The following is a 72,089-nucleotide window of genomic DNA, read 5'->3' as shown; positions in this document are numbered from 1 at the left end:
TGGTCCCATAGATGGCTGTGGTTTCCCGCGACACCTATTTGCTTTTCTGGATGGGAGGGATCCGTGGTCGGATCAGGATGTCGCCGTCCCAGCCGGAGGTTGGGGACGACCATGGCCGTGGTGGCGGGGAAGGAGGTCGGCGGGCACGAGGCGACAGCGATGACCTGCATGGCGGTGATAGCGAGGTGAGGAGCCAGGAGAGAGAGAGAGATAGGGAGAAGGATAGAGAGAGTGGAGGGGACGGGGCCAGCCTAGAGGAGGGGTCGCTGACGGCGAGGTCGCAGTGGCACGGGGCAGTGACGCGGCTGTCTCCGGCAAGGTCCAGCTGATGCGAGCGGCATGAGGACGCGGGGCGGCGGGGACAGGCACAGGTGAAAGGATCAATAAGAGGTGTCTAGAGGGGGTGATTAGACCCTCAACAAGTAAACATAGCAGTTTTTAGGTGTTTCAAGCTGAGGTTGGAAATTAGCACAATTTCATGCAGACACAATACAATTCAAGCAAGCATGCAAAGAGTAAATGAGCAGCGGAAAGTAATGCATGCAACTTGCAAGAAAGTAAAGGGATGGGATTGGAATGTGCTAACGAAATTTGAGACACAGAGATTTTTGGCGTGGTTCCAATAGGAGGTTCTATCATACATCCACGTTAGTGGAGACTTCAACCCACGAAGGGTAACGGTTGCGCGAGTCCACGGAGGGCTCCACCCACGAAGGGTTCATGAAGAAGCAACCTTTTCTATCCCATCATGGCCATTGCCCATGAAGGACTTGCCTCACTAGGGTAGATCTTCACGAAGTAGGCGATCTCCTTGCCCTTACAAACTCCTTGGTTCAACTCCACAATCTTGACGGAGGCTCCCAAGTGACACCTTACCAATCTAGGAGACACCACAAGGTAATAGATGGTGTGTTGATGATCAACTCCTTGATCTTGTGCTTCAAATGATAGTCTCCCCAACACTCAACTCTCTCTCACAGATTTGGCTATGGTGGAAAGATGATTTGAGTGGAAAGCAACTTGGGGAAGGTTAGAGATCAAGATTCTTGTGGTTGGATTGGAATGTCTTGGTCTCAACCCATGAGTAGGTGGTTCTCTCTCAGAATATGAGTAGTGGAAGTGTAGGTACGTTCTGATGGCTGTCTCAAGAATGGAGAAGGGGGTGGAGGGGTATATATAGTCTCCACACAAATATAGCCATTACACACAATCTTCCAAACTCATTGGGACCGAATAGTGAAACTTGGTCAGACCGATATGGTTGAAAATATGAACTTTAGAGTTTTCGGTGCTAGGGTTAGGGCAAAACCTCATCTCGCTGAGACCAATTGTGTGAACTCGGTGAGACCGATTCAGCAATAAGCAAACAAAGACTTCGTTAAGCACACTCGGTGGGACCGACTACATATCTTGGTGAGACCGAAATAGCTGTAATAGGTAATAGAAAGTTTGCAAGTCCATCTTGGTGAGACCGAGATCCCATCGGTGAGATCGAACTGATTAGGATTTCTGGTAGTGGCTATGTCAAGTGAACTCGGTGGCGCCGGATGGATCAAATTGGCGAGGCCAAGTTTGACTTTAGGTGTTGGACATATATTGACAGAGGCAAAGGTGTCCCGTCTATTTATGAGATGATGGATATCGTTTTGGTGGAAGTCGACTTTGACGATCCGACTATGAACGTGCGAGGACGTCGTGCCTTAGCAATCGCTAAACCAACTCCGAGAGGTTATTGACCATGCCGAAGCACGATCAACCTAACCACGAGGGTCTATTTCCTGCGAGCAAATGAAGAACAAGAAAGAAACTGAGATTGCAATCTGGATATTGCGAATATAAGATGAAAGCTTTATTGATCAAGGTGGAGTTCTATGACGCCTTTGTCTGGTCGTTGAACACAAACGAAGTACGCGAAGTTGCAGCTATGGCAAACTTTTAATCTAAACAAAACCCAAAGTCTAAACGACGCCCTAAGGGCTGTATATATGGAGGAAGAGGGGGGGGGGGATTTTGTGGCCCTTGGGGAAGGGGTCTAAAACCAACCCTATCTCTCGTTTCCCCACACATACGGACTCTAAAACCATCCTATACTCAAGTATTTCGAAAATACATGGGCCTGGCCCAATAATAAGGTGACACAACACCTAGAATGGCCTCTGGACGAAAGCTAGGAAGTGGCATGTTGTATATTTCGTCCAAGGCTTCATGCACACATTATGGTCGCTTCAACATCCTGAAATCATCACTTGTAACCCCATTCTTGTTCCCCTTGCGCATGCCATCATCTCCATGCTTGTTCTTGCTCCAATGTTCATCCTTCTCCAAGCTAGGCCCTTCATTTGTAAGCAAAACAAATGTATCCAATTTAGGAAGCATCATATTCTCATGAACATTAGCATCATTACCAAGAAACTAAAGTACCTGGTAATTTAATTGGTGTGCGCGAGCTCTAGTAATTGGACCAGTATGTATAGCAGCAGGGGCTGTGGGTGTAACAATGGTATTGATGTCCTCATCATCCTCCCCTTCTTGAAATGAAGTCATCCTCGACGGAAGCTCATCTTCCTCTCCCAAATCAGGTGAGGGAGTCCTGGACTAGGGGTGTCCGGATAGCCGAACTATCATCATCGGCCGAACTCCAAGACTACGAAGATACAAGATTGAAGACTTCGTCCCGTGTCTGGATGGGACTTTCCTTGGCGTGGAAGGCAAGCTTGGCGATACGGATATGTAGATCTCCTACCATTGTAACCGACTCTGTGTAACCCTAGCCCTCTCTGGTGTCTATATAAACCGGATGGTTTTAGTCCGTAGGATGAACAACAATCATACCATAGGCTAGCTTCTAGGGTTTAGCCTCCTTGATCTCATGGTAGATCTAATCTTGTAACAGACATCATCAATATTAATCAAGCAGGATGTAGGGTTTTACCTCCATCAAGAGGGCCCGAACCTGGGTAAAACATCGTGTCCCTTGCCTCCTGTTACCATCCGCCTAGACGCACAGTTCGGGACCCCCTACCCGAGATCCGCTGGTTTTGACACCGACATTGGTGCTTTCATTGAGAGTTCCTCTGTGTCGTCACCGATAGGCTCGATGGTCTCTTTGATCATCAACAACGATGCAGTCCAGGGTGAGACCTTCCTCCCCAGACAGATCTTCGTATTCGGCGGCTTTGCACTGCGGGCCAATTCACTTGGCCATCTGGAGCAGATCGAAAGCTACGCCCCTGGCCGTCAGGTCAGATTTGGAAGTTTGAACTTCATGGCTGACATCCGCGGGGACTTGATCTTCGATGGGTTCGGGCCATAGCCAAGCGCGCCGCACTGTCACGATGGGCATGATTTAGCTCTGCAGCCGGACAGTACCCTGGAGGCCGCACTCGAGTCCGCTCCAATCTTCAATTCGGAGCCGGCTGCGCAGATCAAGGACGGATGGTTGGACACCGCCTCAGGAGCTGCAACCTCTACGGCGATAGAGCCGAACACTGACCTTGTCCCTCATGAAGCTCGTGACTCCGAGGTGCCGGACTCCTTGCCGGACTCCGAACCTCCCGCGCCCCCTCCAATTGAATCCGGTGGGGCGCCGGTCATGGATTTCACCGCTGCGGACATCTTCGAACACTCACCTTTCGGCGACATCTTGAGTTCGTTAAAGTGTCTCTCGTTATCAGGAGAGCCCTGGCCGGACTGCGGTCAGGACGGTTGGGATGCGGACGACGAAGAAATTCAACGCCCACCCACCACCCACTTAGTAGCCACTGTCGACGATCCAACCGACATGCTAGACTTTGACTCCGAAGACATCGACGGTATGGATGACGATGCCGGAGAGGACCAAGAACCAGCGCCTATCGGGCACTGGAAAGCCACCCCAACTCACGACGTATACATGGTGGATACACCAAAAGGAAGCGATAATGAGGAACAACGTTACAAGGCGAAGCGACAATTCTTTTGACACAATCTGATTTTCACTCTCATTTTTCTCCTGTTTTGCTTTATTAGCTCTATTAATATCATCTTTCAAAATGGAATCAGGAGTCATAGGAAGCAAAGTAATATTTTTATCCTTATGAAGAAGAGTATAATGATTGTTTCTACCATGGTGTACAGAATTTTTATCAAATTGCCATGGTCTACCAAGTAATAAGGAACATGCTTGCATAGGTACCACATCACAATCAACATAATCAGCATATGTAGAGATACTAAAATGCACACGAACAGTACGTGTTACCTTAACCTTGCCGCTGTTGTTGAACCATTGGGTGTAGTAAGGATGTGGATGTGGTCTTGTGGTGAGAGAAAGCTTCTCCACCATCTCCATGCTAGCCAAGTTGTTATAGCTCCCCCCGTCTATGATGACGCGCACAGAACGTTCCTTCACAACTCCCTTTGTATGGAACAAATTATGCCTCTGATTTTGCTCAGCTTGTGTGACCTACACACTCAAAACACATTGAGCAACTAAACATTCATACTTGTCAGCGTCTTCAGGAGCCATGTATTGCGTCTCATGATCAGAATCATATCCACCATGTTCTTCACGTGTAATAAGGGCCAAAGTCTCCTCATCATAGTCACTAGCGGACTCATACCCACCATCCTCAGTAGCAATCATCACACGCTGAGATTTGCATCCTCGTCCATAATTAACTCTTCCCTTATAACGACGACAAATAATATCACTTGTGTGCCCTGTTGATGCCATGGAAGAAGAAGAGCTCTGTGCAGGCCGGGCAGGTGCGCTCTTGGGAGATAATGGTGGTTGTGCCTGCTTTCTTGTATCATGGTTGGAGATGGCACCTGATGGAGTTGCTGGTGCAGTGGAAGTAGAAGATGCACGCGGTGTCCATGAGGAAGGTCGACCTGCATAAAAGTTAGTGCGCGCCCATGCTTGTTGATCCTGCACTTCACGTTCAGCTTTACAAGCAAGATGGAATAAACGAGTGATATTAGTATACTCCTTATACTCTAGAATGGTCTGAATCTCTCTATTTAATCCACCAATAAAACGTGCAAGCATAGCTTCATTCTCCTCAACAATACCACATCTAATCATGCCAGCTTGTAATTCCTGATAATATTCTTCTACAAATTTTTTCCTTGTCTTAAACGCTGCAATTTTTGAAGCAATTCACGTTGATAATATGGTGGAACCAAACGAGTACGTATAGCAGTTTTCAAAGCAGCCCAAGTAGCTGGAATAGGATATAATCTACAATGTTTAGACCACCATACACATGCAAAACTAGTGAAAGCACAAACAGCAGCAGCAACCCGTCTCTCCTCGGGATATTGCAAACATGTAAAACGTTGTTCAGTTTCTAACTCCCAAGTAAGATATATATCAGGAACATATCTACCCTCAAATGGTGGAATATTCAATTTTAGTTTAGGAACATGGTCATGATCTCGTACCTGAGGTGGTGGTGCAGGCCTACCATTGCGATTATATACCTGAGGTCGACCTGCTGGTGGTGGTGCTGGTGGCTGCACGTAGTTCTGATTTTGATCAACCTCATCCTCGTAATAGTCCTCCACCTTTGCAGTAACAGCAGTAGCTACAGAAGCACCAATAGCAGTAGCAGCGGGACCAGAATTTTGTCTTGGCTCAATAGGAACACGCTTTGCTCGCCCTACTGTATCGCGGCATAGAACTGGTTGTCGGAGACGTTTGAGTAATTCATCAAACTTGGCGTCCAACTTGGTGTCAATTGTCTTCTCAATGTCATCCATCCTCTCCAAGGCCTTTCCAAAACTGGCCATCACGTATTCCACCTGTTGACCCAACATTTGATGAAACTTATCATGAAGATCCTTGCTCGTCATGTTCTCCTAGTCAATCTCATCGGCTTGTGATCCTGGCATGGTTAGCAGCAATAGAAACACAAAATAATAGGATTCTACAGACTACTAGGAAGCGGTGGTGGTGGTGGTGTGTCACAAATCCTTCAAGCGAATCTCAAATTCTTACCAGTTCCTACCCAGCAGCACGTGGTGATCGGCAACCGTTGTAGTCAAAACTCTCAAAGCTTGGATAGAGCGATTACCAGGGAGAATCAAACGCACGACGTAGATGTATGTGGAGCTGGGAAGGCTTATAATAAGGTAGAAAAAAGGATCAACAATAATCAATTCAAAGATGCAAAGTTGAACAAATGCTCAACGGCGGTACTGTGCTGGTCCTAGGCTAGACTATGCTAGAGACGCGAGCCTAGAACACTAACAAAATCACGGCGCTGCACGTAAACAAGGGAGGAGCACACTCTGAATTTTTTCTCTTTTTTCACTTTTTTTTCACTTCTTTTTCCTTTTTTTTGCTTCGCAACAATTTTTTTTCGAAAAAGTCTACAAATGCGGGTAACACGAAAGTTTGGGAGTCCTTCTCTATCACGACTCGGAGTATGGCGTGATCTGGAAGTCAAAAACAAAGCAACAAATACTGGACTCAGACTATGACTGGTGGCGGAGATGAATCTGTTAGAACTCAAACTGGTGGCGGAGATGAATCTGGTGGAACTCGGACTGGTGGCGGATATATGTTGCAGGTGGACTCGTATTGGCGTGATGGAGGTGGATATGTGGTATATGGCTGCGGTGATGTCGATGGTGGTAGATGGCAGCGGCGATGACGATGGTGGTATATGGCAGCGGTGATGACGATGGTGGTATATGGCAGCGGTGATGATGATGATGCGGTAGCGGCGTGACAACTTGTGAACATAACTCGAAACTCTAAAGGACTGGACACTAAGACCAGCAACTAGACACGACGATGCAACCGCAAATTCAACAATGCACATACAGAAAAGATTATGCAATGGCTCAGACTAGTTCGGATATGATGAACTAACCCTAATTTTTTTGTGGATTTTTCGTGGACTATAGGTATGAAGAACAGACTCCATCTAAACTATGAAAAACTGTAAAATCTCACCGAGCAACCTGGAAATCTGATACCACTTGATAGAGGAAAAGGTGTCCTGTCTTTCGATGAGATGATGGATATCATTTTGGTGGAAGTCGACTTTGACGATCTGACTACGAACGTGCGAGGACGTCGCACCTTAGCAATCGCTAAACCAACTCCGAGAGGTTATTGACCACGCCGGAGCACGATCAACCTGACCACGAGGGTCTGTTTCCTGCGAGCAAACGAAGAACAAGCAAGAAACTGAGATTGCAATCTGGATATTGCGAATATAAGATGAAAGCTTTATTGATGAAGGTGGGGTTCTATAATGCCTTTGTCTGGTCGTTGAACAACAACGAAGTACGCGAAGTTGCAGCTATGGTGAACTTTTAATCTAAACAAAACCCAAAGTCTAAACGACGCCTTAAGGGTTGTATATATGGAGGAAGAGGGGGGGGGGATTTCGTGGCCCTTGGGGAACGGGTCCGAAACCAACCCTATCTCTTGTTTCCCCACACATATGGACTCTAAAACCAGCCTATACTCAAGCATTTCAAAAATACATGGGCCTGGCCCAATAATAAGGTGACGCAGCACCTAGAATAGCCTCTGGACGAAAGTTATGAAGTGGCATGTTGTATATTTCGTCCAAGGCTTCATGCACACATTATGGTGGCTTTAACGTCCTGAAATCATCACTTGTAACTCCGTTCTTGTTCCCCTTGCGCATGCCATCATCTCCATGCTTGTTCTTGCTCCAATGTTCATCCTTCTCCAAGCTAGGCCCTTCATTTGTAAGCAAAACAAATGTATCCAATTTAGGAATCTTCATATTCTCATGAACATTAGCATCATTACCAAGAAACGAAAGTACCTGGTAACATAATTGGCGTGCGCGAGCTCTAGTAATTGGTCCAGTATGTATAGCAGCAGGGGCTGTGGGTGTAACAATGGTATTGATGTCCTCATCATCCTCCCCTTCTTGTAATGAAGTCGTCCTCGACAGAAGCTCATCTTCCTCTCCCAAATAAGGCTTCAAATCTGCAATGTTAAAAGTGGGACTAACCCCAAAATCTGCAGGCAGCTCAAGTTTATATGCATTATCATTTATTTTCTCTAACACCTTAAAAGGTCCGTCAGCACGTGGCATTAGCTTTGATTTGCGCAAATCAGGAAATCTATCCTTACGCAAATGTAACCAGACAAGATCTCCAGGTGCAAACACAACATGTTTTCTACCCTTATCTCCAGCAAGTTTATATTTAGCATTCATACGCTCAATGTTTTCCTTAGTTAACTCATGCATTTTGTAAATCAATTCAGCATGTTCTTTAGCATCAAAATTAACTTTCTCCGAAGATGGAAGAGGCAACAAATCAATAGGTGCACGAGGTAGGAAACCATACACAACTTCAAAAGGGCACATCTTAGTAGTAGAATGCAATGAATGATTATAAGCAAATTCAATATGAGGCAAGCGTTCTTCCCATATTTTCGTATTATTCTTCAAAACAGCCCTAAGCATAGTACACAATGTTCTATTGACTACTTCAGTTTGTCCATCAGTTTGGGGGTGACAAGTAGTACTAAAAGGCAGTTTAGTCCCCAACTTAGCCCATAAACATCTCCAAAAGTGGCTAGAAAATTTAGTATCACGATATGAAACAATAGTATTTGGCACACGATGCAAGTGAATAATTTCACGAAAGAACAAATCAACAACATTAACAGCATCATCGCTTTTATGACATGGTATAAAGTGTGCCATTTTCGAGAATCTATCCACGACAACAAATATGCTATCCCTCCCCTTCTTTGTTCGAGGTAAACCTAAAACAAAGTCCATTGATATATCCTCCCAAGGAGCACTAGGTACAGGAAAAGGCGTATATAAACTATGAGGATTGAGTCATGATTAGATTTTTGACATGTAGTGCAGCGAGCAACAAAAGCGCTCAACATCCCGTCTCATCTTTGGCCAAAATAAATGTGTGGCAAGTACGTCCTCTGTCTTCTTCACGCCAAAGTGTCCCATTAATCCTCCTCCATGCGCCTCCTGCAACAACAAAAGACGAAGGGAGCTAGCTGGAACGCATAGCTTGTTAGCACGAAACACAAAGCCATCATTAACGACGAACTTGTTCCATGTTCTACCTTCATTACAATTCTGCAATACATCTTTAAAATCAGCATCATGCACATATTGATCTTTGATGGTCTCCAAACCAAATATTTTGAAGTCAAGTTGTGAAAGCATAGTATAGCGACGAGACAATGCATCAGCAATAACATTTTCTTTACCCTTCTTGTGTTTAATGACATAAGGGAAAGTCTCAATGAATTCGACCCATTTAGCATGTCTACGATTCAGTTTAGCTTGACTTTTAATATGTTTCAAAGATTCATGATCAGAGTGTATAACAAATTCTTTGGGCCATAAATAATGTTGCCATGTTTCTAAAGTCCGAACAAGAGCATATAATTCTTTATCATAAGTAGAATATTTCAGACTAGGCCCACTCAATTTTTCAGAAAAGTATGCAACAGGTTTGCCATCTTGTAATAACACACCTCCTAATCCAATTCCAGTAGCATCACATTCAAGCTCAAAAGTCTTATTAAAATCAGGAAGTTGGAGTAAAGGAGCATGTGTCAACTTATCTTTCAATACCGTGAAGGCTTCTTCCTGTGTGGTACCCCAAAGAAAAGGCACATCTTTCTTTGTAAGCTCATTGAGAGGTGCAGCAATGGTGCTGAAATCTCTCACAAAATGCCTATAGAATCTAGTGAGGACAAGAAAACTCCTCACTTGTGTGACCGTTTTGGGCTGCGGCCGACTCTCAATAGCTTCAATCTTGGCTTTATCGACTTCAATTCCCTGTTCAGTAACAACAAAGCCAAGAAAAGATACTCGATCGGTGCAAAAGGTGCACTTCCCAAGGTTACCAAACAAACGTGCATCACATAAAGCAATAACAACAACACATAAATGTTCCAAATGTTGCTCTAAAGATCTGCTGTAAATCAGTATATCATCAAAATAGACTACCACAAATCGTCCAATGAAAGCACGTAAAACTTCATTCATTAATCTCATGAAAGTACTAGGTGCATTAGTTAACCCAAAAGGCATGACTAACCACTCATATAATCCACACTTAGTTTTAAATGCCGTTTTCCATTCAACTCCCAATTTCATACGAATTTGATGGTATCCACTACACAAATCAACTTTGGAGAATATTGTAGAGCCACTCAATTCATCAAGCATATCATCTAGCCTAGGAATAGGATGACGATAACGAATAGTAATATTATTAATGCCTCTACAATCAACACACATACGTGATGTACCATCCTTTTTCGGCACTAGAATAATAGGAACAACACAAGGACTAAGGGATTCGCGTATATAACCTTTGTCGAGCAGCTCCTGTACTTGACGCATAATCTCCTTCGTCTCCTTTGGATTGGTACGGTATGGTGCACGGCTGGGTAATGATGCACCGGGAATTAAGTCAATCTGATGCTCAATCCCTTGAATGGGAGGTAATCTCGGTGGCACGTCTTGTGGAAAGATGTCAGCGAACTCCTGCAAAATGTTAGTGACAGCAGGAGGCAAAGAGGAAGGCACGTCCACACAAAAGCACAGCAAACAGATTTGCTGAAATCTAGTTCATCAATATCAGATTTAGTGGCAAGTAAAAACATGCACTTTTGAATTTAATTTCAGAAGCAACACTAGATGATTTACTATTAGGCTTCATTTGCTGCTCAAATTCTTTTGCCACAATCTGATTTTCACTCTCATTTTTCTCCTGTTTTGCTTTATTAGCTCTATTAATACCATCTTTCAAAATGGAATCAGGAGTCATAGGAAGCAAAGTAATATTTTTATCCTTATGAACAAGAGTATAATGATTGTTTCTACCATGGTGTACAATTTTTTTATCAAATTGCCATGGTCTACCAAGTAATAAGGAACATGCTTGCATAGGTACCACATCACAATCAACATAATCAACATATGTAGAGATACTAAAATGCAGATGAACAGTACGTGTTACCTTAACCTTGCCGCTGTTGTTGAACCATTGGATGTAGTAAGGATGTGGATGTGGTCTTGTGGTGAGAGAAAGCTTCTCCACCATCTCCATGCTAGCCAAGTTGTTGCAGCTCCCCCCTTCTATGATGACGCGCACAGAACGTTCCTTCACAACTCCCTTTGTATGGAACAAATTATGCCTCTGATTTTGCTCAGCTTGTGTGACTTGCACACTCAAAACACATTGAGAAACTAAACATTCATACTTGTCAGCGTCTTCAGGAGCCATGTATTGCGTCTCATGATCAGAATCATATCCACCATGTTCTTCACGTGTAATAAGGTCCAAAGTCTCCTCATCATAGTCACTAGCGGACTCATACCCACCATCCTCAGTAGCAATCATCACACGTTGAGATTTGCATTCTCGCTCATAATGACCTCTTCCCTTACAACGACGACAAATAATATCACTTGTGTGCCCTGTTGCTGCCATGGAAGAAGAAGAGCTTTGTGCAGGCCGGGCAGGTGCGCTCTTGGGAGATAATGGTGGTTGTGCCTGCTTTCTTGTATCACGGTTGGAGATGGCACCTGATGGAGTTGCTGGTGCAGTGGAAGTAGAAGATGCACACGGTGTCCAAGAGGAAGGTCGACCTACAAAAAAGTTAGTGCACGCCAATGCTTGTCGATCCTGCATTTCACGTTCAACTTTACAAGCAAGATGGAATAAACGAGTGATATTAGTATACTCCTTATACTCTAGAATGGTCTGAATCTCTCTATTTAATCCACCAATAAAACGTGCAAGCATAGCTTCATTCTCCTTAACAATACCACATCTAATCATGCCATTTTGTAATTCCTCATAATATTCTTCTATAGAATTTTTCCTTGTCTTAAACGCTGCAATTTTTGAAGCAATTCACGTTGATAATATGGTGGAACCCAACGAGTACGCATAGCAGTTTTCAAAGCAGCCCAAGTAGCTGGAATAGGATATAATATACAATGTTCAGACCACCATACACATGCAAAACTAGTGAAAGCACAAACAACAGCAGCAACTCGTCTCTCCTAGGGATATTGCAGTAAAATGTTGTTCAGTTTCTGACTCCCAAGTAAGATATATATCAGGAACATATCTACCCTCAAATGGTGGAATATTCAATTTCAGTTTAGGAACATGGTCATGATCTCGTACCTGAGGTGGTGGTGCAGGCCTACCATTGCGATTATATACCTGAGGTCGACCTGCTGGTGGTGGTGCTAGCGGCTGCACGTAGTTCTGATTTTGATCAACCTCATCCTCGTAATAGTCCGCCACCTCTGCAGTAATAGGAGGAGCTACAGAAGCACCAACAGCAGTAGGAGCGGCACCGGAATTTTGTCCTGGCTCAATAGGAACACGCTTTGCTCGCCCTACTATATCGCGGCGTAGAACTGGTTGTGGGAGATGTTTGAGTAATTCATCAAACTTGGCGTCCAACTTGGTGTCAATTGTCTTCTCAATGTCATCCATCCTCTCCAATGCCTTTCCAAAACTGGCCATCACGTCTTCCACTTGTTAACCCAACATTTGATGAAACTTATCATGAAGATCCTTGCTCGTCATGTTCTCCCAGTCAATATCATCGGCTTGTGATCCTCGCATGGTTAGCAGCAATAGAAACAAAAAATGATAGGATTCTACCGACTACTAGGAAGTGGTGGTGGTGGTGGTGTGTCACAAATCCTTCAAGCAAATCTCAAATTCTTACCAGTTCTTACCCAGCAGCAGGTGGTGATCGGCAACGGTTGTAGTCAAAACTCTCAAAGCTTGGATAGAGCGATTACCAGGGAGAATCAAACACACAACATAGATGTATGTGGAGTTGGGAAGGCTTATAATAAGGTAGCAGAAAGGGTTAGCAATAATCAATTCAGAGATGCAAAGTTGAATAAACGCTCAACAACGGTACTGTGCTGGTCCTAGGCTAGACTGTGCTAGAGACGCGAGCCTAGAACACTAACAAAATCACGGCGCTGCACGTAAACAAGGGAGGAGCACACTCTGATTTTTTTCTCTATTTTTTCACTTTTTTTGCACTTCTTTTTCCTTTTTTTTGCTCCGCAACAATTTTTTTCGAAAAAGTCCACAAATGGTCTAGAAACTGCCCAACCAGAATTTTCCAGACTTAGTTTGTTTTAAACTGGAGCTATTTTTCTACTGCGGGTAACACGAAAGTTTGGGAGTCCTTCTCTATCACGACTCGGAGTATGGCGTTATCTGGAAGTCGAAAACAAAGCAACAAATACTGGACTCGGACTAGGACTGGTGGCAGAGATGAATCTGGTGGAACTCAGACTGGTGGTGGAGATGAATCTGGTGGAACTCGGACTGGTGGCGGATATATGTTGCAGGTGGACTCGGATTGGCGTGATGGAGGTGGATATGTGGTATATGGCTGCGGTGATGTTGATGGTGGTAGATGGCAGCGGTGATGACGATGGTGGTATATGGCAGCGGTGATGACGATGGTGGTATATGGCAGCGGTGATGATGATGATGCGGCGGCGGCGTGACAACTCGTGAACAAAACTCAAAACTCTAAAGGACTAGACACTAAGACAAGCAACTAGACACGACGATGCAACCGCAAATTCAACAACACAAATAGAGAAAAGATTATGCAATGGCTCAGACTGGTTCGGATATGATGAACTAACCCTAATTTTTTTGTGGATTTTTCGTGGACTATAGGTATGAAGAACAGACTCGATCTAAACTATGAAAAACTATAAAATCTCACAGAACAACCTGGAAATCTGATACCACTTGATAGAGGCAAAGGTCTCCCGTCTTTCGATAAGATGATGGATATCGTTTTGGTGGAAGTCGACTTTGACGATCCGACTACGAACGTGCGAGGACGTCGCACCTTAGCAATCACTAAACCAACTCCAAGAGGTTATTGACCACGCCGGAGCACGATCAACCTGACCACGAGGGTCTATTTCCTGCGAGCAAACAAAGAACAAGCAAGAAACTGAGATTGCAATCTGGATATTGCGAATATAAGACGAAAGCTTTATTGATCAAGGTGGGGTTCTATGACGCCTTTGTCTGGTTGTTGAACACAAACGAAGTATGCGAAGTTGCATCTATGGCGAACTTTTAATCTAAACAAAACCCAAAGAATAAACGACACCCTAACGGTTGTATATATGGAGGAAGAGGGGGGAATTTCGTGGCCCTTGGGGAAGGGGTCCAAAACCAACCCTATCTCTTGTTCCCCACAATACGGCCTCTAAAAACAGCCTATACTCAAGTATTTTGAAAATACATGGGCCTGGCCCAATAATAAGGTGATGCAGCACCTAGAATAGCCTTTTGAAGAAAGTTATGAAGTGGCATCTTGTATATTTCGTCCAAGGCTTCATGCACACATTATGGTGGCTTCAACGTCCTGAAATCATCACTTGTAAGTCTGTTCTTGTTCCCCTTGCGCATGCCATCATCTCCAAGCTTGTTCTTGCTCCAATGTTCATCCTTCTCCAAGCTAGGCCCTTCATTTGTAAGCAAAACAAATGTATCCAATTTAGGCAACATCATATTCTCATGAACATTAGCATTATTACCAAGAAACGAAAGTACCTGGTAATTTAATTGGCGTGCGCGAGCTCTAGTAATTAGTCTAGTATGTACAGTAGCAGGGGCTGTGGGTGTAACAATGGTATTGATGTCCTCATCATATGTGGAAATGAGAAAGTGGTTGAGGGCTTTGGAGCATATCACTAAGCACTTTGAGCAAGCAAGCCATTAAGCAACACCTCATCCCCTTTTAATAGTATTGGCTTTCCTATGGACTCAATTTGATCTTGGATCACTAAAATGAAAATGTAGAGTCTTGAGCATTTGCCAATGTTTGTCCTTAGCATCTTGAAGGGGTTCCACATCCTCTTGTCCTGCCACTCCAGTGTTAAACTCATCTGAAATATACTAGGTAGAAGTATTAGTCCAACAAGAGATATGTTGACATTAATTACCAAAATCACCTAGGGAGCACTTGTGATTTCAATCTTCCCCCTTTTTGGTAGTTGATGACAACATACATCGAAGCTTTAGATAAAGATATGAAGTATAACAAGTAAAGCTTTGGAAGAACATGCAACATGCATCAGCTCCCCCTACATGTATGCAATCATGTGAGGATAGATCATAAGAGTATGTGAAGGCATAAACATGTCAGAGCAAGCAATGAGTTACATGTATCTTGGCTACATGCATCAGAGCAAATGATGTGAAATGCAGAGAATGTACCTACATGTTCATGAGTCCTTTTTGCAAACAATATATTCATCAGCAAGAGATCCTCATGCACATGAGTGCGATGCATATACTTACCTTGTGATCTTGAGCTAACTTTGGAAGAGATGAACCTGAGAAAACAGGGTTAGACAACACAGGAACATCTACTAGTTAGAGCAAGAACGAGACATCACAAGAGTACCAAGATTGGGATGACATGTAGAGAGTGAGTACTTAGTACTCTAGTTGGATATCAATATGTCCCCAAGAATAAAGATACGCAATGAATTCCAAAGATTTTCTTCCCTTAGATGTCTTTCTCCCCATGAATTTGACACTGGATAATGGGAGAAGATAGGGTAATAGAAAATCAGAGCAAATGAAGCAAATGAAAATTAGAGCAAAGAAATATCTTCAACTAACATGTCTTTCCCCTCTAAAAGACATGTGGCTTCTCTCCTCTTTGTTTACCAAGCATCTGGGAAGATTAATAAGTCTTTCTCTCCCATAGGGTCTCTTTGGCCCATAAGATAAGCTTTGATGCGATCTCTCTCTCCCCCTTTGACATCAATTTCCAAGAAGGGTTCTTCTGGAGTATGAGTCAAATGGTTTGGTCCTTGAGTCACAGTGCAAAGGTAGTATGTAAAATGTGATGCAGGTAGAGGAAAAGAATCATCGAGTGGAGCTGGATTGGAAAAGCAGGATGCAAATGGCAAAATGTTTCCATAGTGGTGAAATCGGTAACAACGAGCCCTTTTCATCGGTGACACCGAGTTGTTTCGGTCTGTCCGAAAAGAAAAGATCGGTGAGGCTGAGTTCATCACAGAGAAAGGATTTTGTCATCTAAACTCACTAGGAAATAGGTTCTCACAAAGATTTGCAGGGAATTAACAAAAGAATTTGCAATGAATTAAATGCAGGGAAATGCAGAAAATAGCAGATAAAATGAATAAATTTGAAATGAAGTTTTTTTGAAAGGGGAAACAAACACACAAGAGACAAATGCAAGAACACAGAGAAACACTAGAGAACTTCATCTAGAATTGATCGGCGACAAAGTCACCTATGTTAGAGCATATTGACTTAGGAGTCAAGTGAAGACACTTGATCATAGGTCATACTCATCGTTTAAGCTCAAAATGGGGTTGTATTTTTCATTTAAGATCCTAGATGCATTCACATCTTGTTGAGTTGCTTTGACCCATGTCTTGGGGTAAACCTTCTCTAAGATGGAATGACATACCTTGGTGGTGGTGATCTTGATAATGTAGTTGACCTTGTGTAGGGTTCTCAAAGTTGATGTAGTTCATCAAGAGTTGGGAGCACCGCTTGTAGTTGGAGTTCATCTTCCTACATGGGTTAGTTTTGCAAGGAAAAGCATTTGTGTGTCCAAAATGACAATCATGAAGTTTGATACCAAATGAAGTTTGATATATATAGAAATTGTCAAAGGATATATTGAAAGGATTCATGCTTCCTTGTCTTCAACCAAAATATTGTAGAGACATGGTGATGTAGAGATTGCTTAGAATGTGATTGAATTGGAATCTCATAGAGTGGAGCTTATCCAAGTACCTACAAGGGTTAGATAGCATGCAAGAGTACTAGTGTATCCAAGACTTATGATCATCATCATAAGAGAAACGTCAAGGATTTGTCATAGAAGGCTCGTTCCTTGCATGCATCCAAATGGAGTTTCTACTCCAAGTTTGAGGCATCAATGATGTTCAATTAACCTCTCAAACAGCAAAATACTTTCTCATCAAGCGGTTTGGTGAATATATCCGCAAATTCCTTATTGGTACAAACATGCTTAAGATTGATATCTCCCTTAGAAACGTGATCTCGAATGAAATGATGATGAACTTCAATATGCTTAGTTCGAGTATGTTGCACAGGATTATGAGCTATCTTAATAGCACTCTCATTGTCACAAAGCAATGGAACATGTTTCACATATATCCCATAATCTTTAAGAGTTTGGGTCATCCAAAGTAATTGAGCACAACATGAACCAGCGGCAATGTATTCCGCTTCGGCAGTGGATAAGGATACCGAGTTTAGTTTCTTGGAGGACCAAGATACAAGAGATTTACCAAGAAATTGACAAGTACCCTAAGTGGACTTTTTATCAGCCTTGTACTGGCATAGTCCGAATCGGATTATCTGACAAGATCAAAGAAGACCTCTTAGGATACCAAATGCCAAAGTTTGGTGTGTGAATTAAGTATCTCACTATCCTTTTCACAACCTTAAGATGACATTCTTTGGGGGCCGCTTGATATCATGCACGCATACACACACTTAGCATAATATCGGGACGAGAGGCACATAGATATAACAATGAACCTGTCGGTGTACTAGAGTAGGGGTACCCTAGTATCTCGAACTTGTGCACGGGCAGTTGCAGCACCCCGCGGCAAGGCTTGCCGGGTGACCACCAAGGTCCTCCGTGGTTCCTTTGGAGCCATTCAAAAACAAAATATTCAAGCCAAGGAGACAAGGCCCCGGCAAGAGGAGCTTGCCGGGAAGTCCAACCAAGGCATCTCAAGGATCTTGCCGCGACGCGCCACGCGTCCCGGCGAGGCCCGGTGAGCGACAAGCTTCCGGACGCGACAAGACAACGACCGCGGCAAGGCGCTTGCTGCGGCAAACTACTACTCTGTACCCGCGCTCCAGCACATCCACCAACGTGTCGCCCTGGGACCTTTCCAAGCATGCATGTCAAGAGGCTGTGCGGCCAGCGGTGCGCGGTGGCAAGCGACGCTGACAAGATTGCCATCGTGGCAAGCGGTGGCGTCCCTGACGGTCCCTTTTTGCACTATTTGGGCGACGTAGACGGGCATTTAATGCCTTTGTCCCCTGCCGTCAGGGTTAGGTATGATACACTGTACAGGTAGTTGTACCAACCGCAATTCCTTTTCCATTTTTACCCTTGTCTACGTTGCCACCTGTCGCAGACCCCTTTAGCATATAAAAGGAGGCCCATGCGCAACGTAGAGGGGGGTTCGAAGGCAGAAAAACACTCACGCTCGGTCTCGTTAGCAGCTAGTGTGTACTGTAGCACTCAGCGCTCCCGAGCAAGAACTCAATACACTCAGACATGCAGCAGTAGGAGTGTTATCTCTCCGGAGAGCTCCGAAGCTGGGTAAACTGCTCGTGTGCTTCGCCTCGATCCGCTCTTCGTGTGATCTCCGCCCCCCGCCGAACCGAAAGGGGCTCGGTCCGCCGGTCCCATAGGTGTTCGTGGATCAGTTTCCCCGACATCTTTGGCGCGCCAGGTAGGGGGCGTCGAGGTTGTGTGAACCTGATCCGGCGTTCACACGAGCTGGATCTTCATCTTCTTCATCGACATGCCACCGAAGAAGAAGGCTTCGGCGGCAGCTGTTCCGTCCACGTCGATCCCACCCCCACCAGAGCAAACGGGTGGTGGGGTAGACGCCGGCGGAAGAACGGACATCAACAAGGGAGCTCACGGTGCTGCCAGGTCCATGGACAAGGCCGCGCACACCTCGGCGTCCGTACATGCACCGCGCCCATCTCAGGAGGCGCAGGACCAACAGCGTCATGGTATTCGCAGTGCCATACATTTGTTGGACCAAGATCGAGCTGGTGGATCTCGGGATGCTCAAGACCAGCTTGCACGCCAACATGCTGGCGCGAGCGAGACACGGTCGCCTGGACGGGATACTGCTCCTTCTAACATAGTTAGAAGTCCGAGCATATCCCGCTCCTTGCACCGTTCGCCACTGCCGCCCACCACTCCAGCAGAAGCTTTCGCGCGAGCTCAACTGCTCCTGGATTACCCTCCAATGGTAGACAAGATCGATGAATGGAGGGCCACCATTCAGAGTCCCATCGGCTTCGCCAACGGCGACACTCCGCGGCAGCCGAGTACATCGCTGCCGCGGCAGGACCGCCAGGCACGAGCCGATGGCGAAGAAACCGGTGGGGGTGCAACCACCATGCACTCTCCAGCCCGAAGGCCAAGATCGCCGACTCGCCGGATCCACCTTGACAGCGACTCCACCGCATCATCAGATCCACGAGCTCGTCGCGATCAGCGCCAAGTTCTTCACGAACGACAGCAAGAAGACGCTCATACTCGCATCGAGCGCCGAAGAGAAGCGCGGCGTCAATTGGACCAGCGTGCTGGGCCCTCTGTCGACATGCATGCACCAGGGGAACCAGGCGACTTGCCGTACGCGGTAGGTTGCCCTGCATTCACTCGTGAGCTGCGGCAAGTCGAGTGGCCCAGCATGAAGAATTTCAAGCCAGACGTACCAGAGAAGTACGACCGCAAGTCGCATCCGTCGGAGTTCCTCAGCATCTACACCATTGTGGTGCAAGCTGCCGGGGGGCGGGACGACAAGATCCTGGCCAACTACCTCCCGCTGGTGCTCAAGCCCAATGTCAGATCCTGGCTCATGCACTTGCCGGACAACTCCGTATCCTCCTGGGCAGACCTATGCCATCAGTTTGTCGGCGCCTTTACAGGCGGCCACAAGCCTCATGGCCAAGAGAGCGACCTTCATCTGCTCGCCCAGAAGGAAGGAGAGCCCCTGCGCAAGTACATTCAGAGATTCAGCCGCGTACATCACAACATCCCAGATGTCCACCCTGCCACGGTAATCAGCGCATTCCATCAGAACGTGCAAAACCGCAGGATGCGGGAGGAGATGGCGATGTGCAAGATCAGAGACGTCAGTGAGCTATATGCCCTGGCCGACAAGTGTGCACGTGCTGAGGAAGGGAGGAAACTCCCCGGAGAGAATACAGAAGCAGGAGGATATGATAGTGAGGAGGCTGCCCCGGCAAAGAAAAACCGGCGGCGGAACAACAGGAAGAAGAAAGGCAAAAATGCGCTAGTCGTTGACCAGTCCGGCAACGGAGGTGGCGCCAAGAAAACCAAAGCTGGTAGCTCCGGCGAGGAGATTGCCGCAGGCACCAACTACCAGGCTGTGGCGGTCGCCGACAAGCAGGACGACACCAACAAGCAGTACTGCAAGATCCACCGCACCAAGGGCCATGACCTCCAGAGCTGCAAGAACAACGAGCAGCTTGTTGAGCAGCAAAAGGCTGAATACGAGCGACGCAACAAGGAGAAAGCCCAGGAAGGTGCTGGAGGAGCCGGCAAGAAACGCCCCGGCCGTCATCGTCGGTGCGGGAAGTCAATGTGGCAGAACCACCCGTCGAGTCACGCAAGCCTCTGAAATGGTCCAGCACGCCTATCATCTTTGATATTGAGGACCACCCTGATCGCATAACTGCGGTCGGGAGCTTGCCGATGTTGGTTTCACCAACTATCCGCAACCTCAAGGTCACTAAGATGCTAGTTGACAGCGGGGCCAGCTTGAACCTGATCTCCTCCGCGGTACTCCAGAAACTCCAGATCCCTGATGGCGAGCTCGAAGAGACCGGCACATTCCAAGGAATCAATCCGGGAAGGAGCAAGCCGAAGGGAAAGATCACGTTGCCGGTGACATTTGGCAGCGAGTTGAACTTTAGGACTGAGAGGGTCACTTTTGACGTTGCTGACTTTCCATTGCCTTACAATGGGATACTCAGCCGTCCAGCACTCGCCAAATTCATGGCAGCCTCTCACTATGCATACAACATGCTGAAGATGCCAGGCCCGATAAGTGTCATCTCTATCCCTGGCGACAAGAAGGATGCTCTTATCTGCACCAACAAGATCTACAGGGAAGCAGCAGCCGCAACAGATCGCAAGTCACTTGTCGTTGAAGCTCCCGGGGCGAAGAAGAAGACCAAGTCTGGCAAGAGTTCTGATGCCCACTCCGACAAGCGCACCTCTTCGGAGTGCTGCGCTACCGTCGAGGACACACCATCGAGCTCCACCGGCAAGTGTAAGAAGACAATGGCAGCTCCACCAGAGACCAAGAAGGTGTCCGCCAAGGAGGATGGCACTGGTGGTACCTTTACCATCAGTGCCACTCTCGACCCTAAATAGGAAAGCGCGCTCGTTGCTTTCCTGCGGGCGAATGTCTACGTATTTGCGTGGCAACCGTCTGACATCCCCGGTGTTCCCAGGAAATTAATCGAGCACCATCTTGCCGTCTGTCCTCGTGCGCGGCCCGTCAAGCAGAAAGTCAGGAAACAGGCAGTGGAACGCCAAGAATCCATCGCAGAAGAAATCAAGAAATTGGAAGCAGCAGGCCTTGTCAGAGGAGTGCTCCATCCTACGTGGTTGGCCAACCCTGTAGTTGTGCGCAAGGCAAACGGGAAATGCAGGCTTTGTATCGATTTTACCGATGTCAATAAAGCTTGTCCCAAAGACCCATTTCCCTTGCCGCGCATCGACCAGATTGTTGACTCCACGGCCGGATGTGACTTGCTTTGATTTCTTGATGCACACTCAGGATACCATCAGATCTTCATGGCAGAAGAGGATGAGGAGAAGACCGCATTCATCACCCCATGTGGCACATACTGTTTTGTACGGATGCCTTTCGGTTTAAAGAATGCTGGTTCAACATTTGCAAGGGTAGTCCATGACGCTTTTGAGCCGCAAATACACAGTAATGTGGAAGCCTACATGGATGACATAGTGGTCAAGAGCAAGGACAAGGCGACTCTGATTCAAGATTTAGACAAAACCTTTGCAAATCTGCGCAAGATCAACCTCAAGCTTAACCCCGAGAAGTGTGTGTTTGGAGTCCCCTCCGGCAAGCTTCTCGGGTTCTTCGTGTCTCAGCGGGGAATTGAAGCCAATCCTGACAAGATCAAGGCCATTGAGCAGATTGAAGCACCAAAGCGCGTCAAGGATGTACGAAGACTTGCCGGTTGTGTAGCTCCTCCCGACAGGTTTATCTCTAGGTCTGCTGAGCGCGCCCTGCCATTTTTCAAAATATTGAAAAAGACAGGTCCAATGAAATGGACTCCGGAAGCGGAGGCTGCAATGCAGGACTTAAAGAGATACCTGTCCTCCACTCCAACACTTGTCACACCTAAGCCACAAGAGAAGTTGTTGCTATATATAGCGGCAACCAATCAAGTGGTTAGTGCTGCGTTAGTAGCGGAGAGGGAGGCGGATGATGAGCCAGCAACTACGGCAGATGCATCCAGCGACAAGAAGGGGACTTCACCGGCAAGCTTTGGTCCCGACAAAGATGGATCTGCGCAAGCACGTGAGAAGATGCAGAAAAGAATGGTGCAGCGCCCAGTTTACTTTGTCAGTTCCCTTCTGCAGGGGGCTAGGTCAAGGTACTCTGGTGTGCAGAAATTGCTTTTCGGCCTTCTCATGGCCTCGAGAAAGCTGCGCCATCACTTCCAAGCACATGAGATCATAGTCGTCACTCGTTTTCCGCTGAAAAGGATACTGCAAAATCCAGAAGCAACAGGCAGGATTGTCGAGTGGGCACTGGAACTGTCAAGCATTGGCCTCAAGTTTGAGAGCACTTCAACTATCCAAAGCAGAGCTTTGGCGGAGTTCATAGCAGAATGGACGCCAACACAAGATGAAGAAATTCCAGAAACAAGCATCCCCGTCAAGGAAGCAAGCAAAGAGTGGCTGATGTACTTTGATGGTGCCTTCTCGCTGCAAGGCGCCGGTGCGGGCGTGCTACTTGTTGCACCCACCGGAGAGCGCCTCAAGTACATAGTCCAGATGCACTTTCCCAAGGAGAAAGCAACGAACAATACCATAGAGTATGAAGGTTTGCTTGCCGGTCTCAGGATCGCAGCAGACCTTGAGATCAAGAAGCTCATTGTCAGGGGTGACTCACAGCTTGTCGTCCGCCAAGTGAACAAGAATTATCAGAGTCCGTTGATGGAAGCTTACGTTGATGAAGTGAGAAAGCTAGAAGAGCACTTTGACGGCCTACAGATGGAACATGTTCCAAGAGCTCAGAACGACATTGCCGATGGCCTGTCGAAGTGCGCCGCACTTAAGTTACCTGTGGAACCAGGGATCTTTGTGCTCAAACTCTGTAATGCCATCAACTGGACAGAGCAAGAAGAGGAAGTTGATTTCTGGTGACTATTTTCTGGCAGAGCTCCCCGAAGCCGCCGCCAAGAAGGTCCTCAAGATCAACACCAAAGGTGCTGAGGAGCAGTCTGCTCCGGCAAGCCCTAGGGTTTGTTTCTTTGAAGCAGACGCTCCCGACAAGTTTTGCTCCGGCAAGCTTGCCGGGGAACGTCAAGCTCCGGCTGAGCCGCAGGTTCTCGCCGTAGAAGCGGATGCTCCCGCAGCGGCAGATGTGCCTTTAGTCCTTGTTGTCGAGCCGCAAGCTCCAGCATGGGCACAGCAGATTGTCCGTTTCCTTCAGATAGGAGAACTTCCCGAAGAGCAAGAAGAAGCGGAAAGAGTAGCCCGGCAGTCAAGTATGTACCAGTTTGTCGACAACACACTGTACAGAAGAAGACTCAACGGTGTGAAATTGAAGTGTATTCACCGGGAAGACGGACAAAAGCTGTTGGCAGAGATACATGGAGGCATATGTGGTCACCACATTGGCGCAAGAGCACTTGCCGGCAAAGCGTTCCGGCAAGGTTTCTTTTGGCCGACAGCCCTCCAGGATGCAACTGCACAAGTAACCAAGTGTGAAGCATGCCAGTTCCATTCCAAGCAGATACACCAGCCAGCTCAAGCTCTCCAGACGATCCCTTTATCCTGGCCATTTTCGGTCTGGGGGCTCGACATCCTCGGCCCCTTTCCCCGAGCTGTCGGGGGCTTTGAGTACTTGTACGTTGCAATCGACAAGTTCACAAAGTGGCCGGAAGTGGAAGCAGTGAGGAAGGTGACAGCACAGTCAGCAGTCAAGTTCTTCAGGTCGATTGTTTGCCGCTTCGGGATCCCTAACAGGATCATCACCGACAACGGCACGCAATTCACGAGCCGCACCTTCATGCAGTACGTCCAAGATCTTGGCGCCAAGGTCTGCTTCGCTTCTGTTGCTCATCCGAGAAGTAACGGTCAAGCGGAGAGGGCGAATGCTGAAGTGCTGCGCGGGCTCAAGACCAGGACTTTCGACAGGCTGCGCAAGTGCGGAAAGAACTGGATTGAGGAGCTGCCGGTGGTTCTTTGGTCGATCAGGACGACGCCAAATCGAGCCACTGGCCAGACACCTTTCGCTCTAGTCTATGGAGCAGAGGCAGTTCTCCCCACGGAACTCGTATACGGGTCACCTCGAGTGCTCGCTTATGATGAGCTTGAGCAAGAGCAGTTGCGACAAGATGACGCGCTGCTCCTTGAGGAGGACCGTCTTCAGGCCGCTGTACGAGCTGCTCGATACCAGCAAGCTTTGCGCCGCTACCATAGCCGCAAAGTTAATGCCAGAAGTCTCGAGGAAGGCGACCTTGTTCTTCGGCGCGTTCAGTCCGCCAAGAATTCCAACAAGTTGACGCCGAAGTGGGAAGGCCCTTACCGGGTGAAACGAGTCACTAGGCCTGGCGCTGTCCGCCTTGAGACCGAAGATGGCATTCCGGTGAGCAACTCCTGGAACATTGAGCATCTTCGTAAGTTTTACCCGTAGGGCGCGGTTGCCGGAACCTGTTCCGGCAACCACCTTTTGTACAAGTCTGCCGATGTTGCATGTAATCCTTTGTACGAAGCCGGGCGCAGACCCCGTGCATAAGTAAAGCTCATGTGCTCCGCACATCTTGTCAATTTCATGCTTTCTACTTTTTTGCATGCGTTATCTGACACTTTGTGCAGCGCCTACCCCCGGTAAGCAATAACGAGCCGTAAGGCTCCATATCTTTATTTTCTCTTCTTTCTCTTTCTCAAAGAAAGGAAGGTTCCCTCGCCCACAAGTTTGCCGGGGGAAAGGAGAAGATAATGGTGTGGACCAAGCGTCGTTCGAGGAAGTTTCGCCTTACCGGGAAGCAAACGACAGAAAAGCTAAGTTGCTAAAGTTTGAGCAATCAGTTTTAAAATTTTTAAGTTATCTTCCTCGAACGACCGTGCTTTGTATGGAAAACCTGTGCGCGGAGGAACCAACTCGTAGCTAGTTGCGCCCTTACTTTGTTTCGAGTCCGCTCAACAACTTAAGTGAGCTGCGACTAGTTGCGACAAGGTTTCTTGTCGGTAGCGGCACCGCCAGCAGGCTGCTGACGTCCCGCACTCAGCGCTCGCGGCTAAGGTGCCTGCGCCGACAAGTTCCCTAAAAGCGTAGGGCAAAAACATACAAAGGAAGGAATCAAGTAAAGGAAATAACATAGCAATCGCTACCCAAAATAGAGTCATATTACAAGATAGCTTGTCGCAGCTCTAACAGATTGTTCTCATAACATGACCAGCAGCGACAAGAAAAAGAGAAAACGGGCGGCCTAATCTACGCGATCGCCCTCAACCCTCTTGATCCCGCTCACCTTGTCCACAATGGGTGCGACAAGGGTCTTGAGCGCTTCCAGATCAGCATCCGGCGGCAAGGTCCTGAGGACGTTGGTGAGGTTGAGGCCTGGGTTGCGGAAGGCCACCTTCACCAGCACCTTTTGAAGAGCTCCCGCGCAGATCTTGCGCGACTCGTCGGCCAGCTGCTTTGGGATCTTCTCCCGGAGTCGCTGGAGGGCCGTCGCCACGCCTTTGAAGAACAAGCTGAGCTTGGCGCTGGGTTGGAGGTGCTCATCGGAGGAATACCCGAGATCCTCCATCCCCAGCTGCGCCAGCTCCCTGTCGATGGCTGCGGCAACATCCACGAGACCCTCGGTCCAGTGCTCCACATTCTCCCTAAAAGCGTTCTGGGCGGCAGCAGCACTCGCCAGCAGCGCCTCGTCGGCCTTGATCTTCTCCTTCAAGGCCACCTCCTGCTCCCTGGCACCGTCCAGCGTCTTGGTCAAAGTAGTCAGCTTCAATTCAAGATCTGCGTTGGAGTCCTTGGCGGCGCTAAGCTCCTTGCTCCTCTCGGCGAGACGACCCTGCAGCTCGCCATGGGTGTAGGCGTCCTTCTCGCGCTCACGCTTGAGCGCGGCAAGCTCCTCGCCGCTCACCTTGAGATCGGCCTCCAGCTGCGCCACTTTCGTCTCCAGCTCCTTCTTGGCGGCCTCGGCAGCTGCGGCAGCATCCTCTGCTTCCTTGAGAGCCCCGCCGAATGTTTGCTCGCGCGCGGCAAGCTCCTCCTCGTGGCTGTCAAGGTTAACCTTCCGCTGCGCCAACTCGCCTTCCTGCGCAGACAGCTTCTCGGCAGCAAGCCGCTGTTGCTCTTCAACTTCAGCCTTCTCGAGGAGGAAGGCTTTCCGCTCCTCGGCGAGTTGCTCCCGCTCCTTTGCCAGGGACCGGAGAGCTTCCTGGTTGAGGCCCCGGAGCTCCTCCGCGCGCTTCTCGATGTCCACTCCCGCCTTCGCGACAAGCGCTTCTCGGGATACCAGCTTGGCCTGTCGGGCGCGGTAGAGCGACAACAGCTTCCGCAGCAGCTGCTCCTCCTCAGGCTCGCCGCTGCTGCTGCTCGGCGCGTCGACCAGCGTCAGCCCAGCGGAGGCGAGCAACTCTTCATCAAAGATTTCTCCTTCGATCGGCGCCCTGGAGCTCGACGCCCAGGGGAGCTTGATGAAGACGCCATCGCCGGCCTTCAAATAGGCGCCGGGCTGGGGCTCTTCGGAGCCTGACGCTGCAGCAGCGGCGGAGGGATCGGCGGTCGGCGTAGCGCCTGACGCTCCTGCGGCCTCGGGGCCGTCAGTGCGATCGCTGGACCCCTCGCCAGCTTCTGCGGCGGCAGCCTTGGCGGCCTCTTCGCCGGCGGGATCATCAGCGCCGGCTTCTTCTTCGGTGACAGCGGCGTCGTCGGTATTGCCGCGCGCGTTCTCCTCGCCGGCGACCTCGGTTTCCATCGGCTCCGTGGCAGATGGACCTGACGACCGGAAAAGGGAGAAAAGTCAAGCAAATATTCAAAAAGAAAATCAGAAGAAGAAGAACCCAAGGGAAGTATTCAAGCAAGAGGATTACCTGTACTAGGATCTACAGTCGTGGTCTCCGCCACCGGGGGGTCGCTGGTGCTGTCCCTTGCCGGAGAACTGTCCCTTGCCGGAGACTTCTCCCTTACCGGAAAATTCTCCCTTGCCGAAGAACGCTCCCTTGCCGGGGAATCCTCCCTTGGCGGTGTAGTCGAAGCAGATGGCATGTCGGGAGCGGCTTCCGGGCACTCCTGGTGAGACTGCTCTGCTCCTACGCAAACCAATAGTCAGATGTCAGCAAAGAAAGAGCACCCATGCGCGCCTAACAGCAGGAAGTAAACCATATACTTACGCTGGGGCTGCGCTGGGGGCTGCTTTGGGGAATAGTTGCCGGGTCCGGCAAGGTGGTCTCGGACACACCCCCTGCTGTCGCGGTGGGTTCGTCCTCGATGACAATCACCGGGACCTTGGCTCTCTTCGCCGCTCTCTGGGCCAGAGTCCTGAAAAGGAATGGGTTCGGAGTAAAGCAAATCAGATACAAGACAAAACAGCAAGAATTGAAGAACTACAAGTACAGTAAAGAATCTTACTCTTCCTCTTCCTCGTCGGAGCTGAGCGCGGAGAGGTCGAAGTCCGGCCCACCTTTGGCGCGACGAGGCGGAGGAGTAGGTTCCCTTAGCCGCTTGGCGGGAGCAGAAGCGGTGGTCCAGGAGGGCCCCACTCCAGTTGCCGCAGCGGCATGAGGTGCTCGGCAACAGTGCTTGCCACGGTGGAGCGCATCGCGCGGCGCGGTGGCTGTTGACCGGTCTGCCGCCCCGCTACGTCCACGGCCTTGCGGAGACGCCTTCTTGGTGGAGCTGGGGGCTCCGCTTGCGGCGAGCTGTCTGAAGGTGAGAAAGAGGAGGAGTCGATCTTCAACGAGTCGCTCGCGCCCTCAGCGGGCTCGCTCAACTCAGCTTCAGGCCCGACAAGCTCTCCCTCGCCGGCAAGCTCCTCTCGCTTGGCAAGGCTTGCCGCCTCTGCTGCCTCTGCCTCCTCCACGGTGAATCCAAACTCGCCCGCGGCAGCGGCTACCGCTGCCTCTTCCAGCCTAGTGGCGATGCGCTGCATCTCCGCATCGGTGGTGTCGCGAGTAAGGCTCTTCTGTTCATCAGGGCGGACCGGCACTTCTACCAAGCCGTCAAAGAACTCCTGCACGACGTCGTCTGCAGGCTCTTGCCAAGTTGGGACAATTCCATGCGAATCGCACAGCGGCATCATTGCATGGATGCGGTCGAGCGAGGAGTTGTTACACAGCGGAACGACGCCCCTCGGCAACATAAACGCTTCGGGATGTTGAGGATCACGCTTGAACAGTTCCAGGAGCATCGCATCCAGTTCCAGGACAGTGAAGTTGAAGTTGAGGCCCGGGCGCAGCCTCATGATATCCGCCGCATTCTGGAACTCCCAGGCGGGTCTCCTCCTCTCCTGCAGGGGGGCGATGCGACGGCGAAGAAAATCTGCGCCAACGGCGCCTACGGTGAGCCCGGCAAGCCTGAGGCGTAGGATCCGGGTGACGGCAATCTTCAGCCTATCGTCTTCCGGGGCCACGTTGCTCCAATCATTGCCACGCGCTACTGGGGCTTGGCGCTGGGCGGTAAATGGCTGCGGGTTCTCCTCGACAATCCAGCACCAGTCTGCTCTCCATTCATCCCACTTGCTGCGGAGCTCTCCCTCCAGATAAGCTTCCTTCTTGCCAGTTCTCGAGATCCAGGCGATTCCACCGGATAAAGGCTCCCCTCTCTCAACTCGGGGCATAAAGAAGTGGCGAAAAAGAGCTAAATTTGGATAGACTCCGACAAAGTTTTCGCAGAGATGTGCGAAAACTGCCATGGTCAGAACGGCATTGGGGGTGAAGTCAAGGAGGCGGAACCCGTAGGTCTTCATAATGTCACAGAAAAACTCAGAGAAAGGCGGGCAGAGCCCGCAGTAGAAGAACAACGCGAAGAAGGGATATCCATTCGGAGCCAATTCCGAAGCGGTAGCTGAGAGTACCTTCGTGCGCGGATGCGCTCGCGTCTCCGTCAACCAGAAGAGGTAGTAATACTCCCTCAGCTCCTTCGCGGCAAGCTGAGGGGGGAAGATTGCCCGCTCCTTTCGCAGTGCTGCGAGCCACTACGCCTCGGCCGACTTCACAACCTTCCCGGCTTTCGGAGCCATGGCGGAGGTGGTGAGAGAGATCGACGGTGTTGATGGTGCCGGTGGCGATGGGGGGCGGAGCGCTGCTCTCTTTCAGCTTCGGGAGGAAGGGGGAGCGGCGGAGATTTTCGAGATTGGAATAGCAACCGGCGAGATGGGCGAACTGCCCCTGTTTCCCCTGCTTATAAAGAGGGAGGGGGCAGGCGTTCCGTCTTTCCGAATAAAGATACCACCCATGATCTCTCCCACGATGTCGCATTCGACGCGTGCCGTTCGAGGAGGGCGCGGTGGATACAGAGTGAGATACGGCGTAACCCAGGCCGCGCGTGCCCGTGCCCTGTTTTGGGCCTAGCCCAACAGCGCTCGGCACCGTGTGTGGCCCAGGTCCGGGGGCTCCTGTCGGTGTACTAGAGTAGGGGTACCCTAGTATCCCGAACTTGTGCACGGGCAGTTGCAGCACCCCGCGGCAAGGCTTGCCGGGTGACCGCCAAGGTCCTCCATGGTTCCTTTGGAGCCATTCAAGAACAAAATATTCAAGCCAAGGAGACAAGGCCCCGGAAAGAGGAGCTTGCCGGGAAGGCCAACCAAGGCATCTCAAGGAACTTGCCGCGACGCGCCACGTGTCCCGACGAGGCCCGGTGAGCGACAAGCTTCCGGACGCGACAAGACAACGACCGCGGCAAGGCGCTTGCCGCGGCAAACTACCACCCTGTACCCGCGCTCCAGCACATCCACCAACATGTCGCCCTGGGACCTTTCCAGGCACGCGTGGCAAGAGGCTATGCGGCCAGCGGTGCGCGGTGGCAAGTGGCGCTGACAAGATTGCCATCGTGGCAAGCGGTGGCGTCCCTGACGGTCCCTTTTTGCACTATTTGGGCGACGTAGACGGGCATTTAATGCCTTTGTCCCCTGCCGTCAGGGTTAGGTATGATACACTGTACAGGTAGTTGTACCAACCGCAATTCCTTTTCCATTTTTACCCTTGTCTACGTTGCCACCTGTCGGAGACCCCTTTAGCATATAAAAGGAGGCCCATGCGCAACATAGAGGGGGGTTCGAAGGCAGAAAAACACTCACGCTCGGTCTTGTTAGCAGCTAGTGTGTACTGTAGTACTCAGCGCTCCCGAGCAAGAACTCAATACACTCAGACATGCAGCAGTAGGAGTGTTATCTCTCCGGAGAGCTCCGAAGCTGGGTAAACTGCCCGTGTGCTTCACCTCGATCCGCTCTTCGTGCGATCTCTGCCCCCCGCCGAACCGAAAGGGGCTCGGTTCGCCGGTCCCATAGGTGTTCGTGGATCAGTTTCCCCGACAGAACCAATCATAGAGCGGTAAACTTTTTGGTCAACCGGTTCGCCATCCTTTGTCAAGTCAAGATATCCACTAGTAGGCATGGGGGTACTCATACCTTTGCATTCTTGCATGTTGAACTTCTTGAGTAAGTCCTTGGTGTACTTTGTTTGAGAAATAGAAGTACCCTCCTTAGTTTGCTTGATTTGCAAACCAAGAAAGAACTTGAGTTCACTCATCATAGACATCTCAAACTTCTCCGACATTATCCTTCCAAACTTTTTACTAAAATGAGGGTTAGTCGAACCAAATATGATATCATCAACATAAATTTGGCACACAAATAATCCACCTTTAACCCTTTTAGTAAAAAGTGTAGAATCAATTTTACCAATTTCAAAGCCTTTTTCAATAAGGAACTTAGTCAAGCATTTATACCATGCTCTAGGAGCTTGTTTAGGACCATAAAGAGCTTTGTGAAGTTTATAAACAAGATCATTTTCTTGGGATTAACAAAACTGGGAGGCTGTTTAACATAAATTTTCTCCTCAATTTCACCATTAAGAAAGGAACTTTTAATGTCCATTTGATATAGGGTGATGTCATGATGATTGGCATAAGCAAGTAAGATGTGAATGGAGTCAAGTCTAGCAACGGGGGTGTAAGTCTCACCATAGTCAATACCTTTGACTTGAGTATAGCCTTGAGCGACGAACGGGCATTGTTGCAAACAACTTGTCCATCTTCATCTTGCTTATTCCAAAACACCCATTTGTTTCTAGTGACATTGTTCTTCTCATCGGGCTTTTCCACCAACCTCCATACTTGGTTCCTCTCAAAATTGTGTAGCTCTTCATGCATAGCATTCACCCAATCTAGATCATCAAGAGCATCTTCAACCTTCATAGGTTCAATACTAGAGATGAATGAGTAATGTTCACAAAAGTTAGCCAAACGAGGTTTAGAGCGAGTAATTCTCCCGGTTTGAATATCATCAAAGATTTTTTCGACGGGATGGTCTATTGAGACTCTTGCTCGAACTCGTGAAAGCTTTTGTTTTGGTCGGGGTGGAACATCCTCTTCATTGTCTTGTTCTTCCTCTTGTCTTTCTTCATTGTTGTTGGCGTTGTTGTTCTCCTGGAGGTGGAGAGGGAGGTCCTCGAGGTTCATCTTGTTGTACATTCTCATTTCCATCGTCTTGATGTGTCCCACTCGTGGACACCTCCAAGTCAACTTGGGGTTCACCTTGTCATGAAGTTGAGGCTTCTACTTGGACAGACAAGGTACTCTGCTTCACCTCCGTTGGGCGAATCTTGCTAATAGACAAATCTTGTATGGCTTCAGAAGGATCTTTGTCACCTACATCAATTTTCAATTGCTCTACTTGCGAGCCGTTAGATTAATCAAACTTCACATCTACCGTCTCGTCAACCTTTCAAGTGAAATTGTTGTAGACATGGTATGTGTGAGAGTTTGAGCCACAACCGAGTAGGAAACCTTCATGAGATTTAGGAGCAAATTTCAAACATCAATGCTTATCAAGAATGTAGCACTTTGAGCCGAATACCCGAAAGTATCCAACTTGGGGTTCTTTACCGGTTAGAAGCTAGTATGTCGTCTTGCCGAGTAGCTTGTGAAGATATAGCTGATTCATTGCATGGCAAGCTGTCTCAACCGCTTCTGCCCAAAAGTGTTTTGGCGTCTTGTACTCATCAAGCATCGTTCTCGCCATTTCGATGAGCATCCGGTTCTTCCTCTCAACAACTCCATTTTGTTGAGGCGTGTACGTAGCTGAGAACTCAGGTGAAATCCCTTATTCGTCAAGAAAGGAGTCCATCTTGGCGTTCTTGAACTCCATTCCGTTGTCACTGTGAACCTTCTTGATCTTCACTTCAAATTGATTTTGGGCCTTGCTAGCAAAGTTTTTGACGATCTTTTGTACCTGCGATTTATCATCAAGAAAGAACACCCACGTAAATCTTGAAAAATCATCAACAATGACCAATTTGAATGAGTTACCACCGAGACTCTTATAGGCGTTGGGACCGAAGAGATCCATGTGAAGTAGCTTGAGTGGTGTTCTCTTGGTCATGATGTTCTTCACGGGATGACTTCCTCCAACTTGTTTTCCTACTTGGCAAGCACTACAAAGTCTATCCTTGTCAAATATAACATCTTTAACACCAAGGATATGATCACCTTTGGTAAGCTTGTCAAGATTGCGCATGCCCACATGACCTAACCATCTATGCCACAACCAGCCTTTAGAGGATTTAGCAATTAAGAAAGTTCTAGGCTCAGCCTTTTTAGGGAAATCAACAATGTATAGATCACCTCTACTTATGCCGGTAAATACCATATTATGATTATCTATTCGAAACACTTGGCAATCTACTTCAGTAAATAGGACATTGAAACCGAAATCAGCTAGTCTAGATACAAAAAGTAAATTGTAACCAAGAGATTCAACAAGCATCACATTTTGTATGGAGCTCTCATGTGAGATGGCCACCTTACCAAGGCCAACCACCTTACCCTTCAAGTTATCACCAAAAGTGACATATTTTCGAGGGCCGTTGTATTCAGCAAGCTCACGAAACATATCCTTGTCTCCGGTCATGTGATCAGTACATCCACTATCAAGAATCCATTCCTTTCCTCCAGCCATGTAGCCGCGAAGGTTAGCCATAAGACCAAAGTGTCTCATAGACTCATCGAGATCATAGTCACTATCATCATCCTCATCATACTATCCATGTTCAACATCATCTTGTGATCGATCATTTCCTAGATAGAGTGATTCATTAGTTTTGTGATCATGACAATGTGCATCTCTATGAATTCTAATGACTTAGGAAATGATATTGCTAATGATTCCAACATCTCCTTTGGCACGCATAAGGTCATGAAGCTCAAATAAACAATCACTAAACTTAGGATCATTGGGACTCATCTTATTCAAAGCAATAGACTTGTGAAGAATCTCATCTAAGTTTTTCAAGGAATAGTTTGGAAATCGTTCCTCAAGAAATTTCCATATAGTGTAAGCACATTCAAGAGTTGGCAAGCGAGAAATCAAATTTCTAGGCAAACCTCTAGTGATAAGATTGATAGTTCTGAGATTGTGAATCGTACCAAGAGACTCATCAGGGGTAGGATACAAGGGGTCAACAAGGGGCTCACAAGGATTAGTAAAGTACTTGTTCAAGTGATAATCATTGAAAATTCCAAGCATCTCATTTTTCCAAGCAATAAAGAACTCTCCATCAAGTATAGGCACTCTACGTCTAATACTCCCAATCGTAGACTCATCCATCTTCCTCCAATGATGTTTAAACCAAAGCAATGGAGACCAAAGCTCTGATACCAATTGAAAGGATCGAGAAGAGGTGTCTAGAGGGGGGTGATTAGACCCTCAACAAGTAAAGATAGCAGTTTTTAGGTTTTTCAGGTTGAGATTGGAAATTAGCACAATTTCAAGCATACACAATACAATTCAAGCAAGCATGCAAAGAGTATATGAGCAGCGGAAAGTAAAGCAGGCAATTTGTAAGAAAGTAAATGGATGGTATTAGAGTGTGCAAATGCAATTTGAGACATGGTGATTTCTGGCGTGGTTCCGACAGGAGGTGCTATCGTACATCCACGTTGGTGGACACTTCAACCCATGAATGGTAATGGTTGTGCGAGTCCACGGAGGGCTCCACCCATGAAGGGTCTACGAAGAAGCAACCTTGTCTATCCCACCATGGCCATCGGCCACCAAGGACTTGCCTCACTAGGGTAGATCTTCACGAAGTAGGCGATCTCCTTGCCCTTACAAACTCCTTGGTTCAATTCCACAATCTTGACGGAGGCTCCCAAGTGACACCTAACCAATCTAGTAGACACCACTCTCTAAAAGGTAATAGATGGTGTGTTGATGATGAACTCCTTGCTCTCGTGCTTCAAATGATAGTCTCCCCAACACTCAACTCTCTCTCACATATTTGGATGTGGTGGAAAGATGATTTGAGTGGAAAGCAACTTGGGGAAGGCTAGAGATCAAGATTCTTGTGGTTGGATTGGAATGTCTTGGTCTCGACACATGAGTAGGTGGTTCTCTCTCAGAAAATGAGTAGTGGAAGTGTTGGCACGTTCTGATGGTTGTCTCACAAATGGAGAAGGGGTGGAGGGGTATATATAGACTCCACACAAAATCTAGCCGTTACGCACAATCTTCCAAACTCGGTGGGACCGAATAGTGAAACTCGGTCAGACTGATATGGTTGAAAATACGAACGTTAGAGTTTTCGATGGGACCAACAAGGTCAACTCGGTGGGACCGATGTGCTAGGGTTAGGGCAAAACCTCATCTCGGTGAGACCGATTGTGTAAACTCGGTGAGACCGATTATAGCAATAAGCAAAAGGAGACTTGGTCAAGCAAACTCGGTGGGACCGACTGCATATCTCGGTGAGACCGAAATAACTGCAATAGGTAACAGAAAGTTTGCAAGGCCATCTCGGTGAGACCGATATCATATTAGTGAGATCGAACTGATTAGGGTTGCTGGCAGTGGCTATGTTAAGTGAACTCGGTGGCGCCGGATGGATCAAATCGGTGGGGCCGAGTTTGACTTTAGGTTTCAGACATATGTTGAAATGATAAAGTGGTTGAGGGCTTTCGAGCATATAACTAAGCACTTTCAGCAAGCAAGCCATTAAGCAACACCTCATCCCCTTTTAATAGTATTGGCTTTCCTATGGACTCAATGTGATCTTGGATCACTAAAATGAAAATGTAGAGTCTTGTGCTTTTGCCGATGTTTGTCCTTACAATCTTGAAGGGGTTCCACATCCTCTTGTCCTAGCACTCCAATGTTGAACTCATCTGAAATATACTAGGTAGAAGTATTAGTCCAACAACAGATATTGACATTAATTACCAAAATCACCCAGGGAGCAATTGTGCTTTCAGTAGGTGGGCGGAGCGGGTGGCCGGGCGAGCTAGGCACGCTCGGGCCCAGATCTGGCCCGGGGCGGGCCGTGCCTGGGCTCACGTGGGCCTACGACGGTCGGGAGTTGGGCAGGGGCGACGTGGCGGGCTCTGGGTGGCTGCGGGTGGCGCTAGCCTGCGGGGAGGCGCCAAGTGGTGGAGATGTCCTGGCTTGGCGTGGATTTCAAGGGTAGCGGCTGAGACAGAGGTAGGGGAAGGCTATGGGCTAGGGCTTGCCTGATTTGGACTAGGGGTGTCCATTTATAAGTAGGAGGGGCTAGGTTCGGGGGTTAGGAGGGGTTTCAGAGCCCTCCAATCGCGATCCAACGACTCTGGACGGTGGGGGTGCTAGGTGGGGTGCAGGTGGGCTAATTGTGGCTGTGTAGAAGGTCATGGGCTGCGGGAGAGAAGAGAGAGAAAGAGGCCCGGCGACAGTTTCCGGATACTGAAAATGTCCGACGAATTAACCGGCAAGGGTGCCGCTATGGATGACGGTTGGGCTATCGAACAGACTCCGAATGCAACAAAAGTTGGTAGGCGGTCTACCTAAACTATAAAATGACCGCACGCCAACTTTCACCTCATTCCGAGAACATTTTTATGCCACTTATAAAATAATATTTCGGAGGTGCCACGAGCGCGTGCGAGTGTTTCTGGGCTCAGAACGGACAACGGAGAGAACGGGGGATCGGGCAACTACGAACGTACGCATGTTTTGAAAAACATGCAGATGAAATACACATGATGACATGGCAAAGTGCAGCACGGAAGCGATTGACACGGCAACGATGGTGAATAAATTGAAGGCATATGGCATATCGGTCTCGGGGCATCACAAAGAGTGGCCATCTGAGGAGGAAGACATCGGCCTTGACGCCACAAATCCCCTCGCGAGGTATGATAAGTGTCACCCTTGTGTTTGAATATTCCTTTTTGACAAATTACTTAAATTCCCTTTTGTTCCATCCGCAGAGCTGACTGAAGAAAGCGGAGAGGATCGACAACCCCGCTCTGCTGCCTGAGCGCCCCAGGACGACTCTACTATCGACCATGTTGGCCGCGGAGCCGTACAAGGCTCCATAGAAGGAGAAGGAGAAGGAAGAAAAGAAGGAGGCCAGAGAAGGCCTCTGCCCCAGAGGACCCCGGAACACCGGATCCGGGGACACCCATGTTCCCTCCACCCACGAGGGGGCAGAGGAGCAGGGAGAGGATAGGGAGGAAAGTGATTCCTCCCGAACAAGGAAACGGGCAGCGTCCGAAGACGCCGAGGACGATCAGCCTCCTACTTCCCCAAAAAGACAATGCAGGGCCAAGGTAGCCCTATCCAGCAACAACTTGGCTTCTGCTGAGGACTCCGGGGCCTCCGAGGAGGTCCCTCAGAGGGCCCCCAGGGTCAGCCCCAGGCTCAAAGGTATGCATCCTAAGATACGCCGATGCTTACTTAGCTGACCTAAGCCTATTATTAATTGTGAGCCTGCTTTTGATATCATAGCCCACTGCACGACCTTCCCATGGATCAAGTCTCAGAGGGGGACTCTCTATTGGCAGCGTCGGTGGAGAGCGGGACCGGATTGCGCGCCTCGCCTCCCCAGGTCATTGAGGAGACTGAGGAGGTTCTGTCTAGGAGGACCCCACCTGGGCCGAGCACAAGGGGAAGAGGCGATGCTGTTATGGATGAGGTACATTATTCGGCCACCGATGACCGGGAGGGGAGAGCCTATCCAGTCACCGAAGGTGGTTGCGAAGCTGCAAAGGCACCAGGAGCCAAGCATCCCGACTTCCACAGAGGAAGGAGCCGAGGTGCCTCTGCCACCCCCGCCGTCTCTGGAGCGGGCTTCGACTGGGTGGCCGGATGCATTGGAGGAAGCTTTAACCAGCTCCTCCATCACCGTGGAGCACCGTGCCCTGATGGGCATGGTTTTGCAAAGTCTTCGGTCCATGGACCATGGACTAAAGGAGGCTTTCAGCGGCCTTCTAACTGGCTTCATGGTAAGCCATGTAATGTCCTCTTCTTAAAGAAGTTCTTTTATATGATCATGCAACCTCATATACAGTAGCCCCCGAGGCCCTGGTTGAGTTTGAAAAACTCATGCGGGAGTTGAATAGTTTAAAGATATAGATGTTAGACAAAGTGGGATATAGCCCGCGAGACTCTGGCTAGATTAAAAGGCCAAGAGAGGATCGAAAATCGATGATGCGGGAGCCTAATATACTTAGTTTATGTGTACACATCGTCTTCAGTGGCTGTGCCAACACCGAGGAGATGGCAAGCTGAATTATAAGCTGAAGAGCTCTGAGGATGAGCTTGGTTTGATAAACAAGCGGTTCGACGCGATGCAAGGTAAGTTTGAACCGAGCTGTTTGACAATAGACTTATGGTAATGTAATTTTTCAAAGTTAGCCTAAACATAGTACAGATGATATTACTGCAGCTCCCGCCGTGGTGGTCAAGAACCTGAAGGCCGAGACGAGGAGAGCTCAGCAGGAAACGATATAGCAAAGGGCCGCAGCTGAATAGGTGGCCACCAAACTGGCGGCGGTGAAGACTGCGAGCCAGTGGCATGAAGCCCGAGTGGCCAAAGGTGCGGCAAGGGCTCAAGTATGCCATCACGAGATGTGAGGTCTTTGAGCAGAAAAGTTAGGATCGGGCCATCGAGCTAAGCTCGTTGAGGTTGGAGGTCAAGGAAGCGTGGGTGGAGGCGCGAGGCCACTAGGAGGAACTCCGCCAAGCCAAGCTTATTACAGATGGTAAGCCATACTTACTGCAAAGTGTCTTTGGTGGTAACAGGTTGGCTTTACTCATGCAAGTATGGCATTCCCCAGTCACTTTTGCAGACCTCCCGAGGAGTGCGTCATATGCGTCCAAGTGCTTCACGTCCCATGAGGCCCATGCCGAGCAGAGGCTATTTTGGGCGCAGTTTCAGGCGCTCGAACACCCTCCCCTCCTCAGCAACCAAATGAAGCAGCTGATGGAGTTGCATCAGATGGTAGAGCCAGGGATGAAGGACCTATGCCTCAAGTTATGGCCTTCAGAGCCGCTGACGAGCAGGTACTTTGGCTTCATGGAGAGGTTGTGCGGCGCCACACCCGGATTGACATCTGGAAGTGCTTTTTATGCTTTAAGGGAGCTCAGATGGCCTTCGGCAAGACCATGGTGCATTGCCAAAGATCAAGCAGTCGAAATGGCCATCGGACCTCCGTCCCCTGGGAAGGAGCACTGGAGCCCCTAGCAGTATTTTCCCATCATGATGGATAGTGGTCAGGCGATAGAGGCCCAGTGTTCGAATGTAATTTATGAATGACTTTAATTCCGTTTATTCGAAGGGGTTTGAACTATTGTGCTTAATAAAGCAATTGTTGGCCTTGTATAGAATGCCTTGTTTGTTTATTTTTACTCTTGTGTGGCCGTTTGAAACTGAAAGTTACCAGTCGTCGGCTTCAACCCCCTTGTAGAGATAGACAATGGTGTTTTCTTTTTAACACTTTAACCCTTAGCCGACGTCTCCGTACCTGGAGGCGGCAGTGTTTAAGGAAAACAAGGCAATCAGGCTATGCGGTTTTAGTGCTTTCACTTAGTCATAGGAGCTTGACTGCGGGAGCTAGTGACTAGCCCCCAGTGTGTGTGACATTCAGATGTGCTGAGGTTGATGCCGTCATAACTCTGTTCCTGTGAGAGCAAACCCTTTGTCTGACACATAATAACCTCCATCGATTTTTAGTTTAACACTTCTCATTGGACCGCCGACCAGTTCTTGCTTATTATGACATTCAGTTTTCGGCTTTCTCCACTCAGGTACTTAACCAGGCGAGCCGGAAGTACAATTGCAGTGGTTCTCCCTTTTTCCCTCCTAGTCGAACAATGTGGAACGTAAGAGCGCAAACACAGGAGCCGGGCAACCCAACTATTGAACAAAGAGATAATTCAGAACCAATTCATATAATGCAATATCCAAGACGCCGAACACATGGAATGAAAAATAGTGTCGAAATGATGTTTGGGGTACAACCTATAGTCGAGCCCCCGGTTTATTAGTTGATCGCATCAAAAAAGAAAGCATGTATCAAACTAGTTTACTTCGACATACAAAGCAGAAAGGAACAAACGACAACAGTATGATCGTGAAAATAAAATTGTATTTTATTTCCTTTGAATTCGTGTCGTCTAACCGTACAAGCCAAACTGCCAAAGCAACTGTTTATAGATGCTTTGAAAATAAATTTATTAGAGGGAAGGTTTACACAGGGCCTCCATGAGTGGTTTAACATCCCTACTGTGCCCTGTTGCATGTATGCACCTTTGCTCTTTGTTAAATTCCCGTAGTCAAAAGAGGTAGTCATCGGTGGATAGGACGTTGAAAGAGGGTCTTGAGAGGTCACTACAGGATATCAGCTTAACACCAGTCAGGCCCTGAAGGGTGCTTGTTGGTGATGCGTAGTCCGAAGACATCTTTGGCCTTGGCTTGATTGAGTCGAGCACTTGACCCCTTGTACCTTTTGCCCTCACATTTCCCCATGGAATTTTAAGCATAAAATTATGCACTCAAATCACGTATTTTGTGGTTGGGAAGGCCGTGTTGTGGGGTGCGTATCCCTATTTGGGATGGGATCGAGAGGTCTCTAGGATTGGGACTGTCGCTTGAGCTCGTTTGCGTGCATCCAGCCCCCTGATAGGAGTCCGAGCCTTCGATGCCTCTTTGGTAGCCTGGACTTCGGCTGCCAGAGCCGCTGTGTGTTCCTTAGTTTGGAGTGAGCGTTTAGTGTTACTGTTAATGGTAATGATGCCCTTGGGCCCTGGCATGTTAAGCTTCAGGTATGCGTAGTGAGGGACATCGTTAAAGCGAACGAACATTGTTCAGTCGAGGAGTGCGTGATAAGTGCTACAGAAAGGGGCAATGTTGAAGATCAAGTCTTCACTTCGGAAGTTGGTAGGCGAGCCGAAGAACACTTCCAACGTGAAAGTTCCCAAGCAGCATGCTTCACGCATAAGTTTACTCCTTTTAAGGTAGTGTTGCTAGGTTTGATCCTTGACAGATCGATTCCCATCTTCCTTACTTTATCCAAGTAAGCAGATTGAGGTTGCTGCCTCCGTCCATAAGGACTCTGGTGAGGTGGTATCCATCCACGATGGGGTCGAGTACGAGAGCCGCTGTTCCTCCATGACGGATACTGGTCGGATGGTCTCTTCGGTTGAAGGTGACCGGACAAGCCGACCATGGGTTGTATTTTGGGGCCATCGGCTCTACGGCATAGACATCCCGGAGTGCACACTTCCACTCCTTCTTGGGTATATACATGACATAGATCATGTTCACGGTTTTCATGTTGGGAGGGAACTACTTTTGGCCTGCATTGTTCGGCCCGTGAGGTTCATCGTCATCCTCACTGCGAGGACCCTTGCCCTGTTCTTCGGCTATGAGCTTGCGGGCCTGTTTGATTACCCAACAGTTACGGTTGGTGTGGTTGGCCGGCTTGTTGGAGGCGTTGTGGATATGGCAGGGCCTATCCAGGATCTTGTTCAACGCAGTCGGGCCGTCCCGGTTCCCTTTAGAGGGTTTCTTTCGTGGTCCCAATTTTGAGTTGTTAAACTCGACATTTATTGTCGCGTCTTCGGCCTCGCTGCCATTGTGCCGGCACTTGTTATTCTTGTTGCGTCGGGGTTTCCTGTTCCATCCCGGACCTCTGAGGTGCCGGGGTCGTCTAGGTGGCTGCTTCTTTAAGCTAACCAACTGTCCTCGCTCGCTCAAAAGCAGGTCATGAGGGAGGTGAGTGCCAACATTTTTTCCGCTTATCTTGTCCGAGCTGGCGAGCGAGACATTCATCCCGAATGTTGTGCATGAATGCGGCTATAGCCTCGACATCCGAAAAATCGACAATCTGATTCTTTTTAGTCAAGAACCAATTCCAGAATTGCCAGGCCGACTCATCAGGTTACTGACCAACATGGCTCAAGTCATCAGCATCCGACGGCCGAACATAGGTGCCTCGAACATTAGCTCAGAAGGCGTCCTAAAGCTCCTCCCAACTCCTCATGGAGTTTTCTGGGAGGCTGTTCAGCCAATGTCTTGTCGGTCCTTTAAGCTTTAATGGCAGATATTTGATGGCGTGGAGGTCATCTCCTCGGGCCATGTGGATGTGGAGAAGGAAACTTCAATCCACACCACAGGGTCAGTTGTCCCATCATACAACTCTATGTTTACGGGTTTAAACCCTTCAGGGAACTGGTGCTGCGTCACCTCGTATGTGAAACACATTGGGTGTGTTGCGCCCCTTACCCGGGCCACGTCATGCTAGAGATCAGCTGTATCCTGAACATGGTGCTGCTCCTGGGCTCTATCGTTCATGTCGCACCAGGCTTGGTATCCGTCCCGTCCGATGGATCTTGCCTGTGCCATTCTGGCACTTAAGTCGTACTGCAGGTTATATCGGTCCTCTGGCTATACTAGCTCCTTGCACGACCAGCGAGGGAGAATAGGTGGGTTCTCAGCTTCTCCAGCCGCCATGTCCCGTCCTCGAGGGGGGCAGCCGGGCTGGTTCGTCTGAGTGCGTATGGGGGGTATGGGCTCGAGGGCCTCATAGTCGATATGCGGAAGCAAACACCGCTGTGGGTAGGTTTTGTTTTGATCCTGCCCCCGGTTTTCAAAAACCTCTTCAGCTGCTAAGACCTTCGTCCACCTGTCATTAGGGGTATTTTTTTTGGCTTTTAACTTTTGCTGCTTCTTCTTCAGGCTTCAGGCGGTGGCTATGAGTTGCCGCTTAAACCGTTCTTGATCCAGAGGGTCCTTGGGGATAATGAAATCCTTGGGTCTGAGGTTGTCCTCCTCTTTGGAAAGAGGGAGGCAGTTGCCGTCCTCGGAATCGCCGGGGTCCTCGGGGTTTTCTTGGCCCCATGATCTTCAGGGGTGCCGTGGTGTTGATCAGGGGTGGCGTTGTCACTGAGCTCTTCCATATTGTCTGGAGTATCATCATCTACGCTGCTGCTGGTATCCGTGTTATGGTTGTCCTCCCTGCCCTTTCCACGTCCCTTGGTGCGCCTCCGTTGGCGTCGGCATTTGGGTGACTCTTTCATGGGGTCATCACCATCCTTCTTAGGGGTGTCGACCATGTAAATGTGGTAGGTAGAAGTGGTTGTCCACTTTTCTGTATTGGGAGTGGCCGGAGAGGTGGCAGCATGGGTCATGGTGTCAACATCTTCATACATGTCGTTAGCCTCCTCGAAAGTGTCTACTAAGTGGGTGGTGGGTAGGGCGCAAAATTCCACGTGGTTAGCCTCGAGTCCGATCTGGTCGTAGACCGAGGAGTTGCCATCTGTGATGCTCATCATCTAGATCCGAACTTGTGTCTCATTTGATGACGAGAGGTCACCCGGATTCATCCCCTGATGACTTTTGGAGTTAACCACCGGTATTCCTTCATAGGGGTTGCGTTCGGCTAGGGCTAACCCCTAGCCTTTGGACGTCGAGATTGGATCCGAGCTCAAGGCTAGATCCAATATAGAGGCCGATCCGAAGATAGTGTCAAGGAGGAAGTCCCAAGTTGAGGCTTCAGGATTACCAGGTCCCTCAGGTAAGGCTGAGAACCCAGTAAAGATCATATTGCCCTGAGCGTCGGCAACATTCTCCAAGTTGCTGAACTTGATTTCTTGCTCGGGGGCGAAACCATCGATCTGATCAAGGTGACCTGTCGGGTTAGCATGCAGAACGATGTTGCTGAATGCAAAGTGTTGGCCAGGCAAGAAGACATCCCCGGTGCGAATGCCATTGCCGATGATTAAGCGAGCCATCGATCCTTTGGCGATCCTACAGTGGAACTCTCAATGAAAGCACCAATGTCGGTGTCAAAACCAGCAGATCTTGGATAGGGGGTCCCAAACTGTGGATCGTGGGTTGATGGGTAACAAGGAACACAGAGACACAATTTGCCCAGGTTCGGGCCCTCTCGAAGAGGTAAAACCCTATGTCCTGCTTGGTTGTATTGATGAAAGTGTATGCCAATTACAGAGTTGATCTACCACGAGATCAGATGAACTAAACCCTAGATCAGATGGCTGTAATGGTTTTTCCCCTTCTACGGGCTAAACCCTCCGGTTTATATAGACACCAGGGGTATGTATGGTCGGTCACCAACAAAAGATAAACATGTTGATTTCGCTAACAAGACTTGGATGATACGTCAAATCCTCGGGGATTTCCTTCCATAGCACGGGGTCACCTGCAGCGCGACTTCCAATGATGAACCAAGAGTAGCCCACCAGTCCGTTCCACGAGCGATAGGCCGGTAGCCCGATGACCCCTTAGTCCAGGGCACCCTCAGAACCCATTACAAAGTACATATCCCATTCTAAGATAAGTCAATCTAGTTGGCCAAACCAAACAGATAGATTGGAGAGAAATACAAAGATATAACAGTCATGCATAAAAAAATGCAGAGAAGATTCATTTAGTATTCATGAATAATCTCATCATAAACCCACAATTCATCGGATCCCAACAAACACACCGCAAAAAGAAGATTACTTTGAATAGATCTCCAAGAACATCGAGGAGAACATTGTATTGAGGATCAAAGAGAGATAAGAAGTCATCTAGCTACTAGCTATGGACCCGTAGGTCTGTGATAAGCTACTCACACATCATCGGAAGGGCATCAAGGTTGATGTAGCACTTGTACCATAAGGTGCTATACAAACGATTTTTAACCCCTTTCCGTGGCGGCATTTGGAACCATTGCCTAGTGAGTGACTGTGGGTCCATCCCATACGACCCAGAAATCGTCGGAAATAGGTGAGCGGCTACTGATGATCGCCATAGAATAAACGTACGAGAAGCCGCCCCAGTCCCACATGGTACATCTCAACGTTATGTTTTTTATCAGAGAGACAACCCAGCCATTACCGCTATAGTCGTGTGAAAAAGGTGGACATCAACATTGAATCTACCGATATGTTTGTGATAGGTACGTTATCGCACACGGTTCATAAATGTAAAATGTGTGCGGTGCCTCTACTAACGCCAATGTGTCCATTCTCATAATTGTGTGCGATTGGTATTCCTATCACACATGCACACTGGTGTGAAATGTTTGCCGTATTACCATGAATTCCACACACATATGAGACGAAACTGTGTTTGCGTCCGTCGGGCATCGCAGACGTTTCATGTCAAAGAACCGTATGTTCTCTATTTTTCATCGCACACACTGTTTTCTTTCTAACCGTGTGTACACTATTTTATTCGCTCCTGTATAATTTTATTTTTCCCTGTAATTTATTATTTGAAATGGCATTTTTAAATATGAAACATGGAATTCAAATTCTCAGCACAATGGTTCAACAACGAATCCATAAATAAAATTTTTAGTACAATATGTTCAGTAATTATAGGATTAGACATCAATTAACTATGATGAACCACAATATTTAGAGGCGGTAAAGGTGAAGAGAAAAGTGTAAATCATTTTGACTGCGATGGTGTTGTAGAAGTGGAATACCCATAATGTGCCTTCCTGCATGCCATAGGCACGAACAACTTTTATCCAACCCCTTGTGACGATCGCCCGCCCATCCTTCACCGCCTTCAAGAAGACTTCTAGAGCATTATCATGGTAGCATGAATTATATACTTTAACCTTAGTTGCCTCCACTCTGGTCATGTAGTTTGCAAGGTAATCATCAATAAATAGCTTCGGAAACCACTGAAAAGAGAAAAAAAGATACTAAGGTCTAATAGAGTAACTTGTTGTGGGCAGGGGGAAAAGGCAACACATTACTTACCATCCTAAAGTTCACTATTGTCTTGGACAAAGTGTAAATAAAGAGCTTAATTCCCATCACCCATTTCTTTTGCCTAACAATCTTTCTTAGTTTCCTCACTTGATGCTTGTTCATGAATATGTCATTGCCCAATACGCAAAAGGGATCGAAGCATGGATCAGTACCACTCATATATGTACCTACAAGCAACCAGTAAATGTTAGAAGCTAAACTGAGATTGCACAAATGATGTAAAATACAACTACCTACGTTCCTAACTACAAGTATTTTTAGAGATTTCAATATGAACTACATATAGATGTATATAGAATTATAGATATAGTTTAGATTAGAATCTAGATTCACTCATTTTGCTCCTTATGTAGTCTATATTGGAATCTCTAAAAATACTTATATTTACAACAGATGGTGTATAAGACATGGGATGCAGCTAACCTCGACGGCAAACAACAACATCGCCCATTGTAGCACTTTTTAAGTACATGGAAAGCCAATGTTAACTACAACAGGGTTAACATCCACCAAAAATAGCAAATGGTAATAAAATGACAACATATGTAGTTATATCTTCATTGCAAAAGAGTAGCATGGTAGCAAAGGGACAGATTAAAAAATGGATATAACTGTTAATTGTAACAGGCTTAACATCAACCTAAGTCATGTTTTGTAAGTTTGTAGCCATTGAAATACAGCTGCTTAAAAATGGATACAACTGTTAATTGCAACAGGCTTAATAGCCATTGAAACTGGTACTGATAAAAGAGCAATTGGCAGAGTGAAACATCAGAAGGCAGGTGCTGCCAGAGCAGAGAATGGCCTAGGTGTCTATAAAAACAACAACAACAACAACAACAACAACAAAGCCTTTAGTCCCAAACAAGTTGGGGTAGGCTAGAGGTGAAACCCATAAGATCTCGCAACCAACTCATGGCTCTGGCACATGGATAGCAGGCTTCCACGCACCCCTGTCCATAGCTAGCTCTTTGTCGATACTCCAATCCTTCAGCTCTCTCTTAACGGACTCCTCCCATGTCAAAATCGGTCGACCCCGCCCTCTCTTGACATTCTCCGCACGCTTTAGCCGTCCGCTATGCACTGGAGCTTCTGGAGGCCTGCGCTGAATATGCCCAAACCATCTCAAACGATGTTGGACAAGCTTCTCCTCAATTGGTGCTACCCCAACTCTATCTCGTATATCATCATTCCGGACTCGATCCTTCCTCGTGTGGCCACACATCCATCTCAACATACGCATCTCCGCCACACCTAACTGTTGAACATGTCGCCTTTTAGTCGGCCAACACTCCACGCCATACAACATTGCGGGTCGAACCGCCATCCTGTAGAACTTGCCCTTTAGCTTTTGTGGCACTCTCTTGTCACAGAGAATGCCAGAAGCTTGGCGCCACTTCATCCATCCGGCTTTGATTCGATGGTTCACATCTTCATCAATACCCCCATCCTCCTGCAACATTGACCCCAAATACCGAAAGGTGTCCTTCCGAGGTACCACCTGGCCATCAAGGCTAACCTCCTCCTCCTCACAGCTAGTAGTACTGAAACCGCACATCATGTACTCGGTTTTAGTTCTACTAAGCCTAAACCCTTTCGATTCCAAGGTTTGTCTCCATAACTCTAACTTCCTATTTACCCCCGTTCGACTATCGTCAACTAGCACCACATCATCCGCAAAGAGAATACACCATGGGATATCTCCTTGTATACCCCTTGTGACCTCATCCATCACCAATGCAAAAAGATAAGGGCTCAAAGCTGACCCCTGATGCAGTCCTATCTTAATCGGGAAGTCATCGGTGTCGACATCACTTGTTTGAACACTTGTCACAACGTTATTGTACATGTCCTTGATGAGGGTAATGTACTTTGCTGGGACTTTGTGTTTCTCCAAGGCCCACCACATGACATTCCGCGGTATCTTATCATAGGCCTTCTCCAAGTCAATGAACACCATATGCAAGTCCTTCTTATGCTCCCTATATCTCTCCATAAGTTGTCGTACCAAGAAAATGGCTTCCATGGTCGACCTCCCAGGCATGAAACCAAACTGATTTTTGGTCACACTTGTCATTCTTCTTCAGCGGTGCTCAATGACTCTCTCCCATAGCTTCATTGTACGGCTCATCAGCTTAATTCCACGGTAATTAGTACAACTCTGAACATCCCCCTTGTTCTTGAAGATTGGTACTAATATACTCCGTCTCCATTCTTCTGGCATCTTGTTTGCCCGAAAAATGAGGTTGAAAAGCTTGGTTAGCCATACTATCGCTATGTCCTCGAGACCTTTCCACACCTCAATGGGGATACAATCAGGGCCCATCGCCTTGCCTCCTTTCATCCTTTTTAAAGCCTCCTTCACCTCAGACTCCTGGATGCGCCGCACAAAACGCATGCTGGTCTCATTAAAGGAGTCATTCAGTTCAATGGTAGAACTCTCATTCTCCCCATTGAACAGCTTGTCGAAGTACTCCCGCCATCTATGCTTAATCTCTTCGTCCTTCACCAAGAGTTGGCCTGCTCCGTCCTTGATGCATTTGACTTGGCCAATATCCCTCGTCTTCCTCTCCCAGATCTTAGCCATCTTATAGATGTCCCTTTCACCTTCCTTCGTGCCTAACCGTTGGTAGAGGTCCTCATATGCCCGACCCCTTGCTTCACCAACAGCTCGCTTTGCGGCCTTCTTCGCCATCTTGTACTTCTCTATGTTGTCTGCACTCCTATCCAGGTATAGGCGTCTGAAGCAATCTTTCTTCTCTTTAAGCGCCTTCTGGACATCAATTCCTGATGCCATAGCCAAAGCCCCCATGCGCCCCTTCAAAACCTGTGTTAGATGTACCCACGTGGCTCCAATGTGGCGCGTCGCTGAGAGGGTTACGCCCCAACGAAAATCTTTTGGGTTTCATCTCCATAAGAGTGGATGAGTTTTTACGTTGGCTCGCCAAGCCTATCACAACCCTCCTCCTTTACCCGGGCTTGGGACCGGCTATGTTGAGACAACATAGGCGGAGTTCTAGTTGTCTATAAAAAGGTAGGGAAAATAGCTAAAACGTGTTAGGCATGTTTACTACAACATGCTTAATACATCGATTGTACAAAACATAGCCATTAATTGCAAATGGTATTGGTAACATTGAACTGGTGAGTTCATACTTGGTAAGTCCTGAGAGGTAGTTGCTAGGGCACTTCATCTTGGCCAGAGCCCGCCCGAAGTCAGTGGCGGCGCAGGCGAACTCTTCCTCCGGGTCGAAGCATGGATCAGTGCCGCCGACATGTGTACCTGCAAGAAGCAAGTAAATGTTAGAAGCCAAACTACAATTTCACAAATGATGTAAAATAATGTAAGACATGGGATACAGCTAACCTCGATGGCAAACAACAGCATCGCCCATTATGGCCCTACGTAAGTACATGGAAAGGCATGTTGTCGGTGTCAAAACCGGCGGATCTCGGGTAGGGGGTCCCGATCTGTGCGTCTTAGGCTAATGGTAACAGGAGGCAAGGGACACAATGTTTACCCAGGTTCGGGCCCTCTCGATGGAGGTAAAACCCTACTTCGTTCTTGGTTGATATTGATGATATGAGTAGTACAAGAGTTGATCTACCACGAGATCGTAGATGCTAAACCCTAGAAGCTAGCCTATTATGATTATGATTGTGATCGTCCCTCTAAGGACCAAACTCTCTAGTTTATATAGACACCGGAGAGGGCTAGGGTTTACACGGAGTCGGATACAAGGAAGGAAATATATTATCCGGATCGCCAAGCTTGTCTTCCACGCAAAGGAGTGTCCCATCCGGACATGGGACGGAGTCTTGAGTCTTGTATCTTCGCGATCCATCAGTCCGGACAAAGTATATAGTCCGGCTGTCCGGATACCCCCTAATCCAGGACTCCCTCAGTAGCCCCTGAACGAGGCTTCAATGACGATGAGTCCGACGCGCAGTTTTGCCTTCAGCATTGCAAGGCGGGTTCCATCTCCGAGTACTCCAAAGTAATTACCGAACACTTAGACCGTGTCCGGATCTGCAAGATAATCTTCATGTACCACTGTAGAGAGAATGATATTTAATAAAATATATCCTACTGACAACTTTAGACAAGGTGACACGACACTACGGTCGGGTCATTATTCGAACCGTTTTTCCATAGCCAGCCATAGCGCATATTGCGAGGCGGTTTCCGTGGCACGTCTTGTCACAGCAGAGATCATGTCCCTTTATTACGGGATTTCCATCAATACGGGTGTGGGTAACCCAACCGCGCAATCAATCGTGGAGTTTGGGAAATAAGTGATTCTCAACGGGAAAGTGGGGAGGCACACCGTTTTCGCCACCTCTATAAAGGGATAAAGACTCCCCATTTTCACCCACGCCTTCTTCCTCCTCTGCTTATCCATTCCCACACCCTCGAACTCCAGCGCCTTGATTCACGTTTTCTCCGCACAACCAAAACATGTCCGGAGCAGGAGGCAAGTGGATGGCCTCCACTGTGAAGGAGGAGCATATTGCGAAGCTTTGGGTGGCCGGATACTTGGCCGCAAACATCGCGCACTGGCTACCGGACGCAGGGAAAATCATTCCAACTCCAGAGCCCCACGAGAGGGTCGTGTTTCTTGCCCACTTCGTTCGTGGACTAGGATTTCCACTTCATCCCTTCGTCCGCGGGCTCATGTTCTACTACGGGCTAGATTTCCACGATCTAGCCCCAAATTTCATCTTCAACATCTTGGCATTCATCGTCGTGTGCGAGGCCTTCCTCCGCATCAAGCCTCACTTCGGCTTGTGGTTACGAACCTTCTGCGTGAAGCCGAAGATCGTGAGCGGCCAACAAGTGGAGTGCGGAGGCGCCATGGTGGGCAAGATGCCTAACGTCACCTGGCTTGACGGCTCCTTCGCGGAGACCATGAAAGGGTGGCAGTCGGGGTGGTTTTACATCACCGAGCCGCGCGGCACCAACTGGGCTGCGGCCCCCAGATTCCGATCTGGAATTCCCATGCGGCTCATCTCCTGGGAGAAGAAGGGCCTGGCCTGGGGCGAGCATGCGGAACTGACCGTACTTCAAACCTGCCTCAGAAATATGATTGACAAGGACATCAAGCTTGTCAATGTAGTCCAGGTCACCCTCGTCCGCTGAATTCTTTCGTGCCAAAGACGGGCTTTCAATCTGTGGGAGTTCGTCCCGGCCGAACACCGGACACTCCGAGAGCTCTACGGCACGACGTGTAAGGACGCATGGAAGGTGCTATTTAAGGGTACCGAAATACCTTCTCCCATGTTCGAGGACCGCGGACTCCACGCCGAGCGGTCCCCCCGTCCGGTGAGTTTTCTAACCATCACCAGGCGTAGCTTTCCCATCATAATCATGGGAAGATGCTAAGTTATTGTGTGTACTTGATCAGGAGTACGTGGAAACGGCGAAGCGGATCGACTGCCCTGCTCCGCTGCCAGAAGGTTCGGCGACCGCTCTCCTGACGGAGATGCTAGTCTCGGCGCACTACAAGGTGCCAGAAAAGAAGGCCCCGGGGACCAGGAAGGGTCTCCGGCGCAAGACCGTGCAGGACGCCTCGTCCAAAGACGAAGAGGCACCTTCCTCCCATGAAGGGGAGGAGGAGAAGGAGAAGGAGAAGGCCGAAGGGTCTGAGAAGGCGTCCCAGGGGACCGGGAAAGGTCCCCGGCGCGAGGTCGTCATAGGCTCTTCGTCCGAGAACGACGAGGCGGATTCCTCCCGCGGAAGCGGGAAGGATCATGAAGAAATGCCACCTCCCCGCACTGGGGAGGAGATGAAGAGGAAAGCCACCCCGGAGAGGGAGGCCCAGACACCCAAGAAGGGAAAGGTGTCCCTGTCGGATTATTCCACCACGGCCGCCTACAGCGATGAGGAGTGGTTGCCCAGGGGGAAGCCCCTAGCAAGATCGTAAGTATTCGCACTTTTGTTGTATTTTAGTGCGATTTTGCTTTCTAGTATTGTTATAACGCCGAACATATATGCAGTCCGGCCAGGGTCCTTCCTGAGGTATCGTCTTCGGACGAGTCCTTTAGTGATTCAGCGATGAACTCGCTCCCGACGACCACTACTCCTTGGCCTGCGGATGACATGGAGGTGTTGTCCCAAAGGCTCCCAGAGCAGGGGGAGGTGACTCTGGAGACTCCCCAAGGTGACATTCCAGACGCCGGGCATACGGGGTATAAGATCCCCGTGGATCGTGCCGATGAGATCCGCAGCAAGCCGGGCTCTCAGGCAGATACTGTGCCGGAACCTCCAATTGTTCCGGACTCAGGCAGGCAGTCCCTCGTGCCCGGAGATGGTCCTGGCCTTGGCATTGATTCGAAAAGGGGCCTTGCGGAGACAACCCAACGAAGGCATGCTGCGGTGGAAGGGCATGGGTCTTCTGCCCGCAAGGAACAAAACATGGAGGCGGCTGCGGCTGATGCAACTGAGCAAAACAGCGAGCAAGGCCAAAGTGACCATGGTGGATATGAACAAGGTGGGGCCAGGAGGTGATGCAGGGTGTCATCGGCATGGGGAAGGCAGGAAAGATGGCCGGAGCCGAGCTATACAGCAGATAGAGTCCATGGCAGAGGAGCGAACGCGGCGAGGGAGACAGGCGTTCGGCTGGAAGATGCAGAGGCGCCGGAGTTAACGAACTCCTGGTCGAGCAGAGGACTCGGGCAAGGTAGTGGCGCCATGGACGAAGGGAGTAGGAGCTTGGGGAGGAGGCCGAGCGCTATGGCACAGGAGAGGAAGGGAGGAGGGAGCTGGTGAGGGGCCTCGCTAGTGGCCGGCTGGCAAGGGTGGAGTTGGCCGGCGAGGGGGTTGCGCGGGATCAGGAGGAAGGGGTCGAGGGGGCTCGTGGCGGAGGAGAAGGACGAGGGGATCAGGTCGAAGGAGCTCTCGCTCTCTGCGCTGACTGTGTATGTGGCGGCGGAGTGGGAGGACGAGGGAGCGAGCGATCGAGGGGAGAGGGATGAGGGGATCGAGCAGAGATGGGGATCGAGCAGGAGGCGGTGGCTAGAGGGAGAGATCGAGAGGATGGGGGTCAGGGCTAGGGTTAGATAGGCAAGGGTCGGCTGGGCCTTGGGCCAAATGGGCTGCGGGGAAGCCGGCCGGCCTGGCTGCTAGGCTCTCTTCTCTCTCTCACTCTAAAGAAAATAAAACTAAAAAGAGATAAGAAAGAAAAGAAAGGGAGGTTAGGGGAAGAAGTTGGACACGCAGATAATTTCCCCGGCCTCACAAAAATGAGCTTGATCCAAGAAAACAGAAGTTGGAACGAATGCAAGATTTAAATCCAAACTCATTTGAATTTAATTCAAATGGTTTGAACTAGGACAAGGCTTTAGGAGTGTCCAAAATGTTGAGATTTTAGGAAGAGCCTTGGTAAATGGAGAAAGAATTAGACAAGGTTTGGAGGTCAAACTTGAAGTAGAAAAGGCATAGAATTAAATTGTAAGTGTGTTATCGTGATTCGAAAGTTAATGGAATATTTAATAGTAGCTCCCTAAAATATTGGGAGGATATGTTATAAAGAGAAATCACCATGTGAATTCCCTCCATTTAAATAGATCAACGATCTATGCAATTTATATTTAGCTGAGGTTTAAAAAGGGTTGCATGATGACATGATGCAGTGCACATGATGCAAAGATGAATGCAACGAACAAAACAAATCACACGACGAATCTCGTAAACCATGGAAGGCATCTGGAGCGCCGGTCTTGGGACGTCACACTGTATCAGGATTATTCAACGTACATGAACGAGGCAAGGTGACACCCGATGAGCAATCATCGGTTTATGAAATGCAATCAAGTGTCAACCTGCCTCGCTCGCGTAGCCGGATTTGATCATATGCAACAAGAGAGAAGCTTGTTGCCATCCACCGGTGCGGCAATTGAAGCCGGTGTGCGGCCAACTCGCGTGGCGTGGTGGGACTAAAAACCAGCTGCGGCCATCTCTAGTCTCCTCCACTGGCTATGGGCATACGTTTCAGGAGTATTTGTGGACGGGGTGCGGCTACAAAACTTTAGTGAACACATGTTAATCAGCCCTCAAAGGATGCGCTTACCGACATTGTACATTAATAATAGATAGTACCAACTTAAAGTACTACTGGTAATTTGCTCTAAGACTAGTACGTATGTAGTACTGGTACAAGCTCGTAATTAATTATAGAAACTTACATGCGACACATGCACTAACTACTTCTCACATGCTGCCATCGGGCATGCTGGCAAGATGCCGACGTTCTCCTTCCCAGCCTTGTAGGCGGTAGACCACCGTGCTTCGATCCCCGCCAAGCTCTCCTCAGCACGGCATGCGGCCTCTTCTTTCTTGTGGCGGCGGGACTCTTTTTTCTTCACTGTTTTCTGCCTTTTCCGCTCCTTCTTTGCGGCTTTGGCCGCCTCTAGATCCACTACCCATTCGGCCATGGCGGCCTCAAATTCCACCGACGTAACTGTGTGGCTGCCGGCGACGATGAACTCGGCTCGACGAGATGCCACCGCTTCCTTACCATGTGTGCGGTCGCGGGCGGCGAGGGACGCGGTGCACGGGATGCCATCGCTTCCTTACCAGTTACTATGTGACATGGTGCTATAAATGATTATTAGAGAGAGCTCTGGGACGGAGTGGCCGGGCATCCGTATAGTGCGGTCGTTTTTAAGAGCTCAACGACAAACGACGAAGGAAATTTGGCTTCCCCAATTTCGCTCGTTCATTATCGCACACGGTTCATCTCCGTCGCATTCGGAAATAGTGTGCGTTGAGCCTATTGTGTGTTGCGTTATGATTGGCCGGAACCCCAGCCACACGGATCGCGCGTGTGCACCATAGGATGCGCCGCGATCGAACGACAATCCACGTCCGTCACATCACACTCATGCAGTTGTAGCTGGATTGGATACATATGTGCTAAATGCCTAGAAAATGCACATAATCCCCTAAATATGGTAAATGAGCCCAAAAATGCCAAATTTGAACACGATGATTTGTAGTGTGTATGTTCATCATAGAAAAACCCTCCAGGGCAAAGAAAAAAGAAAATTTGGATTCCCCTTCAATCTTGGTGATTTCCCTCTTGAAAGCATGGAACTTCCTCGGTGATGGTTCGATTTATGAAGGGCGTGCATGACAACATAAGACAAACCTTCTCAAATTTTTACCAGGGCATGGTGAGGCCATACCATGGCACCATGCCAGGCATCATGTTTTTCAAGCATTTATGTCATTCTTTTCTATAGTTGTAAACCCAATAAACAAACATTTGTGGTTGACTATTGCCACACATTTCATCGAAATATCTGCCCATTTCTAGTAAAAGGCATGTGAATTTACTAAATGGAATGATCATGGTTTTCCAGGCCGTTCTTGTGCACCCTTTCATGCACCGATTGTTTGAACTTGAATTATGTGCATTAATGCCTAGAAAATGCACATAATCCCCTAAATATGGTAAATGAACCCGGAAAAGTGCCAAATTTGAACATGGTGATTTGCAGGGTGTATGTTCATCATAGAAAAAAATCATTCACAAAGGACAAAAGAAATTTGGATCCCCCTTCAATCTTGGTGATTTGCCCCTCAAAACCATGAAACTTCCTCGGTGATGGTTCAATTTATGAAAGGCGTGCATGATGACATAAGGCAAACATTCTCAATTTTTTACCAGGGCACGGTGAGGCCATACCATGGCACCACGCCAGGCGTCATGTTTTCCAAGCATGTATTTCATTTTTGTATAGTTGTTAACCCACTAAACGACGCGTTTGTGGTTGATTATTGCCACACATTTCCTTGAAATATCTGCCCATTCCTTGTAAAAGGTATGAGAATTTACTAAATAGCACGGGCATGGTTTTCCAGTCCGTTCTTGTGCACCTTTTCATGCACCGATTGTTCGCACTTGAATTATGTGCATTAATGCCTAGAAAATGCAAATAATCTCCTAAATATGGTAAATGAGCCCGAAAAATGTCAAATTTGAACATGTTGCATTTGAGGGGGCATGTTTATCGTTGGAAAAAAACTGAATGACAAACTAGGACAGAAATTTGGATTCACCTTCAATCTTGGCAATTTCCCTCTCGAAAGCATGGAACTTCGTCGGTGATGGTTTGATTTATGAAGGGTGTGCATGACGACATAAATCAATCCTTCTTAGCTTTTACTAGGGCACAATGAGGCCATACCATGGCACCATGCTAGGCGTCATGTTTTTCGAGCATGCATTTCATTTTTCTATAGTTGATTACCCAGTAAATGACGCATTTGGGGTTGACTATTGCCATGTATTCCCTTGAAATCTCTGCCCATTCCTTGTAAAAGGCATGAAAATTTACTAAATACCACGAGTATGGTTTTTCGAGACCGTTCTTGTGCACCTTTTCATGCACCGATGGTTCAAATTTGAATTATGTGGATTAATGCCTAGAAAATGCATATAATACCCTAAATATGGTAAATGATCCCGGAAAATGCCAAATTTGAACATGTTGCATTCGAGGGGGTATGTTGATTGTAGAAAAAACTGAATGACAAGCTAGGAAGGAAATTTGGATTCCCGACCCCTTCAATCTTGCTGATTTTCCCCTCAAAACCATGAAAATTCCTCGGTGATGGTTCTATTTATGAATGGCGTGGACGATGACATAAGCCAAACTTTCTCAAATTTGTACAAGGGCATTGTGAGGCCATATCATGGCACCATGCCAGCCATCATGTTTTTCAAGCATGTATTTCATTTTTCTACAGTTAAAAAACCAATAAATGACGTGTTTGTGGTTTACTATTGCCACATATTTTCGTGAATTATCTGCCCATTCCTTGTAAAAGGCATGAGACTTTACTAAATAGCACGATCATGGTTTTCTAGACCGTTCTCGTGCACCTTTTCATGCACGGATTGTTTGAATTTGAATTATGTGCATTAATGCCTAGAAAATGCACATAATCCCCTAAATATTTTAAATGAACCCAAAAAAGTGCCAAATTTTAACACAGTGATTTGCAGGGTTTCTGTCCATCATAAAAAAACTCATGGACAGAGGACAAAGGAAATTTGGATTCCCCTTCAATCTCGATGATTTACTATCGCACACGATTCTTCTCAGTCGCCTCTGCGTACCGTGTGTGTTCACCCATACATGCAAAAGGAAAAAGGAAATCCTCGCCCACTTCGTCCCCACCCACTCACCGCCAACTCCTTTTCAACTTTGCACCTCATCAACTTCTATCGTGGAAGCCATCCTAAGCTCGACGACTGTTGTCGGCGGGCGAAGGTCGTGCTCTGAGCAGCACAAGATTTCGCCCCTACCACTTTCCGTCGCCTATCTGCACCGACATTCTAGACTCTGGTTGATTGGCGTTTTCTACAGGATTGGGCTGCGGATTTTGCTCATGGAAAGGTAATCAACTTAGAAAAATATTCACACATCTCTTATCATAGTCCATCTGTTACTATTAAGCAACCGGCAGAAATCGACGTGGATTCATTTTTGTTCTAGCTGATTCGAGGGTTTTCATTCATGTGTCCATAGTGCGGGCACAAATCGGCAAGTGTGGTCGCGGCCAGTCAGAAATGAAGTTCTATCTCACCATTTTGGATGACTTCAAGGAGCGCTCGATATGTTCAATATCAACCTACCATGGTCGGCATGGCCTAAATTTGTGAACATATACCGTCTATTGCTACATTTGGATAAAAGGTATGGTGCCACGTGCAGCCTACATGTCGAAGCCAATCCCCCCCTATGTTAGGCAAATATATGGTGTATTGTTCATTCAGTTACTCTCATATTTGCATCAAATCTTTGTTACATTATCTATTTTTAATTATCTATTTTTGTACTTTCCTTTCATCTATATATTGATCTGTTCTATCAGTTACTCCCATATTTGCATCTTGCTCTATTGTTTCAATATATCTAATTTAAGATCTTAATTTCATTTCAAGCAGTACATCCCTTGCTTTGCAAGAACATGAGTAGAAGGAAATCTTGGGCTTTACTTTGTTGATGACTCCATGGATGTCATATTGACAACACAACATGGATTTACAATGACTATTAGCGTAAACTTGATAAAGATGGTCACTCCTATTTTGATGCGGACCTTTGGAGAAAAATGTCTAAGTGTTATGAACTGAAAGCTGGCAATAAAATTCTAGTGTGTGCACAACAGCCTGGTCTAATTAACATGGATGTTTACTTCCCCAACGTCATCAGCCGATGAAAGTCTGATCGAGGTTAGTGTCCTTTCAACTTTCTCCATGATAGCATATTACTTAGCAAAATTGGGGTATTTGTTCTGACTAATTGATTACTATTTAAGCAACCAATCGTGATTTCATTTTTTGACTCCATTCCTAGGTAGTAACAAATTCTATTTACCAATTTATGTGCACTATATATTCTTCTGCCATGTTCTGAAGAAGTAATACCTTTCCACCTTTTAAGCAGGATATGTTGGATGCATAGTGAATGATTTGTATGTTACTAAGCGTACCAAATTTCACTGGAAGGACTTGAAGCATGTCATAAACTTTGTTGATAATCTGACAGAGATAGCACAACATATGAATGCTGGATTTTGGATGGGATTAATTATACCTATGGTGCACACATTGAACAAGACCAATTGTGTGCCCAAAACGCTGGTACAAAGTCTTACTTTTATGTTGATGCTCATGAACTATATATGTCTTCAACGATATGTTACAATTAGTTTTTATTGTACATTTCAATAGAAATTGCCCGTTGTAGCAGTTCCCGGATCAATTTCTCAGCATGCTCAAATTACAATTGTGCCTGCTAATAATACCTAAGTGGTTGCAAGGTACTGCATTTTCCATAGAAATGGAACCATTCGAATTAATAAGTTCTCGATTGTCGTGGCAATGCAACCATATTGGAAAATTGGACAAACTGTTCTACTCATGCTCTACCAAGGCACAAGAGGGCTCTTCCTTCTCATTGACGAGATGCCGAGTCTCCGTGATCAAGCTGCTTCCAGCGGATAGTTGTGGTTGTTGGCCCTCAGCCTCTTAAAATGTGCTAGTTGTTACTATGTTAGGTATGTAGATATGGACCATATGGTTGTTGGAAATATGCCCTAGAGGCAATAATAAAATGGTTATTATTATATTTCCTTGTTCATGATAATTGTTTATTGTTCATGCTATAATTGAATTTACCAGAAACCATAATACATGTGTGAATACATAGACCACAACATGTCCCTAGTGAGCCTCTAGTTGACTAGCTCGTTGATCAATAGATGGTTATGGTTTCCTGGCCATGGACATTAGATGTCATTGATAACAGGATCATATCATTAGGAGAATGATGTGATGGACAAGACCCAATCCTAAGCATAGCACAAGATCGTGTAGTTCGTTTGCTAAAAGCTTTTCTAATGTCAAGCATTGTTCCCTTAGACCATGAGATTGTGCAACTCCCGGATACCGAAGGAATGCTTTGGGTGTACCAAATGTTACAACAGAAATGGGTGGCTATAAAGGAACACTACAGGTATCTCCGAAAGTGTCTCTTGGGTTGGCACGAACTGAGACTGGGATTTGTCACTCCGTATGATGGAGAGATATCTCTCGGCCCACTCCGTAATGCATCATCATAATGAGCTCAATGTGACTAAGCAGTTAGTCATGGGATCATGCATTATGGAACGAGTAAAGTGACTTGCCGATAACGAGATTGAACGAGGTATTGGGATACCGCCGATCGAATCTCGGGCAAGTAACATACCGATTGACAAAGGGAATTGTATACGGGATTGATTGCATCCCCGACATCGTGGTTCATCCCATGAGATCATCGTGGAACATGTGGGAGCCAACATGGGTATCCAGATCTCGCTATTGGTTATTAGCCGGAGAGTTGTCTCGGTAATGTTTGCATGATTCCCGAACCCGTAGGGTCTACACACTTAAGGTTCTTTGACGCTAGAGTTGTTATGGGAATTAGTATGCAGTTACTGAATGTTTTTTGGCGTCCCGGATGAGATCTCGGACGTCATGAGGTGTTCCGGAATGGTTCGGAGACAAAGATTTATATATGGGAAGTCCTTATTTAGTCACCGGAAGTGTTCGGGGGTATATCGGTATTGTACCGGAACCACCGAAAGGGTTCCGAGGGTCCACCGGGAGGGTCCACCTGCCCCGGTGGGCCCCATGGGCTGAATGCGGAGGGGAACCAGCCCCTAAGTGGGCTAGGCGCCACCCCCTAGGGCCCATGTGCCTAGGGTTGGGGGGGCCTAAAGGGGTGCCCCCTTGGCTTGGGGGGCAAGTCTCGCCCCTTGGCCGCCGCCCCCCTCTAGATCCATATGGAGGGGGCCGGCCCCCTCTCCCTTGGCCCTATAAATAGAGGGGAGGTGGGAGGGCTGCTGCACCCTTTCCCTGGCGCAGCCCTTCCCCCCTCCAACACCACCTCCTCCTCTGTAGTGCTTGGCGAAGCCCTGTCGGAGAACTGCAAGCTCCACCACCACGTCGTCGTGCTGCCGGAGCTCTGCCTCAACTTCTCCTCTCCCCTTGCTGGATCAAGAAGGAGGAGACGTCCCCGGGCTGTACATGTGTTGGACACGGAGGCGTCGTCCGTTCGGCATTAGATCAGATTTTCCACGATTTGAATCACCGCGAGTACGACTCTCTCATCCGCGTTCTAGTGACGCTTCCTCTTAGCAATCTTCGAAGGTATGAAGATGCTCATCCTCTCCCTCTCTTGTTGCTAGAATCTCCATAGATTGATCTTGGTGATGCGTAGAAAATTTTGAATTATTCGTACGTTCCCCAACAGTGGCATCATGAGCTAGGTCTATTGTGTAGATTCTATGCACGAGTAGAACACAAGTAGTTGTGGGCGTTGGTTTGTTCAATTTGCTTACCGTTACTAGTCCTACCTTGTTTCGGCGGTATTATGCGATGAAGCGTCCCGGACCGACCTTACATGTACACTTACGTGAGACAGGTTCCACCGACTGACATGCACTTGTTGCATAAGGTGGCTAGCAGGTGCCAGCCTCTCCCACTTTAGTCGGATCGGATTCGATGAATAGGGTCCTTATGGAGGGTAAATAGCAATTGGCATATCACCATTGTGGCTTTTGCGTAGGTAAGAAACATTCTTGATAGAAACCCATAGCAGGCACGTAAAACATGCAACAACAATTAGAGGACGTCTAACTTGTTTTTGCATGGTATGTTACGTGATGTGATATGGCCAAAAGAATGTGATGAATGATATGTGATGAATGATATGTGATGTACGAGATTGATCATGTTCCTATAATAGGAATCACGACTTGCATGTCGATGAGTATGACAACCGGCAGGAGCCATAGGAGTTGTCTTAATTTATTGTATGACCTGTGTGTCATTGAAAACGCCATGTAATTACTTTACTTCATTGCTAACTGTTAGCCATAGTAGTGGAAGTAATAATTGGCGAGACAACTTCATGAAGACACCATGATGGAGATCATGGTGTCATGCCGGTGATGAAGGTGATCATGTCGCGCCTCAAAGATGATGATCAAAGGCGCAAAATCATATTGGCCATATCATGTCACTTTATGATTTGCATGTGATGTTTGTCATGTTTACATCTTATTTGCTTTGAACGACGGTAGCATAAATAAGATGCTCCCTCATAAAATTTGAAGAAAGTGTTCCCCCTAACTGTGCACCATTGCGAAAGTTCGTTGTTTCGAAGCACCACGTGATGATCGGTTGTGATAGATTCTAACGTTCGCATACAACGGGTGTAAGCCAGATTTACACATGCAAAACACTTAGGTTGACTTGACGAGCCTAGCATGTACATACATGGCCTCGGAACACAAGAGATCGAAAGGTCGAACATGAGTCGTATAGTAGATACGATCAACATGAAGATGTTCACCGATGATTACTAGTCCGTCACGTGATGATCGGACACGGCCTAGTTGACTCAGATCATGTATCACTTAGATGACTAGAATCTTAATTATCATGAACATAGTCTAAAATCTTTGCAATATGTCTTGCAGATCAAATGGCCCACGCTAATGTTGCCCTCAACTTCAACGCGTTCCGAGAGAAAACCTAGCTGAAAGACGATGGTAGCAACTATACAGACTATGTCCGAAACTTGAGGATCATCCTCATAGCTGCCAAGAAAGCATATGTCCTAGAAGCACCGCTAGGTGAAGCACCCATTTTCCCAGCAACTCAAGACGTTATGAAGGACTGGCAGTCGCGTAGTGATGATTACTCATTGGTTCAGTGCGGCATGCTTTACAGCTTAGAACCGGGGCTCCAAAAGCGTTTTGAGTAGCATAGAGCATATGAGATGTTCCAAGAGCTGAAAATGGTTTTCCAAGCTCATGCCCGGGTCGAGAGATATGAAGTCTCCAAGAAGTTCTACAGTTGTAAGATGGAGGAAAATAGTTCTGTCAGTGAGCATATACTCACTATGTCCGGGTTACACAACCATTTGTCTCAGTTGGGAGTTAATCTCCCAGATGACTCGGTCATTGACAGGATCCTCCAGTCGCTCCCACCTAGCTACAAGAGCTTTATGATGAACTACAATATGCAGGGGATGGAGAAGTCCATTCATGAGTTATATTCAATGCTGAAATCAGCGGAGGTGGAGATCAAAAAGGAACATCAAGTGTTGATGGTGAATAAAACCACTAGTTTCAAGAAAGGCAAGGGTAAAAAGAACTTCAAGAAGAACGGCAAGGGAGTTGCCGCACCCGGTAAATCAGTTGCCCAGAAGAAGCCAAACAATGGACCCAAGACCGAGACTCAGTGCTTTTATTGTAAGGGAAATGGTCACTGGAAGTGGAACTGCCCCAAGTACTTAGCGGACAAGAAGGCCGGTAACACCAAAGGTATATGTGATATACATGTTATTTATGTGTACCTTACTAGTACTCGTAGTAGCTCTTGTGTATTTGATACCGGTGCAGTTGCTCATATTTGTAAATCAAAACAGGAGATGCGGAATAAGCGGACACTGGCGAAGGACGAGGTGACGATGCGCGTCGGGTCCAAGGTCGATGTGATCGCCGTCGGCATGCTACCTCTACATTTACCTACGGGATTAGTTTTAAACCTCAATAATTGTTATTTAGTGCCAGCTTTGAGCATGAACATTGTATCTGGATCTCGTTTAATGTGAGATGGCTACTCATTTAAATCCAAGAATAATGGTTGTTCTATTTATTGAGAGATATGTTTTATGGTCATGCCCCACTGGTCAATGGTTTATTCTTATGATCTCGAACATGATGTTACACATATTCATAGTGTGAATACCAAAAGATGTAAGGTTAATAATGATAGTCCCACATACTTATGGCACTGCTGTCTTGGTCACATTGGTGTCAAACGCATGAAGAAACTCCATGCAGATGGACTTTTGCAGTCTCTTGATTATGAATCATTTGACACATGCGAACCATGCCTCATGGGCAAGATGACCAAGACTCCGTTCTCCGTAACAATGGAGCGAGCAACCAACTTGTTGGAAATCATACATACTGATGTGTGCGGTCCAATGAGCATTGAGGCTCGTGGTGGCTATCGTTATGTTCTCACCCTCACTGATGACTTAAGTAGATATGGGTATGTCTACTTGATGAAACACAAGTCCTGAGACCTTTGAAAAGTTCAAGGAATTTCAGAATGAGGTAGAGAATCAACGTGACCGAAAGATAAAGTTCTTACGATCAGATCATGGGGGAGAATATTTAAGTCACGAATTTGGTACGCACTTAAGGAAATGTGGAATCATTTCACAACTCATGCCGCCTGGAACACCTCAGCGTAAAGGTGTGTCCGAACGTCTCGTAATCGCACTCTATTGGATATGGTGCGATCTATGATGTTACTTACCGATTTACCGCTGTCATTTTGGGGATACGCTCCAGACAGCTACATTCACTTTAAATAGTGCACCGTCTAAATCCGTTGAGACGACACCGTAGGAATTATAGTTTGGGAAGAAACCTAAGCTGTCGTTTCTAAAAGTTTGGGGATGCGATGCTTATGTCAAGAAACTTCAACCTGAGAAGCTCGAACCCAAGTCGGAAAAATGCGTCTTCATAGTATACCCTAAGGAAACCATTGGGTATACCTTCTACTTAAGATCCGAGGGCAAGATTTTTGTTGCCAAGAACGGGTCCTTTCTGGAGAAAGAGTTTCTCTCAAAAGAATTAAGTGGGAGGAAAGTGGAGCTTGACGAAGTACTGCCTCTTGAAATGGTAAGTAGCGCAACTCAGGAAGATGTTCCTGTGGTGCCTGCACCGACAAGAGAGGAGGTTAATGATGATGATCGAGATACTTTGAATCAAGCTCCTACTGAACTTCGAAGGTCCACAAGGACACGTTCCGCACTAGAGTGGTACGGCAACCCTGTCTTGGAAATCATGTTGTTGGACAACGGTGAACCTTCGAACTATGAAGAAGTGATGCCGGGCAAAGATTCCAACAAATGGCTTGAAGCCATGCAATCCGAGATAGGATCCATGTATGAAAAAAAAGTGTGGACTTTGACAGGCTTGCCCGATGATCGGTGAGCAATAGAAAACAAATGGATCTTTAAGAAGAAGACGGATGCGGATGGTAATGTTACCATATATAAAGCTCGGCTTGTCGCTAAGAGTTATCGACAAGTTCAAGGGGTTGACTACGACGAGACCTTCTCGTCCGTAGCGAAGCTGAAGTCCGTCCGAATCATGTTAGCAATTGCCGCATTATATGATTATGAGATATGGCAAATGGATGTCAAAACGGCATTCCTTAACGGCTTCCTTAAGGAAGAATTGTATATGATGCAGACAGAAGGTTTTGTCGATCCTAAGAATGCTAACAAGGTATGCAAGCTCCAGCGCTCCATCTATGGGCTGGTGCAAGCATCTCGGAGTTGGAACATTCGCTTTGATGAAATGATCAAAGCATTTTGGTTTATGCAGACTTATGGAGAAGTCTGCGTTTACAAGAAAGTGAGTGGGAGCTCTGTAGCATTTCTCATATTATATGTGGATGACATACTATTGATGGGAAATGATATAGAACTTTTGGAAAGCATAAAGGCCTACTTGAATAAGTGTTTTTCAATGAAGGACCTTGGAGAAGCTGCTTACATATTAGGTATCAAAATCTATAGAGATAGGTCAAAACGCCTCATAGGTCTTTCACAAAGCACATACCTTGATAAGATATTGAAGAAGTTCAATATGGATCAGTCCAAGAAGGGGTTCTTGCCTGTGTTGCAAGGTGTGAAATTGAGCTCGGCTCAATGCCCAACCACGGCAGAAGATAGAGAAAAGATGAGTGTCATCCCCTATTCCTCAGCCATAGGGTCTATCATGTATGCCATGACCTGTACCAAACCTGATATAAACCTTGCCGTAAATTTGGTAGGAAGGTACCAAAGTAATCCCGGCATGGAACACTGGACAGCGGTCAAGAACATCCTTAAGTACCTGAAAAGGACTAAGGATATGTTTCTCATATATGGAGGTGACGAAGAGCTCGTCGTAAAGGGTTACGTCGATGCTAGCTCCGACACAGATCTGGATGATTCTAAGTCACAAACCAGATACGTGTATATTTTGAATGGTGGGGCAGTAAGCTGGTGTAGTTGCAAGCAAAGCATCGTGGCGGGATCTACATGTGAAGCAGAGTACATGGCAGCCTCGGAGGCAGCACATGAAGCAATCTGGATGAAGGAGTTCATTACCGACCTAGGAGTCATTCCCAATGCGACGGGCCCGATGACTCTCTTCTGTGACAACACTAGAGCTATTGCCCTTGCCAAGGAGCCAAGGTTTCACAAGAAGACCAGGCATATCAAGCATCGCTTCAACTCCATTCGTGAAAATGTTCAAGATGGAGACATAGATATTTGTAAAGTGCATACGGATCTGAATGTCGCAGATCCGTTGACTAACCCTCTTCCACGAGCAAAACATGATCAACACCAGAACTCTATCGGTGTTCAATTCATCACAATGTAACTAGATTATTGACTCTAGTGCAAGTGGGAGACTGTTGGAAATATGTCGTAGAGGCAATAATAAAATGGTTATTATTATATTTCCTTGTTCATGATAATTGTCTATCGTTCATGCTATAATTGTATTGACCGGAAATCGTAATACATGTGTGAATACATAGACCACAACATGTCCCTAGTGATCCTCTAGTTGACTAGCTCGTTGATCAATAGATGGTTATGGTTTCCTGACCATGGACATTAGATATCATTGATAACGGGGTCACATTATTAGGAGAATGATGTGATGGACAAGACCCAATCCTAAGCATAGCACAAGATCGTGTAGTTCGTTTGCTAAATGCTTTTCTAATGTCAAGTATCATTTCCTTAGACCATGAGATTGTGCAACTCCCGGATACCATAGGAATGCTTTGGGTGTACCAAATGTCACAACATAACTGGGTGGCTATAAAGGTACTGTCCGATATCAGGTTCGGGCTAAACCCTTAAGGTTCGAACTCTGGGGTGCACGCGAAGATCTTCCCCCTACCGATCCACGTCCCAACACCTCGCCGTGAATCTAAGCTACACGGAGAACAACACAAGGGACACAAGGTTTATACTAGTTCGGGCCACCGTTGTGGTGTAATACCCTACTCTAGTTTGTGGTGTGGTGGATTGCCTCTGGGGCTGATGATGAACAGTACAAAGGAACAACAACCTCGCGAGGGGTGTTCTTGAGCTGGTGTGGTGTTCTACTTGGGTGGATCTCTCTAGGCTCTGGATCTCCTCTCCCTTTACTGTGGTGGCTATCTCTATTTATAGAGGCCCTGGTCCTCTTCCCAAATATTGAGCGGGAAGGGAGCCAACAACGGCCATTTTGAAGGGGAACAGCTAGTACAAGTTATCCTGACTAAAGTTGGTCTTCGACTGCCAAAGGCACTGGCGATGACGCCGTCTTGGGCTCCACCGTCACCTCCATCCTGCTGCTCCACTGGTCTTGGTCTCGTTGCACCGATATGGTAATCTTTGCTTGATGCCTTGGTACTCCACGCCTGCGCTTGCCCCTTTCCACCAAAGAGGAAACGAGGACACTACGCAGGTTGGCGCCCGTCTAGTGCCCGCCTAGTCTCGATTGTCATGGCTTGCATCATGAGCACCTCAAGAGGTACCCCTGCCTTGATCTCTCTGACTCCTCACGAACCTGCCTGGTGAGGCCGCCCCTGAGGAAGCCTTGCGTCGTCCGCCCCACGAGGCCTAGCCCCTCGCGAGGGTCTTGAGCTTGGGTTGATGCAGACGGGTCGTACTAGGCCACCCCTTGAGCGACGCCGCAGGCCGCAGGCAGGCAAGTCTGGGGACCCCGTTTCCAGAATGCCGACAGTAGCCCCCGGGCCCAAGGCGCGCTCGGACTTTGCTTAGCAGCAAAGACAAAGGGCAAGTGCGGAGCACGGCGGGCCCCAACAGCCTGCGGCCTTGGGCGCCGCATTGCAATTGACTGGACATGGGCGTCTCCGCTTCCCCATGCTGCCTTGGCAACTGCCCGATCTGACGAGTCCCTGCTGCATGCAAAATGAGTCATGATTACCTGCGATCGTGGAGGCCGACGGTTGGCCTCCTTTGGACTATAAGTATGGAGGGGCGCAAGCCCCCGTTGCACATCTCCCCTCTCCATGCCTGCTTCTTCTTCCTCCTTCCTCCAGCTGCTCGTCGTGTCCCATGGCGCCTACGAAGAGGTTCTCGGCCACGGAGAAGGGGAAGGCTCGCCAGGAAGGGCCTGGCTCTCCTCCGCCCAAGCGCGGCCGAGGTCGTCCCCGCAAGCACCCTACGACTCCTACAGTGGCTCCTCATGGTCGTGACGGTGGTCCTTCGCACGGTGATTGTCGCCCGGTGGGCGGGGGAAGACGCGTCATGGCTGCACGGCCTCCCAGGCCGCACTTTCACTCGGCAGAGGTGCTGCTAGAGTTTGTCGTGTGTTCGGTGGATCCGACCAGCAACTGGCTCCAGCTTCCCCGCTTCTTTGCCAGCGAACTGCCGGCTGGTGCCCCTGGTGGGCTCTGGCTCCAGGCGGACGGCTGCTGTAGCAGGGCCTCTTGGGTTGTGGTGGAGATCTCCGTCGCCGGGAAAATGGCCCTGGCCCGCGGCTGGCAGACGTTTGCCCGCGCGCATGGCCTGGGCCGGTGGTGCACCCTCCACTTCAAGTTTGATGGCGACGCGACCCTCTACGTGAGGGTGTTCGGAGAAGAAGGCTGTCGTGTCGGGTGCTTCCTTGAAGACAACGATGGCGACGAGGTGCTGGGCCTTGGCGACGGCCGTGACGAAGGCGAAGGCGAGCTTGCTCCGGGCGGCGTCCGCAGCTCGCCGAGCTTCAGCGGCTCTTCCTCTGGTGACAGCTCCTCCAGCGGTGGCCGCGATCAGCCACCACATTGTCGCGCCCGCTTCGAGGGCGGTAGTGGGTCGTCCCGCCTTCCTGCCTCGGTGAAGTGCGAGGAGGAGTCTGATTGAGCTCGGGAGGGTGGTGCGGAGCCCTCCTCGCGAGCCGTTGCAGGGCATGCCGCGTTTATTTTTTTTCTCTTTTTCCTGCATTAAGAGAGAGAGAAGTATGGAGCCCCGCGGGGGCGTGCAAGACTATTAGCCTTAATTATCATGCTATTTCTGCCATTCCCGTGCTATGTTACGATGTTGTGGCTGTGTGCTTGCGCGTAGGAACAACTTAGCCCGGGAGGCTCGCTGCAGTTTTTGCCTCGCGAGGTACCTGCCTGAGGCCTCGCCGGGCGTCTTAAGGCCTACAAAAATCAGTCGGGAGGTTAGCTTTTGAACCTTGGTCGCGAGGGTGGCCAGCTCAGGTCCTGCGTTTGCGTCGCGATGCCCGTGGGGCATGGATCGGGAGGGGTGCTCCCGCTATGAACTTGAGTGAGGGAGCCTAAGGAAATTAGGCAAGAAGGTGCTCATGAGGGCGCCCGTGCAGCCCCCTCGTGAGGCTTGCGAAAGAGAGAACGAGTCAGGCGAAAAACAAAGACAGAGAATCTCGGGTAGGGCACGGCAAACAACACTAGAAGCAACTCCAATAAGGTTTCAAACAAGGGTGAACAAGCCAATTGCGGAAAGCAAATGAAAAGCCGCGTCTAGTCTTCAACATCTTCTAACCAGCGTGGAGCTAAGTGCTGCCACTAGGCGTGGGCGGGAACCCCCGAGGCCCAAGGGCGTCACTCCGGAGACTCCGGGGTGTGTACAACCCCAACTCATTATTACGTAAGAGTGCCACGGGCGGCGAGCTTCACAGGCACCGGGCCTTCTTTATAGGCATTGGGCCCCTCTTCACAGGCACCGGGCATTCTTTACAGGCACTGAGCCTTACTTCAAGGGTAGAACCTCCAGAGGTGCTGAATGTTCCACGCGTACGGAATGGGCACCCCTTCTTGGGTCTCCAAGCACGCGGCGCCAGGTCTGGAAACATGAACAACCATGAACGGGCCCTCCCATATGGGCGAGAGCTTGTGTAGCCTTCCCTGGAGAGCACCCGCCTGAGCATGAGGTCACCTACCTCGAGAGTCCTGGGGCGGATGTTGCGGCAGTGGTACCGCCGCAGCGCCTGTTGGTATCTTGTTGCCCGTAGCGCGGCCTCCCGACGGTGTTCCTCCCCCATCACGAGGTCCATCCCCCGCATAGCGTCCTGCTACACTTCATCAAACGCCAGGACCCGCGCGGAGCGATGCCTGACCTCGTGAGGGAGGACCGCCTCTGCTCCATAGATGAGGAAGAACGGGGTCTCGCTGGTTGACGTGGTGGCGGTAGTGCGGATGGACCATAGCACGGACTGGAGCTCGTCGTACCAGCCCCTGTCGCAGGCCTCCAGCTTCTTCTTGAAGGTCCTGGTTTTGAGGCCTTTCAGGACCTCTGCGTTGGCGCGTTCAGCCTGGTCGTTGCTCTGAGGGTGTGCCACCGAAGCATAGCATATCTGCGTTCCAAGGTTAGCACAATATGTTTTGAAGAGATTGCTGGTGAACTGCGAAGCGTTGTCGGTGATGATGCGATTAGGCACCCCGAATCGGCTCACGAGGCCCTTGATGAACTTGACTGCAGAGCTAGCTGGGATGGTGCGGACAGCTTCAACCTCCACCCACTTGGTGAACCTGTCAATGGCGACATAGTGGTAGCGATAGCCCCCTAGCGCCCGAGGAAACGGGCCCAAGATATCCAGGACCCAGACTACGAACCGCCACGAGAGTGGGATGGTCTGCAGGCCTTGAGCTGGCTGATGAATCTGCTTGGTGTGGAATTGGCAGGCTTTGCAATCCTTCACCAGTTCGATTGCGTCGTTGAGTGTTGTAGGACAATAAAACCCGCCGTGAAATGCCTTGCCGACGAGGGTCCGTGAGGACGAGTGGTGCTCACAGTCTCCACCGTGAATGTCTGCTAGCAACTCCTTCCCCTGTTCCCTGAAGATGCAACGCAGGGAGACATCATTTGGCCGCTTCCGGTAGAGCTCTCCATCTTGGATGCAGTATGCTGTGGCCTGCCGGGCTACGCGTTCCGCGTCCTCTTCTTTCTCTGGTAAAGTCCATTGCATCAGGTAATCCTTGAGCTTCGCAGTCCAGCATCCCTCTTGAGGCTCCAGTGCCAGGAGCAAGCGTGCTCCTGAGGTCGGGCCACAGACCGAAGCTCTTGAGGCAGGCGGTTGAGGGAGTTCCTCTTGAGGTTGCGCTATGCTTGATAGTGACGGTGCTACTGAGGGCTTGAAGAGTCGTTCCTCAAAAACGCCAGGCTCCTGAGGCAGCCGCCTTGATGCCCTCTTGGCGATGTCATCAGCCTCTCGGTTGGTGCCGCGAGGCACATGCTGCAGCTCCAGCCCCAAAAACTGCTTTTCCATCTTGCACACTTCTGCAAGATACACCTCCATGTGCTCGTCCTTGGGCTCGTACACTTTGTTGGAGAAGTTGACGAGGAGCTGTGAGTCACCCTTGAGGATGAGGCGCTTCACCCCTAGTGTGGCCGCGGCCTTTAAGCCTACTATGAGGCCCTCGTATTCTGCTATGTTGTTGGAAACCTTCTCGTCCTGCTGGAAATAGAGCTGCACGGCGCAATAGAGCTTGTCCTGAGTGGGTGATATAAGCACTGCGCCAGCCCCCGAGCCATGTCGCGAGAATGCTCCATCGAAGTGCATAACCCAGCCGTCTGGTGCCTCGCTTCCTGGGGAAAGCGACCGATCTTCGCCTGCTTCGAGCCATGGCGCCTCTGTCCACTCTGCCACAAAATCTGCAAGTGCGGCTCCTCTGACGACTCTGGTCGTGCTGAATTCCAACTGAAATACTTGCAGTTTGATGTTCCATTCAGCGACCCTTCCAGCGGAGTTGGGTCTCCTGAGCACCCTCTACAATGGGTAGGCTGAGACGACCTTGATGGGGTGACCTTGGAAGTAGTGCCACAGCTTCCGCGAGGCCACCAACAGCGCGACAGGAGCTTTTGGGGCGTGGGGTACCATGCCCTTGCGTCCCGCAGCATCATGCTGACGAAATACACAGGATGCTCGACGACGGTGGGCGCGCCAACAGAACCCGCACCCTCCGGAGAGTTGAGTGCCTCCTGAGGTGTTGGAGACCCCTGCTCCTGACCGCTTGGTGAGGTCCCCTCAGCCACTGGGGCATCTTCCGGCTGAGGCTGGTCCCAATCTGCCAAGGCCGTGGCCCTCGTAAGGCCTTCCTAGCCTTGAGCTGCCGCTGTCGGGGTTGTGGCCAATGCGGCCTTGACCCGGCGCTCCTCACGAACCACCACCAGAGCTGCGCTGGCGGAGTAGGGTGTGGCGGCGAGGTAGAGCACCAGGGGCTCCTGAGGGCATGGAGCCACCATCACCGGAGGGCTGGTCAGGTACTTCTTGAGATCTTGAAACGCTTCATCAGCCTCTTGTGTCCATTAGAACGGGCCCTTCTTCTTCATCAGCTTCAAGAACGGCAGGGCACGTTCCCCCATCTTGGAGATGAAGCGCCCTAACACAGTTACTCGTCTGGTGAGCTTCTGCATTCCCCTGAGAGTTTGCGGCGGACTCATGTCTTCGATTGCCTTGACCTTCTCTGGGTTAGCCTCGATCCCTCTGTGGGACACGAGGAAGCCCAGAAGCTTGCTAGAAGGAACACCAAACACGCACTTCTCCAGGTTGAGCCGTAGGTCCACTTCACGAAGGCTCGCGAAGGTTTCTTCCAGGTCCTGTATTAGGGTCTTTGCCTCCTGAGACTTCACCACAATGTCATCGACATAGGACTCAGCGTTTCTCCCGAGCTGCCGGCCCAAGGCGGTATGCATCAGTCGCTGAAAGGTCGCGCCCGCGTTGCACAACCCAAACGGCATGCAGGTATAGCAGTACACCCGCACGGGGTCAGGAAGGCCGTCTTCTCCACGTCTTCTATCGCCATATTGATTTGGTGATAGCCCGAGAAGGCATCCAGGAAGCACAACAGATCGCACTCAGCTATGGAGTCGATGATTTGGTCGATGCGGGGGAGCGGGAACGGATCTTGAGGGCAGGCCTTGTTGAGGTTGGTGAAGTCGACGCACATGCACTCCTTTCCTCCCTTCTTTGGCACAACAACGGGGTTTGCCAACCACTCGAGGTAGCGAACCTCGCGAATGACACCAGCAGCTTCTAGTTTGCGGGTTTATTGGATGATGAAGGCCTGCTTCTCGGTGGACTGCCACCTTGCTTTCTGCTTCACGGGGCGCACATTGGGGCATACGTTCAGGTGATGCTCGATCACCTGCCTTGGGAC

The sequence above is a fragment of the Triticum aestivum genome, chromosome 7B (assembly GCF_018294505.1).
Source record: "Triticum aestivum cultivar Chinese Spring chromosome 7B, IWGSC CS RefSeq v2.1, whole genome shotgun sequence".
NCBI lineage: Eukaryota > Viridiplantae > Streptophyta > Magnoliopsida > Poales > Poaceae > Triticum > Triticum aestivum.
The sequence above is the reverse complement of the archived record's forward strand: the minus strand, read 5'-3'. Positions refer to the sequence as shown.